Source organism: Sceloporus occidentalis, unplaced genomic scaffold, assembly GCF_023333645.1.
Source record: "Sceloporus occidentalis isolate IW3139 unplaced genomic scaffold, rSceOcc1.0.p SCAF_79, whole genome shotgun sequence".
Taxonomy (NCBI): domain Eukaryota; kingdom Metazoa; phylum Chordata; class Lepidosauria; order Squamata; family Phrynosomatidae; genus Sceloporus; species Sceloporus occidentalis.
The window spans coordinates 2,090,481-2,162,169 of NW_028317059.1; the positions used below are offsets into that span (position 1 = coordinate 2,090,481).

Below are 71,689 nucleotides of genomic sequence, written 5' to 3' on the forward strand. Positions count from 1 at the left end.
TCCGGTGCCGGCACATCTGGCACCGGAAGTTGTATACGCGTATTGCGTAGATGTCCCCCGCCGGCCTCGCAAGACACCCGGGAGTCAGCTCCGGTAAGTCGGGGGGCAGAGGAGGACAGTGGCAGCATATCTCGAGGGGCAGAGGAGGACAGTGGCAGCATATCTCGGGGAGGGAGGAGGACAGTGGCAGCATATCTCGGGGAGGGAGGAGGACAGTGGCAGCATATCTCGGGGGGGGGACAGTGGCAGCATATCTCGGGGGGGGGAGACGGACAGTGGTAGCATATCTCGGGGAGGGAGGACAGTGACAGCATATCTCGGGGGGGGCAGAGTGGCAGCATGTTTTTTTGGTGCTTTTTTAAAGAAAAAAACTTTTTCTTTAAAAAAGCACCAAACTTTTAGGATGCGGCCTATATACGGGGGCGGCCTATATCCGAGCCAATACGGTATATATAATATTATTTAATTGTTTTGTCCTATTTTGGTGTGTTACTTACTTTAAATAAAAGTGTTAGATTTTTTATGGTGTTGGGGGGGTCATATTCGGTTTTGGCCAGGTAAATGCTGCACTTTCGGTTTCAGTCCAGAATTCGTTTCGGTGCATCCCTACTACTAAGCCAGACAATTAAGTGGTAGGCCTAGACCACATCAATGTTTGGCGTAGTATATAGTGATTGGGGTTTTGTTACAAGTTTTGTTACAAGTTTTTATTCCTTTCTTTTTTTGGGATGGGGGGGCGCCAGAGGAGTAGTCCGCACAGGGCGCCAGAACACCTAAGGCCGGCTCTGACTACAGTATACACTTAATATTAACACCGTGTTAATATAATATATTAATATAATATAACACGGCACCTAAAATTCTTTTCATTAAAGGCTGAATACTAAGGCATCCATATAATACTTTTCCCAGTGTATTTAATGACTTATCGCCCATGTGTTATTGTATGCAGTAACTTGGTGTGTAATAACACATATACACAAATGTATATTCTTTGTGGTTACCTCCCTATATGCAGAGATGTGTTATTTTTCAGTGTCATAGTATATTTAATCCTTTGTCCCCTAACTTAGTGAAAAAAAATCTATAGAGAGGTTGCGTTGATGAAGTATGTGCATGTTCAGTGTGTCTACCTTCGCATAACAGCAAAAAAATTTATTTTTCCTAGAAAGACTGGTTACCAAAGCATTTTTGTATTTCTGCACGGTCAGCATGTCATTGAAGGCTTTTCACTTTATTTTTTTGTTTTCCAGTAAGTACATTTTATTCAAAGTTCAAAAATGTTATGCATCATTTTAATAGATTGTATCATTTTTAACAACTTTTTTTTTTTTATTTTAAAATATTGGCGCTTCCTTATACTAGAACAAACTCTGTGATGCTGATTATTCTGCTTCAGTCGATTCCTAGCATGATTTCTCGCTCCTGAGAGGGGTCATTTGTTTGTTTGTTGTTATTTTTTTTATTTGATGTTACTTATTTTGTTTGTTCAAATAATCAAACAACAAAATAATCTACCAGTTGGAGAAAATATTGATGATGTTAATCCTAGCTGAGGGATATTATAATTCCTATTTATTATCTTGAACATTTATTAATTGTATGGAGCTTTATAATTTTATTGTAGAAAGAAAATTTGGAAACAGTGACATATTTATTGGTTAACTGAATTGCAGTAGATTGCATGCTTTCAAGACTACTTGGGTCTCTTGTTTAGGTATATGTCTATATACCCGTCACAGTGGGCTGACCATTCATGAATGGGTCGATTGGGATGGGTCAATTGCTTATTGATTTATTTTTTGTCCTTTTTGTTGATTTGATTTTGTTGATTTTGTGGTAAACAATGGTAAACAACCAACGTTCACAGTCAGAAGTAACATGAATCTCAAGACAAGTCTAACCAGAAGTCATTAAATATATTACAGAGACCTTGACCATTAAAATCTTGAATAGCTCGCTTGACGACGCTTGTCTGGGCTTAACAAAGTGTCTTGCACAGCTCAGTACTGTAATCAACCACCCAGGCCGTCCCCATTGATAGGACAGTTATACATGTTACAGGTAAAGCGTGAAATACTCGTATCATGCTATATTTAACACTGGAAATACATTTCTAATTCATTTATTGGGCAAAACAAACCAGAGCTCTTGTATTTTTTTGTAACAAGCAATATGAAGACACAAAAAAAGAAGCTTGCAGTAGAAAGAGGACGCTCGGGAAATAAATACATGTGTAGAGATTCAATAAAAAGAAATAAATACAAATACAAACTACGATTGTTTAAAATTGTTTTATTATGATTTGTGCAATATCTACGTAGTAATATTTTTTCATGGTAACCGACTATAAATGGAAAGTAAGTTTTGTATATTCACCGCTGTGTAAATAAGGAGCCGAGGAGCTGGTTTATTTGTGGTCTGTAGTTTATAACCAATCTCATATGTGTTGTGTTGTGCTGGCCCCTTCTGTGCAATTTGTACCCCTCCAGCCCTTGTAACAGCGACACTGGAATTGTGTCCATGTCTGACTGAGGTTCCCGTTGGAGTTCGCGTTATCCACAATGAGTCCTTCTTTGAGAGGATTGTTTGTGATGTTGAAGATCTTGGGGTCAAGGTGGAGATGGGCATCAGAGGAAGGATCTTTCCGTACACAGCGTCCATGACCAGCGCACCTGGACTGACTGCACAGGATCGCTGCTCTGGTCACATTCTTTACGTATTTACCTAAGGTCTCATGTACATAGGACTTCACTGCAAGGCAGGACTCCTAGGTAAAGGACAGTGACACAGACACACGGTAATTGTAAATTCCAATAAATACCAGCTTGATAAAGATTAAAGAAATATTCATACAAGATGGAAAAATGATAACTACAATTTCTAGCAAAACCTCTTAGTGAAACTATATTGCAGGTGCACATGGAGTTGCAATATTTCATACAAAATGCCATTTAATGTGTAAATTGAACCAATGCTGCTATACTTGTCTCCAGTGAGCACAGTACACTTGCATTTCATGAAACGGACATAAACAAAATAGTCCAAATTGGTGAAGTGAAATGAAGTGATGCGTGCATATGTAAATAAGATCATGGAGCACCACCAAGCAAGCGTCGCCATGAAGACCAAGGAGCTCAAAAAACAAAATTTGTAGCATTAACTATTAAAAATTAAAATTTCTGTATTAAGTCAAATAAATATTGAACTCTTTAAATTTTCTGCGGTCTGTATCAAAATGGAAATATTGTGTCTATCATCAAGTTTTTATGATTTTTGCTGCCTAACGCTGGTCAGTCTATATTTACAAAATATATACATATATGTAATCTATAGACCTCAATATACAGTTTGTGGCAAAAATCAAAGAACATTATTTTGTATATATATACTTTATGTACATTTTATGAATGCTTCAAATAGAACTTCTTGACATTACAAAAGCCGGCTATTCTAGAAGACATCATTGATCATTGGCCTTGCATGAAGGATTTGAGGTAGGAAATAATATTGTTTAGTTTCCCCAAAATAAAATTTGAATTTAGTTTGTATAACTCAAGAAAGAGCATTCCAACTAAAGACAACTTAAGCAAAAAGACATATAAAATATCTAATCATTGGTGCGACTATTCATGTATACCAAAAATATATGCACTGATTTTTTTTTTTCCATACTTTGGTGCTGCTTGATCATATATTTTACTAGATATTAAGGGCAGCGGTAAACATCTGGGGTATAAACTGTTTTTCTTGAGGGCACCAAGTGACCCTGAGTGAGAGTAGAAAGAATTTTTACCTTGACTGCCTTTTTTACCTTTAGAAAAAGGTTTAGAAAAACATACGATTGCCCTGGACTAAACACAGGTCAGGACAAAGATATTCCAACCAAGATATTCTGACCCTGACTTTTATTTCTGCTCATTGCAAAACTTAAACGTACTGGAATTTGCCTTCGTTGCAAAATTAATTTGCAATTTGCAACAATGCACGGTATGTAATTACAAGCTCAAGGGCTAATCGAGGTATGGCTCAAGGACATAAGTGCAAAATGCCAGCGAAATTCCCTCTAGGGCATGACACTAGTTATCAATCAATTATACCGTATTGGCTCGGATATAGGCCGCACCCGAATATAGGCAGCACCCCAAAAGTTAGGTGCTTTTTTAAAGAAAAAAATTTCTTAGTAAAAAAAAAAACACTTAGTGGAACAGATATGCTGCCACTCTGCCCTCCCCAGATATGCTGCCACTCTGCCCCCCACGAGATATGTTGCCACTCTATCCCCCCCTGAGATATGCACTCTGCCCCCGAGATGTGCCCCCCCCGAAATATGCTGCCACTCTATCCCCCCCTGAGATATGCTGCCACTCTGCCCCCAAGAGGTCCCCCCCCCTAGACTTACCAGCTAGACCCCGAATATAGGGTGCACCCCCACTTTAAAGACTTAAAGTGGGGTAAAAAAGTGCGGCCTATATTCGAGCCAATACGGTATTTAACAGTGCCTTTTACTTAGAAGGTAAATGGGTTTTTTGCTGTTTATTTAGCTTCAAAAAGCCATTACTGAAGTCTTTTGTTTGAAATCAATGCGATGACATACTGAGTTACTCACCTAGTTACCCAAGTCTGTCTTATTCTAGAGAGTCAGTAGAATCAGTGACCTCAATGTAGGACCTTAGTCTTTGTGATTTTAGGATGATGCAAAATATACTACTCTGTGATATACCACAGGATTCATTTCGAAATATTCAGAGTGGAAGATGTGTTTATTTTTGTTTTGAAAGGCACTGGGGCTTTATGGCTGTCTTGCGGATAATTTTGACCGCTACCATGGAATCCCTGATGGGGACAGAAGCCAACCTGACCTTTCCAAACCCTTCCTTGTCCCAGCACTGAATAGAAGGTGAAGCCGGAGACTGACATAGGGAGAAGGCTCCTAAATCTTGTCACAGTAACAACACTTTCCTCCATACTCCAGATGTTCCTCTGCTCTGTCTTTCACCGGCTGCCTCAGAATCTGGCTGTTTTTCTCCTTGTATCGACCCCACTTTTTCTCATGTTTGGAGAAACCTGTGCTGGTTCTTGGGCTTCTTTGTGTCTCCTTTGCCCTCAGACACAGGCTGCTCACCTCCCTCTCATTAGCAGTATCTTTGGTCCTCTCTCCCTCACTCTAATACTATAAATTTTTGGATACACATATACACATTCTTTCTCCCGCTCCTCCTCTTCCCCGGGCACCACAATCCAAAGATGACAGAGGGACCCCGTCAATGTCAAATAAACTGAATTAGCCCTAGCATTTTCCAAACCTGGGGCTAATCGAAGAAAGACAGATATATGTTCTCTGGTCCTCCATGTTTCACAGATGATGTGGTATGCTTTGGATAAGCCATTCTCCATACTTTTTTCTTCCCATCATTCCGGTACAGGTTGTTCTTAGTCTCATCTGTCCAAAGAATGCTGTTCCAGAATTGGGCTTTCTAAGTCTATCTAAGCCTTTCTATTGGCTTATGAATGGTTTGCTCTTGTGAAGTCTTCTTTTTATAGTAGACTCGGATAATGATATGCCTACCTCAGGGAGAGTGTTCTTCACTGGGCTGGACGTTGTGAAGGGGTTTGTCTTTACCAAGGAAAAATGCCAAGACCCTCTGAAAGCGCATGGCCATTGTAGCCTGTGAGTAACTGACTAAGTGAGGCGCTCCATACATATTAACTTAATTTATCAAGAAAAGAATACTATGGGGTAAAAATGTGGTGACTTTTTATGGGAAAGTCTGGTTATTAGTTACCTTGCTCACACTGTAGTCTGTATTTCCCCAGAGGATGATGCCAGCTGCTCCCAGTGCTGCACTCTGTCCTATTGTCTGAATCAAATCCTCCTGCACAGAACATATGAAGCAACAATGGAATTCAGACACACAACAGATATTATGGTTATTCTATGGAAGGTTTGACAAATTGCAGACACAGGTAGACACTGCTCCTAAAATTTGAATGCTGCTGCGGCCCAGGACCTACTTTCTGGGGTGCCTGAATCATTGGGAAAACTTAGGGTTGCTACCCATCCATCATAGGACCTAGGGCTAGGTTCAGGGCCAGACTGACGATGAAGAGGCAGCTCTGACAGTAGATGCTCACTACTTTTTTATGCAGCAGATCGGGTGAGTTTGTGTGAGGCACTGTTGGCCGGTGGCCCACCGGAAATTTGCCCAGTTTGCCAGATGGTCAGTCTAGGCCTGGCTAGGGTCCCGGCATGGTCTGAACGTGGGGTTATGACATAATTTCCCTGCCCTCAGACGTAATCAGCACGTGAGGGAGTCCGCAAGGGACCAGGAGAGCTGGTGACCATTCCTCCCTACAACAACAAAACCAGTGTGAAAGTGTGTGTGTATCTGTGTCTTACTGTATAAACTGTATATCAGTGTGTGTTTAAGTATATTCCTGTGTGTGTTTAGTAGGCATTTATTGTATGTGAGTACTGTACAGCATGTGTATACTGCATATAATTATTTGTAATAAATAAATGTACAAAATAGAGTGTCTTAAAACAGAAACACACATACAACAAGGTTATGCATTAATTGGGTGATGACATTTTTGAGACCAAAGGCTTGCAGGAACCTAGCCCTACGAGCAAAGGTTCAGTGTTTACTAATTCAGTATTCACTTGGACATAACTAGAGTGAATGACGACAATTTGCATATGTATATATATATATACATATATATATATATATATATCAGATAAATGTATTATTTACATAATGTTTGAAAGAACAAATAAATGAATAAACACGTTTAAATGGTGTACAGGGGCTGACGGTTACCTGAGTGAGAAAGTCCATGCTGTATGTATACACAATGCGAGCATAAGGTAACACAGGCAGATCGACTCCAGGTGCCACCTTAGCGACTCTGAAACCTTCTTCCACCCTGTGCTTCACAAAACATCTAACATGCGTTGACTTCTTCAGTTGCTTTTCCAGGTATATGTCAGGATACAGAGCCCTGCTGGCCCTCCACAACCATGTAAGAAGGTCGTTCCTGCGTTTTTCACTTACAGGACACATGCCTGTGTAATTATAACTAGAGTCCTTGTATTCATAGTTGAAGCAGTTGGGAAAACCATAGAAACCCCACAAACCGTTAGGGTTTAATCTTTGGGCAAGCTCCAGGGTGGATTTCATGAACTTCTGGCCGGCATCCTCAAATTCCACCCTGGCTGTTTTTACAGCCTTTCGGAAAGGCAGCTCTGGGTGTTTCTGGTGCACTAGTTCTAGGGAGCGCAGTTTGTATAACATCCTTTGTTTCCAGTTGCGATTCCAGAGAGGTTGCCAGTTTTCCCAATCTACTACTGCTACTCCTTTGAAATTCTTGCGAGATATCGTTGCCTCTAGGTCTTGTCTTGCTTTCATCAGGTGTTCCTCAAGGCTGGCATTCTGGGGTAGCCCTCCATTGACAGGCTTTGTGTCCTGGTCATAATAAGGATAGTGGCCCAGCTGATTGCTATAGAAGATCACCACTTGGTCTCCAAGGAACGAGTGGTTCTGGTTCATCACAATATCAAAAACATCCAAGTCTATTTTTACACCAAACCTTTCCAAGCATGGGCGTGTGGGAGCATTCCAAACTGTGACAAATGGAAGGTCTAACAGAACTGGATCAGAACCAGAAGAAAAAAATAAAGAGAGGAAGGAAGGAAGAATGCACAGGATGGTCTTGAAACCCCTTAAGGTTTGCATTTTAGCTGGATGCAGGCTTGTACCCTTTTATGTACCGCATACCTCCTGAAAAGAAAGATCAATGTTAAAAATGTACTAACTGTATAGGAGCAGTGATTTTACTACTGGGTGCAATGCCTCTTTACCACCTCTGTCCCTATGCCTGGTGGGCAGGGAGACCTATACCCTTTGTTCAATGTTGTCTGTTATGGTGGCAGGGTATGATGCCATAACGTGGCACCTTAAGTCTTCATGCATATGCAGGAAATGGGAGAAGAGTGACTGCGACACAAATATCCTACTCCTGCACTATACCACCATCAGGATCGAACCTGGGATAACCCCCCCACACACACATGTTGGCAGTAAAAATGATGGGGAGGGGGTGAAAGGATGACCAGTAAAGTATTTTAGGCAAGGTGGCAATCTGTCACATGAATTCTACACTCTGCCTCCTCCCTCCTTTCTCTTCCCTAGGATATGTTTTCCCATTCTTCCCACCTCTCTTTTGGGAATCATATCACTCTATTGATCTGAATACTTGAATACTTATGTCATTCATGGGATCACCTCCATTGCACTCAGGCTAAATAGTTAGCCAACAGCTAATTTTTGTTTCCATCAATCCATCAAGCTTTGGTCTTAACAAAAAATATATATTTTTTTTTTAACACAAACCAGTATATTTTATATTAGTATATTTATAGTACCGACCCTTTTACTCTACAATGACATAGTGGGCAACAAAATAGACCATGCGAAGCCAATATGCAGCTATCCAACTGCTGATGGACAACACATCCCATGATCTTTTGCTTAGCAACCCAATCTATGATCCTAGCTGAAAATAATGGGAATTGTAGAACAAGCTACAGTTCCCACATTATTAACTTGTACATATAAAGGATTGCAGAAATACCTTTTTGCAAAATGAAACATATACTACCAAATTGTTAAAAGCTAAATAACAATGCAAACAATGCACGCAGACTTCTTGTGTGATTCTGATGTCGAATATAAGGGTCTCACCTGAATTCCAAGTTCCTTTGGGAATTGTTGAATTCAAAGACTGCTAAATGCTTCCATCATATAACATAAGCGATATGAGCTGGTCTGCTACTAGTCCCGACTCCGAGCCCTGCCAGTCACTTGCAATGACAGCTAATAATATAAGGCTTGTGGAGAAACTCCTTCTTCTCAGGTTACATGACTCCAAGGCACCCTACTTTCTTCTAACTCACTCACTGTAAGCATGCTGCTTACATTTCTCTGTATGCATATTTTTTTCATTAACACTTTGATGAGTTTCAGTCTTTCAATTTCAGATTTAAAGGGAACTTCGCTGAAAGTAGGTCTCTTACAGAAACCTCAGCTTTCCGCAAATACTTTTTCATCCAGGTATTGTATTGTAACTGACCTGTGGATGCAGTCAATTACAGAATATTGGTCGGGGACCGCTGAGCTTGTCGGGGTTTTGCCCTTTGATAACATCAGCTCACGTCTTCTCGTGCATTAAACCAGTGCATTTAAGGGTATTTAAAGCATATAGATAGCAAACTATGCACATGACCCCCATTCGATTATAATCATCTGAGGCAATTCCTCTGCAAAGAATCCCAAAATCTCCCTTTTAAAGAAGACAGAAGGACACCCAATGAACCACCCCAATGCTTCTCCATGATTTATTTTTTCTTCCTGACTTAGCAACACTAGTATGCTCAAGGGTCCAGGAACTGTGAGATAACACTGGCCCGGAGGAATGGTAACCTGCACCACACATTGCTCCATACCCCTGACTGATGCTAGAGGCAACAGAATACATATATAGGCATAAAGGAATATTCTAGATCAAAGCTGTGAAAACAAAGTCAGCCAATCAGTAGCGGTGATAGGTTTCTGGTGGGTGGTAGGGTCTCTGCCACCACATGGATGTCAGGTCGCCATCTTGGTACACCACTGCTCAAAGGGCTCGTTAGAATGGAGATGTCTAATCTCCCAAACCAGTTGATTCACGTTATGGAGGACTGTGCCAAGCCAGCACAGGCTACCCCGAATGCTGCTTCCAGGGCTGGGGCACCCTTAAGAGGCAGAGCGCCAGGATATAATGTCATATCTCGCTACTCAGCAGTAAAGACAGAGTCAATGCCGGGGGAGCTGGTGGTGCTGGCTTAGGGCAGCGAGGAAGATAAATACGTTGCTGCCTATGAAGATACATAGTGTTTTATTAATATATAAAGAGCAAAGTCTAGTGTAAAGGGGTAATAAATGCCCTGTTGACTGCTCCACTTTTGTCAGGTTGCACTTTGATTGTTCTTTATTATAAAAAGTAATAATTTATTTTGTGACAGTAATATATGCCTTTTGTTGCACAGTGTGGAGTGTGACAAAATTACAAAATATATTGTACTCTTTCGGCCAGTGACATATTCTTCCCTATATTAAAACTCAGTGGGCCTGTTGGGTCTTGGTATTCATATAAGATGAGTTTATAAAAAATACTTATTTAAATCCGTAGGGTTCGGAAAAAAACTTTTCATTAATGCTATATAAAATAGTAAATAAAATAATAAATAATAATAATAGTATTGAGGGAAAATTAGTGACCGTGTCATAAGGATGTAAGGATGTTAGAAATGCAATCGCGTAAAATGTCTCCATCAAAAGAATCAAGCAAACTATATATTCTTTAACTTTTTAAAAAAAAAATCCAAAGCATGACATTTTAATCTTCATTAATTTCAAGATCTTTTACTTGTTTTTCTAAATCTTATACTTTATAGTGCAGTACACCATGAATTGTGAATTATCTTCTGTTGCGGGGTGAGCCTTAACACATACCCAGGGGGCTCGTTTAAGAATTTAAATTACGGTAACCAGATGGTTCCTTTATCCTTTAAAATCATTGTGACATTAAAATCAATGGTCCCTGTATGAGGGAGCCATCTGCACGCCATAATCTAAGGTCTCCTCCTGGCCCAGAGCTCTCCCACTTCAGCATTGAACAGTCCAGTATAACATTGCTTAAAAGTTATTTTATTTTATAATAAGCCACCTGTGCTGAAATTGGAATATCCTAAAAGCAATGGTTGTGTGTCAGTTGGTCTTTGAATAGAAAATGTCCATTGACTGTTTGCATATTCTTCTCACCGGTTTCCTTTCTCTGTAATGACTCCCTAGCTGATACTAAATAGACAGCAAGAGAAATGAAAAAGGCATTCAACGGCATTTCCACCACCCCATATGTTGACTATACCATATACCTAACAGGTAGTTGAATATTCTATGCATTGGGGTTTTTAACTCTAAATTATAGCCAACATAATGGCACTCAAGGCTGCTAATAATGGAAAAATATTGCATGGTGTTTTAGGGTCTTCCCTGAAACAAATGTAGGAGGGAATGCGTGTTAATTATATGAAACATGACCACGAGGCAGGTATATTTTCATAAATGTGTCTCTGATGTCCATTATGTCTTCTGGATTCACTTCTCACAATTTTACTAACAAATACACTTCATAGTAATGATGAGTTTGAGGGATTTAATTTTGTTCTTAATGTCTGGCGTTCACAGTGACACCTTGTGGTTGCACTGGTGTATTACAATATAAATAACAGTTGCTTGTTTATAAAAATGTAGACGCCTACATTATGATAAAACATTCCTTTTTTTAAAGTTCCATACTCTGAAGTGCACATCGGAACAAAAAAAAACGGTAACCAGCTAATGGTAGGACCAACTATGAGGGTCCCTGTTTAAAATTGGACACAATTGTCTATTTGTGTACACAAAGGTAAGGAACTGGCGCAGATAACTACGCAGTGGCAGTGAAGGGAGTGTCAAGGAGATAAATGGATAAAGGTTGTGGGTATGTTGCTGCTGCTGTAGCAGAGACAGCTTATGTACTTGGAGAGAGGCACAATGTGAGTATGAACGGTATATTAGGAGAGGTACGTTTTAACGTAGAGCGAGTACAGAGGTCTTGTAAAAACACGACACACTCCTGATTGTTCCAATACTTTATTGCCTGATTCTTGTTTGTCTTGCGTTTGGGCCTCCTTCCACAGTTGGCCAAAATGATTATGGAAGAAGAACCGTCCTCTTGAGTCTGGATGACCAGCTCCAGATTTGGAGGTCACTCATCGGGGGGCTGCAACCCCTTTCACAGCAGTGAGGAGCTGAATCCAATCAGGTTCCCTCAGAAAGATTGATATGACCCAAGGCACGGTGTTTTATGTAAAATGAAGGCACTGACAATGAAATGCAGGTACTAGAATCCCTGAGTGCCTTATTGCATTAAAATATGTTATTACAAACCTGGGAGTAAGTAACATACATTGCACAACCCTACAAAGATTAGGCTCTGCATCAACCCCAAGACCAAAGGATTGTCAGGCCCAGTAGACCTTATACCCATTCTTCTTCTGTTGGCTAGAGGTGCTGGGTCACTAAAACATCCTAGAGGTAGGAACACTCAAAGTGTGTAAACGTCATATAAATAAAGGGCACGTGGCCTGCATTATTGCCGTTTGGGCTGCCACCTACTAGTTCTCAGATTCAATGGCTCTTGCAAGATTGAGGTCACATGACCTTGAGCCCATTGTAGTATATAAATGGTTCAGCCAAAGAAACCATTCTCCTCAGAGCAGCTTCAGGGTCAGGGACGCCAACAATGCGGTCAGCATGTAGCTAGCAGAAGGTCCCGCGGCTCCACTACGTTGTGTGCTTTTTTGTGTTCCACAGCTGACTCCGTACCAGTCTACATAGCACTGACAGCGGAACTGTGAACGCAGAGAGACGATATCCTCCGCAGACAGCTTGCCTTCTGCCCTAAGTGGAGGAGAAGACGAGGCAGATCCCTTAGGGACGCTCACAATTTTAAAGTTAGCTGCGTTGAGGTGCAGAAAAGCATCGGTGGCATTTTCCTGACGCAAGCAACGTCCATTCCCATTGCACAAAGTCTGGCTGCACAACTCTGCCGCAGTGGTCACATTCACAATGTATCGACCCAAGTCCTCCTCCAAGTACCGCTTAATCTTCTGACAGGTTTCCTGGTAAGAGCAGAGAGTGTAATTAGAAAACAGTTCTAACACCTTGCTAAGGGCACAGAATTTCCCTAATGATGCCTTTACATGACCGTTACCCAAAACATACGAGCACAGGGGTCACTGCGCACCACCCAGTGAAAACGAAATGTATTCACTCAACGGAGGGCTGCTTGTAACTGTAGGCAGCAACTTCTATGAAAGTAATGTGTACATTTGGGCAGACTTTTTTTTGTATTTATTCTTTTTTCAACATAAAGTTAGTATATGTCAAGGCCCTCTAAAACGGGACTCGTGTGTACTACAGTAAACCACATTTGACCTCTTCTGCATCCAACCTCTGGTGCACATAAAGCCCAATTTAAAGTAGTGTGATAGACAGGAAGGACTTGAGAAGTACAGAAAAAAAGTTATAACAGGAGGCCCCATGGAGTATTGGAAGATTTAATGACGCATAAAGCAGATAGAACAGGAGAGGCAATACAAAGGGAATATACCGAGAGCTGTTAGTATATACGAGAGGGAGGCGAAAAGGCTCTGTAAGAGTAAGCAGGAGTACTGCAGGGCAAGAGCATGCATGGGAGAGCAAGAGAAATAAAAAAAAAGTGTTATAAGATCAAGGAACACAGGTATGGATACAACATTTTGTATATAAGAGAACAGACTGGGGAGTACAAAACACTGCCCCCCTCTCCATGAAGGTAAGGGTTGATACAAGGAGTATAGACTGTGCTCCTTTACTCACCGGGCTCCTTGTGTACTCTGCGTCCCCCCAAAATATGGCACCTGCTGCTCCCTGTGCGGCACTCTCTCCAATTGTGGAGATCAGATCAGCCTGCATGGAGAGAATACAACGTCATTATTCATTAAAAGTAACAGTTACCACGGTTATTGCATGGTTCTTTATAGATAACACGAAGTATATTTAAATGAACAGTTCTGTAATCTTAAAATGGAGTGGATAGTTCTTTCCAGCTGCAAGACATATAGAAACAAGGGGATATCAACTGATGACTTATTATGAAACATGTGATGGTCGGTCAGCAGAGCAGTCATGAGAACCCATCATCCACATTGGTATTGTATGCAGCTACATAATGCCAGAAAACTCACACGTCTTATATCAAGTCTAAGCATAGAGATTTGGCACTTACCTGAGTGAGAGGATCCATTTTACGTATGTAGGTGGGACGTGTGTACACAAATACAGGCAGCGAATAATCCCTGTGATGTATATACGAAATCCTCATGGCCTCCCGGACACGGGAACGCACAAACTTACGCCCGTTTTCAGACGAGCTCAGAACTTGGTCGAGATAAATGGAAGGATAAAGTGCTGTGCTTTCTTCCCACAACCACGATAACTGGTCATTCCTGGATATTTCTACATCGGGACAGTGACCAGTGTAGCTCTCCTGGTTTTTGCTGTAGTCGTGGTTGTAGCAGTCTGGGAAAAGGTAGAAACCCCAAAGCTGGCGTGGCCGGTAGCTTTTAGCATGACTCAGTGTTTGCATCATAAATTCACGAGCTGCATTTTCAAACTCATACTGTGCCTCTTTGGCCACCTGATCTTGGGGCCATTTTGGGTGCCTTGAGAGCACTAGGTCTCTGGAAGCTTTCCTGTAGATATCCTTATTTTGCCAGTTTCGTATCCAGACAGGACGCCACTCCTCCCAATCAATGACTGCCAGGCCATCCGTGTTAGAATAAGGAATATACTTGTTGATACCTTCTGAAAGCCGGTCCAAATGACTTCGCAGACTTGAGTTCTGAGGAACACCTCCATTAATGGGTACCCCGTGCTCATCATAGTATGGGTACAGACCCAGGCGCTCCTTATAGAAGATGGTAAGGCTCTGATTAACAAAGCCCTCATTGGGTGAAGCATGAATGTCAAAGAGCCTTAAGTCTAAGTGCACATCGAAGCGAGGAGGACAGTCCTGAGTGGGTGCATTCCATGCCACCATGAATGGTCGGCGGGTAAAGATAGGGGGGAAGGTGGGTTTATTTTTCCAGTTTTCATTCCCTTGCACATCTATCAGGGCAGAGATGACAAGGCACAGAATGATGAAAAAGTTGGAAAAGGAAGGCATCCTGAAAGCGGGTACCAAGGATAGACGTCGATCTGCAGGAGACAGAAAGGAGGACATGAGAGACTAAATACCAAAACAATCACATATCTTCTCCATAGCCCATTCTATACAGAATATCAGCAATAAAAACATATCGTAGATGCTACAGAAATAATTTTGTACAATCAATTAATCAAAACAAATGTGCATAACCTATACCAATGTTTTCTATTAAGGTCTTTCTAATTAAATAACTGAAAGATTTGTAGCCGATAATACCTCAAACAACAATATACATATCCTTTAAATGATAAAAAAGCCTTATTGATATGACTTATTGAGCGATATGTAGAAGGGGTGATGGTCTGTTAGGGTTGGTGCTAGGGATTAGAAAATGAGGGTACGTATGTTGCTTCATCAGTTTCGAGACACCAAATAAATTAATTCATGATTATTATTTATAGTTTTATATAGCACCATCAAAAGCTTTATTTTTTGTTAATTGTCTTAGCTTTTCACAAACGTTTATCGTCAGTGGTAAATCCAGAATCTACACAGCAGGTAGCTATTAGTCTGTTAACACCGCGTGGTCCAAATACAACTGACCACTGATGTAGGAATTCTATAGAATAGCATTTATAAACCTGTTCCCCACCAGGTACCTCTGCTACCCGATTTCTTCAACTAAGCAATTCTGATAAGAATATTTTAGATTGTAAGCTCCTTTGAGCAGGACTTCTTAGCTTTTGTTTCTGTAAGTCAAAATTGTTATGTTATGCACTACTTGTTACGTCTCGTTTACTCGCTGTACAGAGCTGCAGACTATGACAGTGCCATATATATATTAAATCAAAAAATACGAATGATTCTTTAGCTAGCCCCAAAGAGGAATCACCCAAATTTGCTAAGTAATGTATGGGACTGAAGTTAGTAATCAATGGTGGCCACAAGAGGTCACCCTCCAATTTCAAATGCTATTACTATTATTAATGGCATGGCTTAACGATTCTGCACTGTTCTTTACTCAGGTTGGATCATGAAAACACAGACCAACAAACAAAGTGATAGAAATGTAAAGGATGGTCCTCCTTTTAACCATGAGTTTACATTTACTATTCATTGTAAGAATGATTTATAAGAGTGGACAGCTTCTGATGGCTCTAAGCATTCAATCTGTAGAGCATTTAAGGTTAAAACAAAAGGTGAGAAGACAGATCGATGACTTGATGGCAGGTCTTGTTGAGGGGCTAGAATGATAATGGATAGCAGACGTGACCCACCTAGATTAGGACCCTCCCTACATTCCAAAGACACGTTCAGTTCTGAGTTTTATTTTCTGCAGTGCACACAACACCCAATTCAAGTAAAGCATGTGTGGCGTAGAAGGCACGACCTTCACCCAACTGGGAAGGAACCCAAGCAAACCAGATCACTCCCAGCTCTTGGGTAGACGTTGATATATTTTATTGGGCCAAGATAGAATAAGCTTTAGAGTCATATAAGCTTTCTAGACCTCAGAAGCCTTTTTTTCCCCCAATGGATTTGCATCTAGTGGACGGTACAATTAAATATATTTACGTCAATACAGACATGTCTAAGAGACAAAAACCTCTGAAGACCGTAATGAAAAAGTGTCATCTTTGACTCCATGTTCTCTTGGACCAACACAGCTATCTACATTTTACCTATTAGCTCACATTCCAAAGGTTACCATAGTAGTGACAATGTACGGGTGTATTTTTGTGCCTTTCACCAGTTTTCTTTATGACTGATGGCAGAGCCAACGTAAAGAAGGTAGCATCTCAAAAAGAGCCTGATGGTTTGACTTTACACCTGTCACCGTCTGGGGTGAGCACTCATCATTATCGTCTTACCTGAATTCAGGGAGTATCCTAAAAAGCAAGGTGTGCGAGACATTTTACTCACTGATGACTAACGCTCCTCGCCTTATTGCAATAACAATCACTTAATAAGCTGCTGTCAGGACAGAAAAATCCAGTTTAAAAACAATACAACAAGAAAATAGGATCGCAACAACATGTAATACATTAACTGTGGATGGGGACGGTAACGAGATTGTGAAGAAATAAAGTATTGGGTAAGGCCACCTGATTGATTTGTCTGTTAAAACATGAAAGACTGGTTCTTGTGACATGCCCAGTTTAATTGAAAGTAGGGTTCTACGGAGGACCCAATATATATATATGGAAATAGTAAGACTTAGTGGAAAGAAAGCCTTGTCTGCAAATTTGCATATGATAGTATCATGATTATCTCTCGTTCTCACCCACCGCCTTATCTCATGTCTCTCTTTGTTTTGCTAATGGTCTCATTGTCCGTCTCCTCCTTTGTTTGCCCCTCAGCAAGATGTTCATTCTTTACAGAAACCCTTTAACCCGCCATCAGTTTCAGCAAAAACCTATCATCAAACTGCCACTTTACACAAAAAAGGGATGTTTGAACAAAGCAGGTGTATAAAGCAATGTCATTCTAATCAAAAAACAATGGCTGATCGTTCTTGGGCTTTGCCTGGGGGAGAACTGGTCTGACAATATCATGCCATGGAGCGTTTTTGAATACTGTGATCATTTGATAGGATTGTCTGGGGAAAAAAAACAATTGTCCCCCAAAAGGGGACATCTTTTATGTCCACAGAAATAGCCGTCTTCATCTCAAAGTACCTCCGCTGGTAAATTTTAGCTAACGTCTGTCCCATTGACAAGGGACAAAGAACCCAACAACAGTCACCAATTCCAAAATTCCCAGTCACGGGGAGATTTTAGTTTGCCCACTCCATACTGTTATAGAACAATGATTCACAGAGCACCCACCTCCCCCACTCTCCTATTTATTAACCTACTTAGTTCTTCCTCCCCAGGGGTTTATTTATTGATGGCTCCCTATTCTTTCTTCTCTCTGGCAGGCGCAATACAGCATCTGTCATTATATCATATTACTATTTTCTTAGGTATTTTCTGTGTAATATCCAAAACTCCATGGAATAGGGAATATCTTTACATTGATATGCAAGGCTGGCTTTATATTGATATGGATATTTTTTCTATTAAGCACTAATAGATATTTCTGATACATTAATGTGACATTAGTGCCACAGTTACATTGTATCTATACTGTTTCTGGGCAGTAATGTCATTGTGGTCTGTCACAATTTAACAAAAGTTGAAAAAAGTAAAAATAATATTCCAAAACCAGTTATTTGGTATACATTGTTCATTCCAGGAGTTAAAATGCAATTAGATTATCTTTTGTGTAAAAAAAGCAGAATTCTGGGGCTTTGATTCTATAACAGAGCAGCACATAACATACTGAAATCATTGAAGACTTAGTCTCAGCACTGCTACGGATCTATACCACATAATGTCCTGTAATATATATCAGTGATGTTAGAATATACACACTTTCCATAATAGTTATCACAACATATTCAATCTCGACCTTCTACTTGTATAGCTCGAGTTTCACACAATACATACGGCTTCCCATACCTGTACAGTTAAAGTACATACCGGCTGCCACCCGTGTACCCCGCGCTCAGTGTCCGGAGGCTCCCCGCTCTGTTCCTTATCTGCGCTCAATCCCTCCGGACTACACTCATTGTCACCGGCCCAGTATGCGCAGGCCTTCCATTCATATAAAAGGGACTCTCCGGCCCAAACCACCCCTTTCGATTAATTCAGGGAGGTACCATATGCCAGACACTGTCACTTCCCGTCCGGTTCAGGCATCCTAGACTCTAGAACCCCCTCACTGTGGTACATTCCACTATTAAAGAGGCGGGGCTGAGAATTAAAGTACTGCTGACTCCGAGGGGGTCTCGGGCTGCTCCTATGGAGTGTCATTACAGGCCCATGTGACCCTGGTAACGAGGCGGCTGTGCATTGGCGCCTGCTCAGCATATGATAGCTTTTCAGAGTACTAAAGTACAGACATATGCTCACTGTATGTGTATCTTCTTTTATGGACGCTCTTTAAATCTGTGCCTATGCACATACAGAGCAGCACATACAGCATACATACACCATACATACGGAGCAGCACATACAGCGTACATACATCGTGTGTACAACATACATACAGCATACATACAGAATCGGACATACAGCAGACATACATACAGAGCAGGACATACAGCATACATACAGAGCAGCACATACAACATACATACAGCATACATACAGAACAGGACATACAGCAGACATACATACAGAGCAGCGCATACAACATACATACAGCGCAGGACATACAGCAGACATACATACAGAGCAGCACATACAGCATACATATGAAGCAGCACATACAACATACATATAGCATACATACAGAGCAGCACATACAGCATACATCAGGAGCAACACATACAACATGCAGACAGAGCAGCACATACAGCATACCGGCTACACGCACAGATTAATGTACACTGAGCTGAAGGGACGCCATACAGATGACAGTTACAGAACAGAAATGTTGAACCTGTGTCGAGGGGCCTCCCTCTGCATCTAAACATGTAATTCCACATGTGTGACAGTAGAACTCAGTGATATGATAACAAGCACCTTCCACGGGCCCGGACCGGCCGCCTGGCACAAATGTCTGATGGGTTGCTTGACGACTGCACCATTCGCCCAGTCTCTGCTGCAGCATGAATATGCCGGTCACATGCTGTGTGAGCACAACAAGAAGTATCATGCAGCCCTGACCTTGTGGCTAGTAATTACACAACGCAGCGGAGGCCATTAGTGCCAGCATCAGAAGACTCCTGTATACCACAAAGACCTTTGGGGGCCCCTGATGTTTGGCCATTTGTCTCACTGTCTGATCAATGGTCCGTTCTCTCTCTCTTACCATTCCATCTCTGCCATTCCCTCACCCGATTACTTTCCTTATTTCTGAGTATCTCTGCCATCCTTATCCTAATCAATACTCCCACCTATACCCGGTATTTCATCTCATACATTCTCCTCCATGCCCTATACTTGCCATTCCTCATGGACTTTCCAACCCTCCTATCAAAATGCAACCTTAATGCTTCTCCATTGGGTAGATGGTGTTTCCTGCCACCTAGGCTACAGGTCATTTAGGCAAGTTTGGCTCGATACTTTCTGCATTGCCACATTACGTTACTGTGCCGTATGGTAAGTGTTGGTATGTGGCTGGAATGCCTACAGGGTGTACAGAGCGTGGCATGAAGCTTGTGTGCCAAATGCTTTTCTCGGCTAGCATTTTTTTCGCTAGGGTTTTTTTCTCTGGACTCTATATGGTGGATCTTGGTATATTATGAGCTGTACAGACTGTATATAAAGCGTGTAACGGTGTGACTGCTCGTGTTTTGGAGCACTGTGTATAAACTGTACACTTTGAGAGTTGTATGCGTGTAGGCCTGGGTGTTCAGGTAGGATAAGGCTTGGTGAGTTTCGCGTAGTGACGGCACCAGCTCTGGATGATGTCCGTGTTGCGGCTTCCATGCATTTGTTTAACCTGCAAGATTTTCTCATTTGTCTCCCAGGCTGTGCCTGAACATGGCCTTGATATGTATGGAATGCACTTGGTGATCGCTGCACTCTGGCACCAGCATTCCAGCTCTGACTGTGCATTCAAGAGACAAGTGTGTCGGTAACCAGAATAGACACAGCGACCCAAACAAAGAAGATACTGTGATCTAAGAAATATCTCAGCGGGGGAAGCAGCCTGTAACTAGTGTAACTGAAGATGTGACAGTGACGTGCGCTTGTCACTATGTGTACGCAATGACGCTTTCTCACGTACCTGTCTGTATTCTCCGTGGGTCCATGTGTCACCTTCTCGATACAGATTCTTCGCTCAGCTACTGTAACAGAAAAATTGGGGTGTCATTAACCATTTGATACCAGCACTATTGGTATTTTGTCTTGTTATCCCCTATCTCTATCATGTCCCCATGAAGTAAGGATAATTTACTAAACAGTGAGCTGCCAGTGACTTATAGGAAGATGAAAAATCTAACTGTGTGTTATGGACAACCATCTCAAGCAAGTCACCTCTTGCAAATTTGGGTTGATTGGCCCTTTGTCATGAATAGATAACTTAATGAGATAAATGTAATTAACTAACAGACTATTCAGTGCTTAGTAAATTGCCCCCTTGAATGTTTTTGTTTTGTTAAGAAGAGATAAGAGGGGGTGCTTTCTGTTCTATTATCTATGAATAATTAACCTGTTGCATGCTCTTCAAGCTCATAAAGAGCTACATTTCCCAACCCCCAAAGATTTAGCAGACAACCAGACAAAGAGCTTTTTCATAGAATATCCACCCCGTTGATTTATCAGAGGGCAGTAAAGTGGAGCAGTTCATACCCTGGGTATATATGAATGGGGTACAAACAAGGAACATCTCTTCTTCCCAACAATTCCTCCATCCCTGCTTTATCGCCCTCACATAAATAGAACCCTGTGTCCATAACTCTTATTCTCATTACTCTGATGCGGATCTTTCTTCTTGTTAGTTGTCCACCTGCTATCTGTAGTTCTGCTCACATACTGCTTTCTCTCCTTGGTCTCTGGTGATCGCACGATCCCACTCCCTGCTCATATCCCTTTACAGATCTCTTTACACCCCCTCTCATTCACGTAACCCTACAGGGACACATCACTGAACTATTCATACATACAAAGTCACAGGCTTTTCACAAAAAGGTGATCTAACTAAACCTAAAGATCATGCTGTGAAAATAAACGGTGACATATTACATGGCAATAATAATAATACCTATTTCATTTTTTTCAGACCCGGAGTAGCCCTCCAGCAGACGTGGTAATGGCTAATATATAATATATGGGGCAAGAGTACCTGGAGTAGTACCACAGCTGCCCCGAGTATGAGATTTGAGTATAACAAAATTAGGAGTACCAGTTTGAAACAGGAAATAGATTCTACAGTCCTGATGGTTCGTATTTGCTTCCAAATTCAGTATTTTCATCATACCCCCTGCAGTTTCTGTTTCACTCGTCTTCCTCGCCTCTCATGTTCCTTCTTTACTCTGACATCCAGTGCTTTTTCGTAATCATACCTCCTGCAGATTCCTGTGTCTGTGTAACCTTTTCTTTCCTTACCTCTCCCCTTCCTTCTTTCCTCTGACTGTCTGACACCTAGAAACTCTTTCCTTCTATAGTTTTCATTGCCGCTGCCTGCCCCCTTCTTACCTGGGTCCTGTACGTGGCTGTCTCCTGCAGTATTGGTCAGACTGCTGTCTTTTGTAGCAGTCTGTCTTGCTGTAGAGGGTCAGGCTCCTCTCTCTCTCTTCCCCTGTCCCCCTTTTCCTTCCTTCCCTCCATCCCCCACCCAAATCTGCAATAGTTTCCTCTGTTCAATAGAATAGGAAGTTTTCCTACCTCTGCCCATTCACTTTAAAAGGGAGGGAGTTTGGGCTATGCCCCCCCCTTAAACATACACGGTTCCAAGCGAGCAGGCGTAGTCAGAAGGGGTTAACTGCGTCTACGGGGTTTTCCTACCGGCTTATTCTCTAAACAGTCAAAAGAGGGTCCTGCAATGGAAACGGAGAGGGGTGCAGGAGATGACGCTGCGCTCGGGGATGTGGGAAGTGGCAGGGGGGGTTGAAGAATCTGCTGACAGGTGAAATTCTCTCATCCAGGCAGTCGAATAACAGTATCAAGAACATTTTGTTTACAAGAACATCTAGTTACACCACTGACACATGCCCCCCACCCCTAGAAACTTTACCACATTCATACCTGTCAGCATATAATGGCCCAAAACATCTGGAAAGCTTCAAGTGTAGGGTGTCGATGATGAGGAACACCTGCTGCAAAGCTTACCTAGGAGAACGAACGAGAAGATAGGTGTCATTTAACCCTTTCACCATTACCTGCTGGTGTCTAACCTGTGTGTGTTTATTACAAAACTCGGTACCTGATGAGGTTTTCTTTAAATGTGAGTTTTTATGAACTGTTTACCGTTTAAGGCTTTTTTTCGGCCTAGTCTTTTCTTGGTTAGCTCATGCCCCCTCACAACTCCAGTCTGCCGCATTCCTTTCACTGTGCGGGTCACAGTTCTATGTGGGCCTAAGTGACACACAATGTCCCCAGGGATGTTTTCGCTGTTCCACTAATCTCTAGTTTTCCCTTATTCTGCAGACTGTAGAACCAAAATACATAAAAAGTATAAAGTTGGCCTAATCGGTTGCCCTAATTTGCCCGTCCCGTATCTGTCATTTTATATCATTTTCAGGTTGACCTTATAACTGATCATATTCCAAGCCCAAGGAGCCCAGCAGAGTCCTGTAGTGACCTAGGGAGTAAGGTTATGACATCATAACAGCCATCATAACAGCCCTAACTACTAACAACTTCTTTTAATTATCAATTATATGCCACAGAATTGTGAGGTACAAAGACTTACTGTATTTTTAGCACAACACATTCGCATTCAGTCACGTTCTCCATTATATCGTTATATTTGACACATAATTGGTTATTTTTTGTAACCTAACCGTACGAGTTGTTACATGTTATAACCTGAAAACAAAACCCAAAACAAATATGTACATTTAACACAGAGGTAAAAAGAAACATCAAAAGAAACATCAGCAAACATACAGTAGTCACACTACCGGTTCAACCACATATAAAGAAAAGGCCAGCTGCGAGGGTAAAAGGGAATTAAATCCAGATAAAATAACCCAAAAGAAAACAATACAGAAAATAATAAAATAATAAAAAATAATAGAAAATAATAAAATATTTGTAAATGTATTTTATTGTATTGGGACACCGGGTGAGCATCACAATATATAAGAACTTTAAGGCATTGGTGACATCCAGCTTCTCCTATGTGGTCCACCATTTATGTTGGTGATCCACCTCATTAACTACAAGACTTATATAACTTATCATTTGAATGTTTTTGAGTAATTTTTTCTCAAATTCTGAATATAATATATTATTTCAAGATGGCATCCAATAAAAAAAGTCTAGTGAATATTTTTCTAATGACTTTTATCATGGTGGCTATTTATAATGATATATATAAGAGGACAAATTATGGACAGAAGGATCAAAGGGCAAAAGTGAATAGTCACTGTTATGCACATAATTTCATTTTCTTCCTAGCCTCAAATGCTAGATTTTCATAACCAGGTCCACTTGTGGAAATGTTCAGTCCCAGTCTTTGGTGCGGCCTGTAGCTGTTCCTGTACCTGTTCCTGTATCACACCTTTCAGCCTACATTACATGTCGTATCAACCTGTGCAGTCATTTTTTTGTCCCACAAGCGCTGATCGTTCCATGCGCAACTGTTGTGTTATATTAAACATTAAATAAACATACCTGGGAACTCTTTATATCAACCATCCCTGAGAGCATTCAATTACCATAGTTGCTTATTCAGGAAACAACCTTATATTCATATAGTCCTTTTAACCTGGGGCGGTTATCGAACCATACATTAGGAAGGTCAGGGATGGTTTTAAAGGGTTGGTTTGCATATTTCAGTAGAAAACCCTCCCCATTCACTAACTCGGCAACCTCCTTCTCGTACGGTCAGCCAGGTCCCTAAAGATTAGGCCTGCAGGGTACATTATTTTGTTAAAATACCATATTAAAGGGAAATGTATTCATGTAATTAAAACTGTAGTCGATCAAAAAATGCTGTCACAACAAGAAGCAAAATATCTTCCATTTACACACAATGAGAATAGGGATTCATTGGACTTTTTTCTTCTTTTGGTGTTTTGTTACTTCCATGAAAACCCCTTTCCCTTCCACGCATCTCAGTTTTCTCTCCCCAGCTACTGTGTAACGCTCCCTGCTATTCCTCCCTTTGCCCCTAAACATACCCCTCCTCACTACTGATCTATGCCTCTTGCTTCACTAAGCCTGGATCCATTCTACCCTTTTTGCCCCCTCCACTCCCTTCCCTGCCAGGCAACTCTCTCTGCATTTTATTTCCACACCAACACTCCCCTCCGTCCACACCGACACCCCCCAGGTCTCCTAGATTTGGCAGAAAGAAAGGAAGGAAGTTTGGGCTGTGGTGGAAGCGATAGGAACAACTTTCAGAGATCACTGAAAATCAGACCAGAAAAGCACGAGCTCCCTCCCTGTCTCGTTTTGTATGCGTTTGATTTTTTTAACCCATTCACTTGAATCCTGAAGCCTTTCCGGGGGAAAATTCTGCCTTTGGGCATTTAGTAGGTGACCCAATGCAGCACACTACAGCCAACCTGCCATGGCTCTGCTCTGATTTTTATACAAGGTCTAGGTGGGTGTACAGATATGTGGTCATCGGGTGCCGGAGAGATCGGGTGGGTATGGAGTGATTTTCATTAGTGGCCCACAGGGCTTTTTCCCGAGGTGCCAGATGGCCAGTCCGTGCCTGATATGGCATCATGTATGCCAGAGGAGGGCTGGTAGCATTATGGCCAGAGGACCAAATCCATCCAAGTGGTCCATAAAGACATGAATGTCAGATGGCATGCCCAATGAGCACTATGCAGTCCTGTTCAAAACACATTTACAGAAGACAAACGTATATAACAAAACTAAGGGAGCAGAGAAAGGATCTAGTCATAATATAAATGCTGCCTTAAATTCCTATTACTCTATAGATATTGAATTGCAAGTACGTAGTGGCTTAAAAAGTTTAAATCAGAGCAGCTCAGGGGGAAAGTTGTCCTGCCTGCCCGCTTACCGGCCCTCTCCTGGGCTGTAATATGTAAGGTTTAATAAAAGCCCTAACTTTGATCTAACTTTTGATCCCAGAATCTATAGAATAATTTGCATGAAATTCCAAAACAACAAAAAAAAATGGCACAAAGCATGATGACATCAGAGTTTTGAAACCAGTGGCCTGAGTGATTAGATCATACAATTCTTAACGTGTTCATTTAAAAGATAAAAGAATCAGGTTTTAGTGTCCAATGTTTGCCATTTGTGGCTTCTGGCGAATTTGACTGGGAAAAAAAAACTGTTACTTGAGTAATGATAGGAATGTGGATATGAAACTTTGTTTTAAAAGAACTGAGCAAGAATTGTTGTTGTAAAACCATTGTTCACGGAGAGAGCTGCTCAGCATAGCTTCTTCTGGATGGATGCCTTGTTTCTACAGCTTCTACCCGCTATTATTCATTGGCCAAGTTAATCACAGATTTTGCCATTTTTGTATTTATCTTTCCCATTATTTCAGGTCTCTCCATTGCTGTATCCAGAAATGCAAACTTTCTAACCAAATAATTCCTCTTTGGGCTGCTCTACCAACCAATGGTCTTGTTTGGTCTATGGATTCTTTAGAGCCCTAAAGAAGTTACATATAGAAAGTGATTCTGGTCCAAAGTTTGAAAAGTAATCTTATCTGTGGTCCAAAATCTACAAATCAGAGCAGCCCAGGGGCAATTACCTCCCTTGTCATCCCTCCCCTGAAAGAGGGGCACTTATAGTTTAGGGGGTGTGGTTAGAGGTGTGGCTAAGGGTGTGGCTTCGGCAGGAGTTTTAAGTGACACTTTGACTTATTGATTTTTATAACTCTATGAATAATGTATTTTATTTACTTAATTTAATTTATTAAACATTAAACACATTTTCTGATGTCTTCTACACATTGTGACTTTTATGATCACAGAACTTCCAAAAATCAGTGACGTATTTTGTATTTTTTACTTGACTTACAGTCAAGACTCAGGAAACAAATATGACCCTCATCCCTTCTCCAACTGCATGCATGAGTTATTTGTATGAACTGACTACCACCGGGGCCAGAATAGGAATGATAAGGCGGCCTTGGGACTTTATGCCCAGTGGCCCCCAATGATGGAGTGTGGCCGACAGCTGACATTAGGTGGCGGTCGTATCTAGTGGCACTTGCCGGTGTGCCAGATGGTCAGTCCCAGCCTGGCTTCCAGGTTTCTTGAAGTTTATATTCCAGATTGGAACACATTTTATGCTGGTTCTACAACAAAATGCTTTATTTTATTTGTGACGGAAAAGAGACAGATATTTTACATTTGTGATCCTGTTATGTGGTCACATTAAATCCTGAACACAAATTCTGATGGATCTCTTAGCGGCTCTCAGACAGTCATGTGATCCTTTCCAAATGGAAGTCAGGATGAGTCCCTGGGTATTAGATGAGTGATTTCTGGATAATGTTTCAGAAAAAGAAAACATTGATGTAATTCCACTTTTAAGACTTTTTGGGGGTTTGCTTTCTGGGGCACGTTTCTGTAATTATGAATATACCTTAAATCCTGAAGTGTATGAGGATAAGGCATATAGGAGTAATTAGAAATGGAAATATTCAAATTCTTGTGGTGATTACATCATGTGAGCATGTGGAAAACAGGTCGGAGGTGGAAGTATTTGGAGAATTGGTCTCTAGTACAGGGAACAAGGAGAATGGTGGTCTGTGTCTGCTTTTCATTACTAATTACCCATTTTTGTGTATCTTCCTTTGATATTAAAGGTGCTGTTCCACTAAGACAAATCAGTAATCGCACTCTATTATCCCAAGCATATAAACTATAGGAGATTTGTCATTGTATTCTTTCCACTGAAGGTCTGGTCACATTAAGATGGCACAGAAGCTTTTCAGAAGACAGCAACCCATCATCCGTGTCACATGACAATTAAGTGTTCCTGGCAAATATTATAAAGGACGCAAAAGTTTTACATGATTAAACAATTACTTCTATGAATGGTTTAGGCATTCAACAGCACTAGTAATGATGTGTTTAATGTTTTATTTAGTTACAGAAAGGTACATTTAGCTGAGTAGGTGGAATGGCACCTTTCAAAGTCCTGCTGCTTTCCGATATGTTTGCTTCCCTGACATTATAAAGGGTGGTAGCAGGAAATCGGGGCAGTTCCCGTGCGGGGAGATCTTGGCTGAACGATAATTTTCATTGTGATGTATAATATGTTTCAGGTAGGGCTGCCAGGGTTTGATTAAAATTTCAGACAACTGCAATAGTTGTCACCAAAGGGTTACAGTTAGAAGAAGCGGTGTAGTTTGAGATTGTAGCTTCTTAACAAACTTCATGAGGCTTCTCAAGAAGTTAAGACCTACAAAGAAATAGGATTGAGTTTGCAAAGCCCCCCCCCCCCTAGGATTCTAACATATATATATATAGCCTGGAATAAACATGTGACATGGGGACATAATAGACACATTTAAATACTTAAAGAGAATCAATACGATTAAGGAAGAGAGAAACACTACCACAACAAGAGGACATAGTCTTATGTTAAATGGGCAAAGGTTTAAAAGTAATATGAGGAAATGGATATACTGAAAGGGTAGTGGATGCATGGAATGGAATTCCAGTAGAGGTGGTGGGGGTTAATACAGTGGGGGGGAGGTAAAACAAGCATGGGATAACCATGGGCTAGATATAGGATAAGGAAAGTATTCAGAGGTTGGGCAGACTGGATGGACCGAATGGTTCTAATCTCCCGTCACTTTTTATGTTTCTATTGCAAATGGGACAGCCCGGTATTTGGACACTCTGCTCACAAAACCCCAAGAATAGCACATAAACTGCTCCTAATAGCCCAACCTTTTTAGTATTTTGTTGCTGAAATTAGCCCTCTGCTCCAACACACAAAATGAAAGAAAATATTTTACTTCCGTCCATCCCTGTCACCTTTATGCTTGTTCACAGTGAATATACAAACTTTTCATGCCTAGCCTGCCGTATGCAGAATCTGGCCCTGTTTATCAGCAGGATCTGTCTGAACACATACATCTGTCACAGCACAAATAGATACCACGTTAATTTAGATTTGGCACTATCTCTGCTGATATAACCTGCAACTTTAAAACAGTGGTTTTTGAGCATAAACTATAAGATTAAAGACACACTCCAGTTCCATGTGTGTCCCAACAACAAATAATACATTTTAAAGCATACCTCCCAACCCTTCAAATGGCCAAATGTCTTATTAGTGGTTGTTTATAAGGTTTTTCTAAGAACAGTAATGTATTTTACTATATTTTATTAGCTAAGCATTTTTTCTCTTGTTTATATATATATTTTGTTGGGGCTTTTACTATGATAAACTTGTGTCCACCAAACATTTTGAATTTCTCGAAAAGAGCAACAGAGGGATTTGGGTTGAAAAGAGGGACTGTCCCTCCTAAAAAGTGACACTTGGGAGGTATGTTAAAGGTATCTGTACGCCAATAACTGGTTAGAACATGTTCCCATTGAAAACCCAAAGGGAGCACTTTCTGCACATGTATATGGGGCCATCCTTGTTAGACCCCAAAAATCTCCTGCATGAGCCAGTGCTGGAGCTGGGGGGGATTAATTGTGCCAGGGGGATTCTAATTTATACATCTATTTATTTGCACTCAGCTCTCATATCATTAATGTGAATATGATGGCTGGGGTGTCCATTTAAAGTCCCCTTTTTTAAATTAGGTCCCCCGGGCTTACGCTTCCAAATGTGTTCTACTGTTTTTATTTTTGGCAAATCACTTTATTGGAGGATAAAGACTACAGACAGAAGCCAACGGTGCACGTAGAGACGGTATTAACGGGGGTGACCCAAATTGCATTTTACACGGATGAACATGAAATGTGTTCATTAAATTAAACGGAGTTGTTTTTTCAAGCCCATAAAGCGTAGACCATTTAACATCAAAGGATACTTTGTGTGATTTACTTTGTATAATTGACCTGCTGCACAGGCATCCTCGGTGAGATCAGCAAGCTATGGAGAACATCGAGAGATCTCAGGATTTATTTGGAAATTCAGATTGATGGGAGACAGATGTCCAGCTGCAACCAATTTAAGGTACCTAAAGCGTTAACTCTGATACGCTTACACGTCGTAAGTATCCATAAAGACCTTGTTAATGGCCTGGTTTTTTTTTTTACTCTGAATACATTTTTTTTTATTATTTTATATACCGGTACTTACAATAACCTATTGTTGTTAATATAATAAAACATAAAACAAAGTGCTTAGGTTACAAAGCAAGATTTCAAACTGGTGAATGTAACAATTTTGTGATCTCTTTCCTTCAAATGTTTTCCAGAAGTAATTATTTATTAAAAAAATACAGCCGCCTTATAAGAATATACAATACGTGTAGACAGGTAGGCACACAATGTGTTTGGCCGAACCGACATCGGTGTATTCTGGCCTATGGCCGCATGTCCAGGAGGTAGCAGATCTTCTGCCGCCACCCGGTGGGGCTATTATATCACCCTCTTGGGCAATCAGACTCCCTGTAGCAGCACTGTACAGCCAGACGGCTAGAAGGGAGATCGCTGATGTCCCCAGCCGGCCCAATAACACTATGGAGGACAGTTGACTTCCAGGCGGCACCGTGCATCATTAAAAGTGATGGAATGGGGAAAGACGAAACATTAATTTTAAGTGCATATGATGGCACTTATGGTTATTCAGCCAAATTAGAAATTCTTCTTCTAACTCCTGATCTGATGGAAAGTAAGAATAAAACTGATCTAGAATATGTCTAAAACATGAGCAAGAATAGAGTGTAATCAAAATATGGGCTTACAAACAACGGTGCAAGAATTCTACATTTCTATACATGTTAAAACTGTATTTTTGTAATTTTTTGTCTATTATTCCAATAATAAATATGAATTCCCCAAAGCTGGCTCATATCCCCAACAATAATGTTTTTCTCCACCGGGATATCCGAGTACCTCCCTAAAAATTTCCATAGACTGAATCATCCTGCTGTGTTTCATTCATGTGAAAAATACCGATACGCACGGTTCCCAAGGTGTATAAACATTGTAGCTTCTGCACTTCTCATGCCTTTTAATCATCACCCTCACGCTTTTTATGATTTATAGGTTTTTGTAATGATCGATACCAAACATAGTCATATACCATACGTGCTTTACATTTATCCTCTCTACACAAAACTATATCAAAGCATTTTTTTGTATAATTAATGGACAAGTCCTATGAAGAGGAAAAGAATTGTTGAGCTTTCAATAAAATCTGTTTTTTTATTGTTACATTTGTTGCTCACCAATGTTCAGGCCAGCAGAGTCTAGATTGTAAGCTCTTTGAGCAGGGCCCTCCTCCCCTTGAGTTTCTGTAAATCAAATTATGTTGCATACTACTTATGTCCTGTCTACCCATTGTACAGCGCTACAGCATATGATAGCGATATGTAACACATTAATAATAATAATAAATTGCCAGATAAATGACCCTATAAGCGACCAGAAAACAAATCAACTACAGACAATTATCTCAACAATCTTGCTTAGACTAACGCTCCTTGATGAACATCTTGAGTATTATTTCAGTTGCCGTCTGTGGCCAGGTTCAATTGTAAATTACGTCTGAAATATTAAAAAGCATATGGACTCCATCTCTCTGAATGATGATCCTCTAAAAGGTAACCCAGGCTTCTTTAGACAATTAAAAAAGGAAAACAACTGTCGGCGGTGTTGCAAACTCCTCAAATTAAATTAGCTCAAGAGACATTTGCCTTTGTATCCTCAACCTTATCTGCCCTGGCGGAATAATGAGTCTTCAAGACGCACTTTTGCTAAATCTATAGGCCACTTGTCACAACAGCTGTGAGTGACACCTGTCCCTATTATTTCTTCAACACCCATACAAAATAAACACCGGCTCATGCTCGGATTTTAGAAGCCTTGATCAATCATAGCTGCCCTCAAAAATAATGCAGTTAAACACATGCGACGGGGGTTACGCTGTATCCTATACCCTAATCTCCCAAGTGTCCTTATTTAAGAGGGACTAAACTTCTTTGGTACCTAAATCTTTTTGTCCCTTTTTCCTCCTTTTTGTCTAGTAGCTCAGAATGTGTCCTTAGTGTTCTACAACCCTATAAGCCTCAAAAAGGGTATATCACCAGAAAAAAAGATTAACAAATGAAAGGGGGTAAATAAAATTATTCTATAAGCAGACCCACACTGGTTTCTAAGACACATCACCTAAATGCCCAATAAAGCATCATCCCCACTTATTCTGCAGGGTTAAAGGTGCTGTCCCACTTAGACAATCATTATCTGTTCTATTTGTGTTAAGCAATTAACCTTAGCAGATCTGTCATCTTTTCGAACAACCTATCAGTATGCACGATTGTGTCACATGACGATTAGGTGCCCATAGTAAAAAAAAATAAGGCAATTTTTACTTTATTAAAGAAGTATGTATGGTTTGGGCATTGTGTAAAAAATGCTACATTTTAATTAATTTAATTTTTAGTTTTTATTGTTTCAACCCTTCTGGGTTTCACTCTGATAAAAACAATGTTATTCATTTGGGACCCTAATTATTTTCTAATATGTTTTAGACCTGGAAAAACCTTGTCACAGACATTCTACTGAAACCTGGGAGATGTATGTTCATAAGCCGATATCCTCGTGGATGTTAAACAGATTTGTTCATTTATTCAGATGTTAACATTATTACCTTCATTCCGTACAACTATGCATAATGTATGATTTTTTTTTTCACAGCACAAAAATATACAAAGTAGGGGAGAGTACAACCTAAAAAAGCATAAAAGGCATACGCATCCAGATTCCTGGGTTGCTGCTAGAATAATAAGGACCGATAAGTACATAAAACAAAGCACAAAGTCAGTGAACCCCTATCTAAGGTATACATTTTGGGGATTCCATCACACTGTATGGCCATATATTGCTTAGCCCGACTCTACACCAAAGTACCCCAAGTTTTGCGGGTCCTATCTAATTTTTATTGGCTATATTATTTACCAAGGAGCTGCACTGCATTTCAACCCAAAAGAGACTCCATGGTAAGCAATATGACCATGAAAATTTAGGCTATAGTGCCATATAGTGTGACGGAATCCAAAATATTATAGACCTGAAAACAATATTTACCTGCTGCTGACCTGTACTTAATACATGATTGCTCATAAGATACAGCTTTAGAAATATAATATCCCCATTATTTATTTATTGTTAATTGCCTCTTTCTTTTTAATGCTATAAGAAGCAATAAGCCTACATCAGCCAGCAATATTCCCAGATCCTCACTCCTTACATGCATTAGAGAAAAGTACCATTTATCTAACTTACATTATTTATTAATACTTTTAGTATTGATTTAGCTGTATGTAGTGGTCTGCTGATGGTACATTATTTTGCCATTAAACCTTCACATTATTCGTTTTTTTCCCCATTTACGATTGTTGTCGATCATGCAGTTGCTCAGTAACCCGGAGCATTGATATCCAGAGGGAGTTAGAAACACTATGGGTTACTGACGCCAGCATTCCTTTAAAATATTCTGGAGGACACAGATTACTTGCTTGGTTGACAATTTAATCACAAAATTATTTTTAAAAAAACAGGACCTTCTTCACTTTCAACTGTCATCAAAGCTGCCAGGAAAGGAAAGGAAAGCCTACTTCTAAACCAGTAAAAACATCATACACAATTCTAGCACTAACAGCGTCTATCTGATCCCATCTAAGTTATTTAGGTTTAGATTTTACAGCTATAGCATCCACCAAAGGTATAGCCGGGGCAATTCATGCACATTTTCTGACATGCCCCATGATCCATCAGTGAAGATCTGCAGTGGGTAGCTTTAGCCGACTCCTCATCAGCTTCTAGGACTAGTTATCATTAAGTTATTTTGTAAATGTATTCCCATGACTGAGGACAAGGCAGCAACTCAAACATATAATGCAGCAGCAAGACAGCAGCCACCTTATAAGTCACACCAGAAGAATAACACAGACTTGACTTGTGTTGCGAAGATCATGAAGTCCATCTGTCAAGCTTGTTGACCAACTTGGCCAACTGCCAAATCAGCACACTATGTACAGTCTGGATCTGTTTTTTGCACTCTTTTTTTGTTTATACATCTCTTAAATTGCTTTGGCCCATGGATGGTGGTTGAAGGGTATTTTTGTAAACTGGACTGGGGCCAGCAATGGCACAAATCTCGCTATTCTCAGACCCTTTTTTAGTTGTTGAGCATGTGTAGATTTTGGATTCACCCTGAAAACTCTTGGAGCTTGGTCCTCAAAGATTATGTTTTGGTGGGCTGTGCCTTTTGGCTGCTACTCCTTCCTCAATACTTCAGAGGGCCGAGGAGATCCTAGAAGATCCGCTTAGGCTTTGGTCTGGGAGGGAAGGAAGTGGCCGCATATCCCCTTTTGTGACTTTACCACATTTGGAGCACCAACATTGTTTTTTCTTCATAATAACTGGGAAGCGCAAGACCCTTGAAAAAAGAAAAAATTGCCAAATAAGCATTTTTCTGAATAGATGCCAGCGTGATCGTAGATGATCGTGCTTCATGCTTTCTGAAGTCAGACTAATGTATTACCGTAATGTACTATCAAACTGCAGATAATTGGATGAAGGGAGGTTTCTGGTCACTAAAGTTACACAAGGAATAATCATCTCATTGTATTCTGACACCTAAGTCAATATCAAGGATACCATAATTCACAGAACAATGGAGAATAAGGAACATTCCCAAACAGGGACATTTTAGACTGTACAATACAGCAGAAAAAAATCTATATAATCTCTGATCACAAAAAACACATTAATACAGCAAGTTACTCACTTGCCTGTATTTAGTTCTTGCACACAGCCAGTTGCATCTTGGCTTTCCAATATATATAGTGGAAATCTCGTCATTGTTGGGAACGTAGATATAGCATTCATTCAGTTTCAGGTGGTTAAAGGCCACTAATGAAGATTGCAAAGAAACATAAACAATGCATAACTAAGGTTATTATTTACATGTCCCAGCAAGTGGCATTCCATAATATTGCACAGCAGGCATGCTTTGATCGTACCGAGAACGTACGGTTATAATGTTGGTAGGACTGTAGGGACATGTCCACTGGATCCATCTTTTCATAGCAATATAGCAAACACTTGACAGTGTTGGGCTAGCACCTTCTTCTCAAAAATCAAATAAATTGTCACGGCCGCTGCTGTGTGCTACTGTCAGGACTCGGGTGATCAGGTCAGGTAGGAGCCCATGCGCAGGGGATACTTGGGGTTCAGTATGTAACCCACGGTGCATGATTATGCAAACAAAGACACCACAAACAGAAATCCAGGTAATGCAGTGTATTTCATGTATATAACAGGACCAGCAAATAAGGGTAATATAGTCTAAGCAAGTAACCGGACGTATGGCAAAATAAAATACAGGTAATAAGTCTTTTGGCAGGGAGCCCGCTTGGAAGGGCGCGACAGACAGAGAGCCCGCTTGGAAGGGCACGACAGACAGAGAGCCCGCTTGGAAGGGCACGAAAGGCACACAGCCCGCTTGGAAGGGTACGAAAGGCACACAGCCCGCTTGGAAGGGTACGAAAGGCACACAGCCCGCTTGGAAGGGTACGAAAGGCACACAGCCCGCTTGGAAGGGTACGAAAGGCACACAGCCCGCTTGGAAGGGTACGAAAGGCACACAGCCCGCTTGGAAGGGTACAAAAGGCACACAGCCCGTTTGGAAGGGTACAAAGCAGGGAGTCCACTTGGAAGGACACAAAGCAGGGAGTCCACTTGGAAGGACACAAAGCAGGGAGTCCACTTGGAAGGACACAAAGCAGGGAACCAGGAACAGTACAGGTGCAGAGCCACAGCAGGAAGGTCCATAGACTTCAATACAAAGGCCCTGACTGAAGGGCAGGGCAGGTTCATAAAGGCAGGGTAATGCAGGTAACAAGGCCCAGCTGGATGTAGACTAGGGCTCAACCCAGGTAACAAGGCACACCTGAGTTCTGAGTGCTCCAGAGGGCGGAGGGTGGCCACTAGTGTTCGCAGACGTAAACGCCACAGGTATAAAAAAGCCATGGTTCAGGTAGCGAAATATTGGTTCCTGACAGCTACCTTCAGAGATCTGGCAGCGCACTCGCAGCTTAATTCCAAATCAGGCTTTGACCGGGATTAACCCTCCATATTCCCCCAAGCACTAGCCGAGACTTAGTGTAGGGGTAAAACAGAACTCTGTTTATTGAGGACAGCACAGATATTTATACAACAAACATGATAGAATTAGGGGTATAATCTCATCAACTACCAGACAGCCCGGCGCCTCGATACAGTTCTATGGCCAGCAATGCCCACCTGACAAAGAGCCACTATTTTGGGGTGATCACTAGGAAGCTGCGTCAATCTGTGAGTACCAATGGAGAGCTCAGGGCCCGAAGATGTTATGATCCAAGAAGTGATGTGATGCGATGTCAGGACCCTTAGCAACAGCATCGGAAACTTCCCCGGGAATAGTCCGAGCTGCAGCTGGGTAAACCCCGGTCCTAAGGATTGGTAATAAAACCAGGGTTCCGAAACAAACTCCCTCCCCCCTGTGGGTTCTCATCCTTAGAGGGTTACCATGACAGCCGCCCATCATATTAAATTAGGACTTATTTTACACCTGAGACTAAGCAACTTGACCATAATCCATCTTCCGTACTGTAGAAGGGGTCAATAATTTGGCCGTGACATAAAGATATTGCTTAGTATCTTCAGGTATCATTAAATATTGCGCTCTTATCCAGATATAAAGATTGCAATGTGTGGATGAATTCAAATGATACACATGTGAGATTATAAATGTATCCTCTTAGACGTTGACAGCCGATGAGATGGAACATGGTAATGCGCAGAGATTCCATGTGACAGAAGTGACTTGTCATCGTGTGGAAAAAATGAAAGTGTTCCGCCATACCCTCACCTCCCATCAGGATATCCTCTTGGGTCAACGGCATCGTCACACACTGTCTCAGGACGCACGTTCCTTCTGGGATGCAGGAGAGGAAAAGGATGTGAAGAGGATTCTGGGAGGATGCCAAGAGATAGACCTGAGATAACCTTCCTGTGTTATTTCATGTTGTCCATAACTGGTCCATCAATCTTAGGTGCATGACTGCCTGGGAAACTAAAACCCTCCAACAAAATGATGGTCAACACAAATGCAAGGTGCTCGTGTATATTCCCACAACCCCTTCAGGTATATAGTTCCTATATATTATACAGTTCCTTTCCCTTATGGCAGATCTATCACTGTTTCCAGAAATATAAACCACTGGGCAACATAACCAAAGTGGACGCCTCTCCATGGACAACAGCAAGAATTATAGTACTGGTTCAGGGAGAACTAAGCAGCTGTGGCACTTTAAGGCCAGTGGCTGCCAAACAATGTATGTCACGTTTACTGGAAACATTTACATTTACACGTTGGCAGCGTGTGGCCGCACGTATCCAGCAGGCGGCCATGCGCTGCAGGAATTAATCTGCTACGAGCAGTACGTATGTACCCCTATCGGCCAGCGGCCCATCTGGCATTTGTCTTGGTGTGTCAGAAGGAAAATCGAGGCCTGCAATGATTGTTTTGGCTGTATAGCAAAGTAGGCGTAAGGATGTAAGTGTGGGGACAAATGTTATACTCTTAATGCCCAGTGGAATACTAATATGATTCTCAATGTATGTATCTTCATAAATATGCCCCCCATATTTGTCCCATCAGGACCGGACTGGCCATCTGGCACACTGGGCAAATGTCAAGCACTTGCCGTATCTGCGCCTTCAACCGCATGCAGCTAGTGGCTGGACATACATGAGCATAAAAATCCAGGGTGTCATACCCAGCCTCCGGCCGCACTTTCGCCATCAGGCCGTCGCTGGCCTCATGGACCCTGAATATATGCTCCAAATCAATCAGTGCTGACAAAGCGTTTCCCCTTGGATGTGAGCCGACTCACTCTGTACTGCTTGCAGCCCCCTCATTCACTTACTTAAAGACAGGGCCGGACTGGCCCACCGGGATACCGGGAAATTTCCCGGTGGGCCGGAAGGTCCGTGGGCTGGGCGGCCGGCAGACTTACCATGAAGACAGCCGCTGAGCGGCTGCAAATGGCAATGAACGCCTCCCTCGGTGCCAGGGGCGGGCTGGGCAGGGGGGCAATTGCCCCCCAGGCTTCCCGAAATCTAACCAAAGCGGCCGCTGGGTGCAGATGCGGCCGGCCGGCATCAGCACCCAGCAGCCGTGTGCGATGGCCGTCTAGTGATGGGAGCAGTGTGAGGGGTGAAAGCTCCGCCCCCTCGCACTGACCTTTCACCCCTCACGCTGCTCCCATCACTATGCGGCCATCAGATTGCTGGGAATGTAATCTGAACGGCCGGTGCGTGCTGATGCCGCCGGCCGGCTCTGCTTTAATACTTTTTTTTTTACTTTATATGGCAAGCCGATCCAGCTTACCATATAAATAAAAAAAAAAGTGTTAAAGTAGCTCCGGCCGGCAGCATCAGCACGCACCGGCCGTTTAGATTACATTCCCAGCAGTCTGATGGCCGCATAGTGATGGGAGCAGCGTGAGGTGGAAGCTCCGCCCCCTCGCACTCAGACTGCTGCAGCACCGGATGTCAGGTCAGTGACATCCTGTCAGCATAGAGGAGAACAGTGTGCAGCTACCAGGAAGTCAAGAGAAGTAGAAGGTGAGTAAAATAATGTATTTTTTGTACTGTATAATGTTTTTTGTGTGTGTATGTAAGTGTGTCCCCCTATATGCCACTCTGCCTCCAGAAATGCCTTATACCCCCCTATATGCCACTCTGTCCCATGATATGCCTTTTAACCCCCTATATGCCAGAGTTGCATATAGGGGTATAAGGCATTTCTGGATGCAGAGTGACATATAGGGGGTCAAAAGGCATATCTGGAGGCAGAGTGGGATAAAGGGGGTTAAAAGGTATATCATGGGGCAGAGGAGCATATAGGAGGGTATAAAGCATATCGGGGAGGCAGAGTGGCATATAGGGGGCATAAGGCTTTTCTGGAGGCAGAGTGCCCCATGATATGCCTTTTAACCCCCTTCATGCCACTCTGCCTCCAGAAAGGCCTTACACCCCCTATATGCCACTCTGTCCCATGATATGCCTTTTAACCCCCTATATGGCAGAGTGGCATATAGGGGGTTAGAAGGCATATCATGGGACAGAGTGGCATATATTATTTTTTATTTAATATGGCAAGCTGGATCGGCTTGCCATATAAAGTAAACAAAAATGTCCCATGATATGCCTTTTAACCTCCTATATGGCAGAGTGGCATATAGGGGGTTAGAAGGCATATCATGGGACAGAGTGGCATATAGGAGGGTTAAGGCATATCAGGGAGGCAGAGTGGCATATAGGGGGGTATAAGGCTTTTCTGGAGGCAGAGTGCCCCATGATATGCCTTTTAACCCCCTTTATGCCACTCTGCCTCCAGAAATGCCTTATACCCCCCTATATGCCACTCTGTCCCATGATATGCCTTTTAACCCCCTATATGCCAGAGTGGCATATAGGGGTATAAGGCATTTTTGGATGCAGAGTGACATATAGGGGGTCAACGGCATATCTGGAGGCAGAGTGGCATAAAGGGAGTTAAAAGGGATGTCATGGGGCAGAGGGGCATATAGGAGGGTATAAAGCATATTGGGGAGGCAGAGTGGCATATAGGGGGCATAAGGCTTTTCTGTAGGCAGAGTGCCCCATGATATGCCTTTTAACCCCCTTTATGCCACTCTGCCTCCAGAAATGCCTTATACCCCCCTATATGCCACTCTGTCCCATGATATGCCTTTTAACCCCCTATATGGCAGAGTGGCATATAGGGGGTTAGAAGGCATATCATGGGACAGAGTGGCATATAGGGGTATAAGGCATTTCTGGATGCAGAGTGAGGGTATAAAGAGAGGGTATAAAGCATATCAGGGAGGCAGAGTGGCATATAGTGGGGCATAAGGCTTTTCTGGAGGCAGAGTGCCCCATGATATGCCTTTTAACCCCCTATATGGCAGAGTGGCATATAGGGGGTTAGAAGGCATATCATGGGACAGAGTGGCATATAGGGGGTATAAGGCATTTCTGGAGGCAGAGTGGCATATAGGGGGTTCGAAGGCATATCAGGGGGGCAGAGTGGCAAGCCTGGGGGCAGAGGTGCATAACTCGGGGGTAGGTTGTCAAATGAAAGGAAATAAAAACCAAATATGTCTCAATCATAGCTTTTATTAAATATGGAAAAAAATAGTCTACATGAATTAATAAAGAAATAAAAGTTTCTTACCAGAATATCGTGAAGAATAATGTGGTCAGTGTTTTGTTCCACTAAATAAAATGAAACTCTTTCATCTAACAATGTTCGCAGTAGTAAATGTTTTGATCCTATTATGTGTAATGTATTTAATTTATTAGGGCCTTTTAACACTTTTGCTTTCTGGCATTTTAATACAAATAATGAGATAAAAAGAATTGCACATAGTGTGACGCGGGTATGTATAAGGGGTGCGTGTGGGTATAAGAGCTTCACCGTGAGATAAACTATATGGGGCTGGTCTCCAAATTTTTCCAGGGCTGCTTTTCAGTCCCAGTCCGGCCCTGCTTAAAGATATGGACCAGGATATATTTTAGCAGAGACAAGCCAGCTCTGGCTCCTCACAGGGTGAAGGGTTGTAGTTAAGGGACACCGCTGTGTTTCCTTACAATCAAACTAGAAATTACAACCATATAACTTATGCGCCAAAGAACAATCAGAGAACAAGAAGAAAAAACAGCAGCTTGTATTGCATATACTTATAATATGGTTTTCTTATAGACAGTATATATGTTACTTATCACCTGTGAAGACAAAGTAAATAGTATTCAGCGTTGTAAACAATAAAATGTAGGATTTGGGAAAAGTGACGCGTCCGGTTTAAGCTGCTAACTTGGCAGCATCACCCCTGCTTAGACATGAGGGACCGCAAGAGAAAGAACGGCAAACTTTGGTCTAGATCAGTTACACAGGGGGTTGTAAAATGTGTTTTAAAACATAAGTAAATGCAAGACAAATGGCTTTCTACATTTGATGCATTAAAGAGAATGAGTAAGGGGCCTAAGATGAAAAAGGAAGCTATGTTTTTTTAGTGCAGTACATGTATTTATCATTCTGATTTATGAAACATGACAGATAATAGGAAGCAATATGAACAGCAAGGAAACAGGTTTTACAGAAAGTTAACTGCAAGAACAATTGGTCATGATCTCAGAACCAGACGCACATACTGATATCGTCACAATAAAGGGATGATTCCTTGTTACATGTTTCATCAGATACTGGTGAATTAAATATTATGAAAAAAACATTATTAAGGGGAAAGGCCATTTTATACTTACAATGGAAGCTGCTGTGGGTGATTTTCCCTAAACACCACACTGAGCTGATACTTTATGGCAATTGCTAATGAAGTCCTTTCCTCCATAGACTCTCATTAGTCAGCATGTCCAGCTGGGTGATCACAACTAGGCCTTCTATTACTTACCACAGCAGTATGATAAGGAGTGTTTGGTAGATCGGGCTAAGATAACTAGCCCAGATGGCTAGAACACATGCAAATGGCAAATAAGCAAATGGCAAAAAGGAAAACACAATATTTGTGAAAATGTGTTTTTAATCTGACATTAATCAGGAAAAATGATGGCTCTTCCCTTTTAACCTGAAGGCAAAGACTCCTGTTTCCCTATTCAGACAGGAAATGGGCAGGTTAGCTGGGTCTTTAACATTTACTTTTGGAGTTCTCTATCATGGGTCATCCGCCCTCGTGTGGTCAGATGGGGAAATTACAATGAAATCAAAGCTCATTTCTGTTCCCCATAATATCTACAGTCAATTTCCCTGAACTGTTAAACCTGACTGTGTAATCTTTCTCAACATATATAAAATATACTGCTATTTATTTGTGCAAAATATGTTAGCAACTTAATATTCATATAACTTAACAGTTGTAATGAATGTTAACGTATGCAACCACTGAATAAACCATTGACTAGGAATTAGGGGTATCTGAAAGAACATTTAAGGTTAACGTGTGTAGTATAATACACATATTATACACATATAATATGCACAGCAAACACTATGTGGACAAAAGTATGGGGACACCTGCCCATTACACCACCAGGGACTTCTGACATTGCATTTTAAATACATAGATATTAATGTGGAGTTGGTCCCCCTTTTGCAGCTATAACAGCTTCCACTCTTCTAGGAAGGCTTTCCACAAGAGTTTCGGGTGTTCCCGTAGGAATGCTTCCTCATTTATCCAGTAGAGCATTTGTGAGGTCCAGCAGGCTTGGCTCGCAGTCTCCGTGCCAGTTCATCCCAAAATTGGGGCGCAATCATGCTGAAATAGAAATGGTCCTTCTCCAAACTGTTCCCACAAAGTGGCATTATCCAAAATGTATGGTATGCTGAAGGGGTGTAAGTCACTGATGGTGTAATGGTCAGGCGTCCCATTACTTTTGTCCATTAAGCATGTGTTAATATTGATTTTGATATAAATAAATCTTAGCAGATCTGGAATTTTTTCTTTCCTCAAAGTTTTAATCACATAAACACTGTTTTTTTCAGTTTCTATGTCAGTGTTTGCTTTTTAATTGATGAAAAAACTATTTCTTGTAAGGGTTCGCGGCATTGAACAGCCCTAGCCATAACATTGCTCCATTTAGTATAAAAGTCCTACATTTCTGATGGCTATATTTCACCGCGTAGCGTCTCAGGCAAAGAGCCAGAGACTTTCCTGCCAAGCTACTGCCGGTCCATCATCTGTAAGACAAGTAAGCAGTGTCTGAGAGATGTGTTCCCTTGGCTCTTGCAGTCTTTCCACTGACATTTCCAGCTCTCTGCATCACCACACAGATCGCCAACAACGCACACTATAGATAGTCAGCATTCATCCCACCGCAGCACCCTCCTCATCTCCAGCAGTTATCATTTACCTGCCAGCAGTATATCAAACACTACAAATGCAAATATCACATTTGGTGAAAGACACCGGCCAAAGTTACTTTTGTCACTCAAACACCCGAGATATGAGAACCTGATTTGCATGGAGGATTAGGACCATTCCACCCTTCAGAAAAGCATTAAAAGTAAAGACAGCTGGGAGGAGAGACCCTGGTTTGTCAGGCACGGGCTTTTATTTTAGTTTTAATCATTCACCCTACTAAGGTGGAACTGGCCTGGAGACCAGTCAGTAAGTGCTTTCCAGTGACCTTTAATGGGAAATTATTGTTTGGCATGCAAGGTGAATTAATGTAGTCTTTAGTTTCATGCATTTACTGGAGGTTACCATTGGGGCTCAAACCCCCACTGTGGCAACCACTTTATGGCACGTCCTAATATTGGAATAAATCTACCTAATGGAAGGATATCTAACATTGTCACTCTTTTTGTAAAATATGGACAAACTGGTCCCAGTACGCTACTAACCAAGAGGCCAACTAAACCACACTCTGGAGTGTGAAGATATATGGAAGCTGTCCCAAAGCTGTTACATTATGAACAGATTATGGAAAATTTAGGGTTGGGTGCTACCTTTTGTAAAAGTTAGCCATATATTATGTGATAATGTTGACAGCTGCATATTTCAGATCCAGCTCTCTTATTCTGCTCCCATCCAACTCGCTACTCTAGTAGTAAATAGAATCGTTGCAGAAAATAGAACGCTTCAGTCGCCCGGAGACTCTCTAATCAAGGACAGTCTACTGGAGAAAGGACTTTGTATTGTCCTGAACAATCAGCTTGGTGTGTTTTTGCAGCAGGGAATTTGTTCCAACATCACCTGCCTCTAGGACAGAGATTTTAATTGGAACCACTCAAAATAAATTTTTTTTACTGCAATACTACCTTCTGTTATAATATACTCAATGTTCAATGTATAATATTCAATGCTCAAAAAAATGGGAATTTTTTACTCACCGTAAATTCCTTTTTCCTTAATACAGTGGCAGTACGACTGGGTAGTGTTCTCTCCTGTGGACAAGATGCTTAAAAGACTAGAAAGGGTTAAGTCACAGAGAACTCCTCCTACTTACCCATAAAACCTAGCTTCCCCTGAACAGCCCCATTAAGTAACAAGAACACAAAACTGCTTGCAAAAATAATTAGGAATAAAGGGAGGGAAATCCGTACTGCCACTGTATTAAGGAAAAAGGAATTTACAGTGAGTAAAAAATTCCCATTTTTCCTGTCATACAGTGGCAGTACGACTGGGATGTAACAAGATCCCGTAAAAAAAAGGGGAAGGCAATAAATTCCTTAGGAAACAACAGCTTGGAGCACCTTACGCCCAAAATCCGCTGCTGAGGATGAGAAGACGTCTAGCCGGTAGCGACGAACGAATGAATTGAAAGACGACCACGTAGCTGCTCTGCAAATATCCTCTGGTGAAGCGGAAGCCTTCTCAGCCCAGAAAGCAGACACGGCCCTGGTTGAGTGGGCCGTGATCGGAGATAACAAAAGGTAGGTCAGAGACATGATAGCCCATGTGAATAGTTTCCGATATCCATCTTGACAAGGTAGCCTTAGTGGCAGCCTTACCCGCCGAACGACCATACCAAGAAACTAAAAGCTGGTCTGTGGAACAGATGGAGGAAGTCCTAGCAATATATAACTCCAGTGCTCTCTTAACATCCAACATATGCCACTTTCCTTCCTCTACAGATGAAGCTGACGGAAAAAATAATGGAAGCACCAAGGGCTGATTAATAGGGGACTTTGACAAAACCTTCGGAAGAAAGGAGGGCTGTAGGTGGAGAACAACTTTATCCTGATGGAAGATGGAAAACTTGTTCGAGGATGAAAGGGCTTGGATTTTACCTACACGTTTGGCGGACGTAATCACCACTAAGAACACAGTCTTTAAAGAGAGGACTTTCAACGACACTTGTTCCATAGGTTCAAACGGAGCAGACCAAAGGGCGTTAAGAACTAAGGTAAGATCCCAGGACGGGAAGTGAGTCCTTCTCGGAGGACGTTGAATTGTAATGGCCTTAAAAAACCGTCTAACCAGTACATGAGAAGCCAGGTCTTCAAGAAAAAATGACTTAGATCCGATATCTGACCATTTAGAGTCAAGACACTAAGGCCCGTAGAAAAACCATCTTTTAAAAACATCAAAATGGAGCTGATGGAAGGAGGAAAAACCGAAACATCCCTAGCAGGAACTTCTTCCAAACCCGAAACAAAATTTTTGAAGTAGAGCCCCTGACAGATCGTAACAGCAAGTCAGAAAGATCCTCCGTAACACCCTGATCACGAAGATTCATCTTTGCAGTAGCCAGGCCGTCAACTTGAACATCTGGAGATGATCTGGAGGAAGATTGCAGCCGTCCAACAATTGATCCGAGGGAGGTAGTTCCCAATACATTAGACTCAGTTGACTTAGGTGGGAGAACCAACTGCGGTTCTGCCAGTAAGGGATAACGGCTAATACCCGAGCCCTGTCCGAACGAATCTTCTGGAGGACGCGGGGAATTAATGCGACAGGCGGAAACACGTATCCCAGATGGAAGTTCCACTTGATGGACAGACCGTCCAGGAAGTCGGGCGAATCCTGCCTGTTGATTGAGGCAAAAATCAGTACCTTCCTGTCTCGCCTGGAGGCCATCAAATCTATATCCGGAAGGCCAAATCTTGAAACCAGGGAGGTGAAGGTTCTTTCGGTCAAGGACCACTCTGCTTGAGACCATCTTAGCCTGCTTAGATCGTCTGCAATGAAATCGTCGCAGCCTCTTATGTGGGTGCCGATAAGTCTTCCAGATGAAGCTGGGCCCAACTCATTATAGTCGAACAAAGAACTTGCAGGCTCCTTACTCGTGTACCCCCACATATGTTTCCATATGCGTCTGTTGTAGCGTTGTCTGACTGAATCTTCACGGAACGACCTTCCAATCGGGGCCTGAAGGCTACTTGTGCTTGAAGAACCGCTTTTCGTTCCCGGTAGTTGGACGAACGAAGCGAATCTTCCGGAGACCAGATTCCTTGCCTGAAGTGATAACTTAAATGGGTGCCCCAACCGATACCGGAAGCATCCGTGGTAAGAGTTATCCAATTGCGAGGACGAAAAGAAAGGCCTTCTGAAAGATGAGAAGAGGTCCTCCACCAGGAAAGTTGGGATAAGACCTGACTCGAGATCCCGGTCTAGGTCGTCCTCTCGCCTGGACCAACCCTGAAGAATATCCCACTGAAGGGGACGTAGTTGAGATCTTGCCCACCTGACTGCTGGGATGGAGGCTATCAGTAGACCTAAGACGCTCATGGCCTTCCTGATAGAGCAAGTCGGATGTAATTGAAGCAATCTGACCTCTCATGATTTTCCTGATCTTTTCGGAAGGAAGAAATATATGTTGGGAAATCGAATCCACCTCTAGGCCTAGGAATTGGATCCTGGTGGAAGGTCTGAGGTTGGATTTGCTGTGGTTGATAATCCAGCCGTGCACTTCCAGCAATCGCATTGTGGTGACTAGATCCGCCCGGAGCTCCCTTGAAGATTCGGCCTTGATGAGCCAGGTAAGGAACGATGGAAATCCCTTTTTCTCTTAGAGAAGCCGTCAAGGGACACAAAATCTTTGTGAAGATCATTGGGGCCGACGACAGACCGAAGGGAAGGGCCTTGAACTGGAAATTAATTTTTCCTTTTATACGGATTGCAAACCTGAGAAACTTTCTGGAAATCTCCGCAATTGGGTAGTGAAGGTAAGCGTCCTTCAGGTCCAAAGTAGCCATGACGTCTCCCTTCTGAAGAAGGTAGGTGACTGAAGAAGTTTTCTCCATACGAAAGTGGCGATACTGGATGCAGCTGTTGATTCTTTTTAGATCCAAAACGAAAGGATCCGTCCGGCTTTGGGACTAGAAACAGTCTGGAATAGACTCCTTGGAAGCGTTGAGAAATCTGAACTCTCTCTATAACCCCTTTGGATAGGAGAGATAGGCTCGCCGAATGTAGAGCTAAATTTTTCACCGAGGAAGGATATGAAGAGATAAGGAACTGACTTCTGGGAAGGGAGAAGAAACCGATCCTGTAACCCTCTGAAACGATTTTCCGAATCCAACCGTTGTGTATAGTCTGTTCCCAAATATGCTTGAATTGCTGCAGACTTCCTCCCACTTTGTCAGAACTTTCTTTTCTCCTGTTTTTTGGGACGGTCCTGGAACTTTCTCTCTCCGTAGAAATTCCGAAAATTCTGTGATTTGGAAGACGTCTGGAGAGGCCTGGTTGTCTTGTACGGATATCTCTTATTCCATCTAGGACGTCTATCCTGAGGAAGAGCCCTCTTGGTCTCCGACTGCTCCGAACAATTTACTCCCCTCAAAAGGTAAGTCATATAGTGATGCTTTGGAGGCTGAATCCGCCGTCCAGGATCTCAACCATAAGGCTCTACGAGCCACAGACGGTAACCCCATATTCTTAGCGCATATCTTCACCAACTCTTGAGAGGAATCTGTAAGAACAACTGTTGGAAAATCACAAATTTTTTAGTAGTCTGGAGATTTCGGAATCTTGATCATCCGGCAGTCTTCCAGGGCCTGTATCCAACAACTCTGTGCTCTAGACACTGCTGGACTGGCCACTGCCGCTCAGCAGCAAGAAGTCTCGACTCTTCTATCCATTGAGTCCTTCAGACCCAAGACACCTCCAATGGGAATGGTCATCTTTTTCGACAGCTGGGCTATGTGGACGTCCACCTTGGGGGTTCATCCCAATGCTCTTCACTTTGAAGCCGGAATAGATGCTTAAAATGCCTGGAGAGAAAAAAAAACCCTCTTCCCTGGGTATTTCCATTCTCTTTCCATTAGCTGTCTTAACTTGGGAAGTAAAGAAAAACCCTTGATTTTATCCAGCTCTTTGTCTGATAACATGCGAGTCACCTCCTTAGTGAATCTGCAAAGCTCCTGGGGAGGAAAAACCGCTTCATCCTGAGAACTGAACGAGGTAGAGGAGTACGAAGATTGCAAAATTTCTCCTGATGAGAGATCTGATCTGGAGGAAGACCGGGATCTCCTGCGTTTACGGGCAGATTTACCCGGAACCCTCGACTGAGCTTGAGCCGCAGAGACCTGGATGCTAGGTTTTCCTGAAACCATCCCAGGAAGGATTGCAAGTCCTTTTGTTTGTCTTTAGTGAGTTGCTCTGCCGAGCAGGCATTACACATCTTTTTTCTGCATCCATCTGGCAGAGGAGTAGCACACTCAGAGCAAGCCACATGCTTTGATTTAAAAGTGGACTTCTAGGAATGGCAGCAGATTTCTTGTCTTTATATCCAGGTGAAACCGGACTAGACATCTGGTTAAAGACAAAATACAAGCGTAAATAAAAAATATATACATTTTTTTTTTATATATATATCTTCTGGAGGAAGAGAATATTGAAGGAAAAGATACAATAATCTTACCTCCAAATCCTCAGAACCGTGTGGGGGGGCTGGTGACACGGTATCCTGTGCTGAAAAATGCCCATGCAGACAGACAAGAACGAAAAACAACCTTTATAGGTTTGAATTTGGCGCCCTCCAGAAGATCCGGTTCGCGCATGCTCAGTAGCGCGATCGGATCTTCGGTGGAACGCAACGCCACCCGGGCGTGTGTTCCACCTACTGCGCATGCTCCTCTGCCAGCCGCGAAGAAAAGAAACTCCAACACAACCCTCCGTAACGTCCATCGCTACGGAGGGGACCTCGCTCTGCTCACCACCCGGGGAGCAATCGGAGGCTGCAAACCCCCAGGCAACAAGCCTGTGTGCCTCACCAGACTTCTGATCTTCGGGGAAAATTCCCCGGCACAGCATCAAGTCCGTCCCTGTACGGGACAAGAAGAAAACTGGGGCTGTTCAGGGGAAGCTAGGTTTTATGGGTAAGTAGGAGGAGTTCTCTGTGACTTAACCCTTTCTAGTCTTTTAAGCATCTTGTCCACAGGAGAGAACACTACCCAGTCGTACTGCCACTGTATGACAGGAAAATAACATTGTTATATATAGTTATAAAATAAAGCACGCCACTCTAGATTGTAAGCTCCTTTGAGCAGGGCCCTCCTCACCTGTAAGTCATAGTGTTATGTTACATACTACTTGTTATGTCCTGTCTACCCATTGTACAGCACTACAGAATTTGATGGTGCTATATAAAACAATAAATAATAATACATATGCCTAGCAGATGTTTATAAAAACAAAAATGAACAAATTATACAGCATTTTTAAAACTATGTTGCTCGACAATCCAAAGCTTTTGTAACCCTGTTCCCCCGTGATAATGGGGTGAAGTTTATCTTTAACTGTAAATTACAGATAACACAACCTTTCAGTCAGTGCACACAACCAACAGTTACAAATATGAGTTTTATTGAAGCTCATTCTCTCCGTGCTCTTCTCTCATCCCTGCCCTACCCTTCTCAGAAGCAACAGGGTTAGAGTACTAATCAGTTTGACAGAGCAGGGAAGCAGCCCCGTCGCATCGACCACACAGGGCGCGTTTCACAGCTCGTGTATATAAGAGCACACAACTAAAACATACATGTAATAAATAAACATAGATGGATAAAAGCTCTGGCACAGGGCAATATTACACATAACATATTGGAGATCTCGGTGCATTGCCCTCGCCCCACATACAACAGTGATTCCCCACGTACTGCCAGAAACACTTTCCATCACATACATTTACATTGGTGAATATCCCTTTATAGTGCAGAGTACGCTGTCTACTTAATAATCTTACTACCATTCACATTTCACCACCGTGTTGGAAAGCGTGATAAGGTCCGGGATCCGAACAATATCTTTATTTGGGATGCTGGCACGGGTACCATACGATGCTAACTAAAATAATATTTATGAATTAGGTCATAAAGGTATTTATCCAGTGCTCCAGGTACACACTCTTCATGATGGGGACACAGGCTCTGGAGGGCACTGTTCCGGTAGGAGTGGCGAGTACTTATTCATGGAAAATGACATTGCTTAATCAGGTGGAGAAGAATGTATGCTAAAGTGATACTGCTCTAGCAAACCTTTCATTAAATCGCCTCATACTAGTTCTAATAATTTATTGAGCAGCTGCACATAACTGCGCCCAGGTAGCGATCCCGCGAGGAGGAGGAAAGAGCCATGACAGCAGCAAAGGCCAGTATATTCTTCTGGCCCCACATCCTTTTCTAGCAACGTCTCTATATAGACACTGCTTAAGTCTTAAGGGAACTGTCCTTGTGTCCCCCACATCACTCTCCTCCGGCTCCATGTGTCAGGAGCACAGTGGGGGTCACAGAGAATCATACAAGAGGGCACGGTGTGGCAGGCAGGGATTTATAGCCAGTGTCAGACTTCACACAGAACGACAGGGAAGTCCACATGGATGCACGGATGGTCTAATTTAACTGTGCCCTGTAGAGAAGAAAGTTGAAGAAAGTTAGACGGAAGGCCTGCAACAGATTAACAGATTTACAAGTGAGTGGTACTCGCTCCTTTGCATTGCTGCATATTTATGCCACTGGGGTTTATTCACCCAATATTAGATAAAAGATAGACTGCAAATGTTACTCCTGGATAATTGCTATTACGTTCTGATGGTGCAGTCATGACGTCAACTGGGGCAAGACAAGCCAGCAAGCCCCACACGTTGTTCTCGGGTCATTTGTGACTTTCTAGATGAGAACATTTGTGAGAATGTTGGGCAGGGGCTTACTCAAATTAGACTGAATCATTTACAGGGGTCTGTGAATTTACCCAATAACCCACTTTCTTAGGTTGCGTTTACAAGAGGGAAATGACTTTTTCTCACATGAAGATTACATGTTTCATTACCTATGGTGTCAAACATATGGGAAAAAAAAAAAGCGCATCAAATTCTGGTGCAACCCACAAAATAAGCTTACCAAAATCAATGTGAAAAATATGCAACAATTCAATTCAGATAATCAGATGGGGGAAAATATTTTGACAATTGTATTTTCTGTTTGTGTTAAGAAAAGACAGCCGTCTGTTTCATTAAACTGCTTGAATTTATGTTTGTAGAATTTGTAAAGTCCATGTGGCTGCAAGGCTTTCGTACATGAATTCCAACTGTATAGTCTGTGCCTTGTTCGTTTTACACGTGGGACTTGTTAAACACCCTCTCACATGCCCTGAACAGCCCCAGGTAACGTCAGTGAGTGTCCAATGGCTCCCAGATGGAAAGAGAAAAACAATACATGGGAGGAAAGTCGGCATTTTGGGTGTTCCTGCCGACTGCAGACACAATTAACCAACGCCAACACGAATAACATCGCAAAGTTATAATGAGGTATAATGCTAAAATAATAATGATGTTTTGCAGAGCTATGCTGTCGAGTCCATATTATTTTCTTATTTCCAGCCCCGCAGCATTTTGGGGGCAAGCCTGTTGCCTTAATGACTCTGAGTTTGCATTGATTACTGCCGTGACACCAAAACTTGTTACCTGGGGTCTTAAATTCTTCTGAATACGTTTCAGCTTCGCGCGTTTACGTCCATTCTTTGTTACAATCGTCTCCTCGTAGAATTCATGTGCCAAGTCTCCGTCCTCATCAAAATACATCGAGCTGCAGAAAAGGAAAAAACATAAGTCTATATAATTGCAAGTAACACAATTATCAAATATGAAAACAAAAGGGTTAAGAAGTATATCTTTACTGTCCTGTGTCAAATGTACAAGTTGAAACATCTATGACATGTCAGTCATCCTTATTCTTGAACCAGGACCCTTCAGCCTGCAATCTCATTTTTAAAAGGCAGTTACATAAACAGCTATACAGAACATGACCCTTTAATATCCCGGCATGTATTTGTTCCTCTTTGAGAGATTTTATCTAATCTAAACCTTAGGTGACAGGACCAACATTTGCACTAACCACAGCTTCCTGACAAAGCCTGCTCTATATGGGCTCATATACAGACCCTGCTAGTGGAAATACAGTCCACGAGGAAGATTCTCCATTGTGACCGTATACCGTCACAAACCTATTACCAGGAAAGTAATGGATCAGATCACCTGTGTACCTCCTGCCAGAATACCTTGGCGTTCTACTACACTATTGTGTGTGTTCTGATGTCTCAATATTTTATAAAGGAAATAGACTTTGATCACATTTGTTTAACTGTTTTGAATAATTTGCTTTCGCATGATAAACGCCATAAGTTAATCATAAACCGGGAACCTACTGTCATCAAGGGGAAGAGGCTACCTGTACGCTAGGTTTGCATCCATGCTGGGTTACCGGATACCACCACATAAGGGTGAGATGGCAGCATTAGCCAAGAAATAGCCCACATTATATAGGCTTTTGTTATTTAATGACGTAACCGTAGACACTTTTTGTTAAACTGTTGCAAAAAGAGTCCAATCATTGGGCACTGAATGCGTTACGCTATTGCTTTGAAAAATGTTACTGTTAATAACTTTATAGGATCATATATTTCTGTGCCCATTACCCTAGCCCCCCACTGCTCTACCATAGCCTGAAAGCTGTAATACTGCAACTCCCATGATTCCCAGTCAGCTATGGTAGGAAATCAAGGCCTACATGTATACCCACAATAACGATTTAAACCTTTATTGATACCCCGGATTTCATATGATCTTTTGGAAAGTTGTACACAGTACAGAGTATCCCCATACCAAGGGTACACCCTCCCCCACTTGTTGCCCCACCAATCCTCACCCTCTGCGGGTAAAAATGAAAGGAGTTGCCTTGTGGATCCGTGCTAAGCTCTGTTCGGTGTTTCCAGGAGTCTCCGGTCCAGGAGAGGAGAAAGGCCACAAACCTCGGGCCCTTGAGCTGCTGCCGCCCATGTCGAGCCCCCCTCCCCGGGGATTTTTTGGTATAAAACGCTACTCCCAGGACTTCCAGCACCGAGCTCGCTTACTTAATGTCTCCTATATACAGAGTGTTCCGCATAAGATCCCCGCTCCCCCAATTATTACGGCACCTAACCGGGCACCCTGACGTCTCCTTGAAGGAAGCTGCAGCTCCCCGGTATCTCCTGTCAAACACGCTCCGTTTTCACCCTGCGTCACTTCCGCAGCTCAGATTCAGTCACGTGATCAGGTCGGCTTTCCCTCCCATGGCGACAGTCGCCTCTCAAAGGCGGGGCTATGAAGCCACATTTGTCACGTAGCTGTTCTGCACGCCTCCTCTTGACATTATAGCCAATCAGCGCGCTCCAGTTATGTGCTAGTGCGAAACCTCATTGATACTTCCGGCGCCGGATGGGCATTGATAGCGGTGCTATCTGTGCGATAAAGGCTGTAACGCGTATTGATGTATTTAGGGCTACTGAGTCTTCAACACGCACAAAAAAAACCCCTCAGCCGACACTGCGAGGAGAATGACGGGATTTACAGTACAGCCGATGTTTCTCACCAACTTAAGTAAATGCATATTCTGGGGTATATTCAGTGGTGTCTCCAGCTTTCAAATTTATGGGGGGCCAATTATAAACCGGTACATATGCACCGTATATATATATATATATATATATATATATATATATATATACACGTTAGACTTGCATTTTTAAGTACATAAATATTAATATTAACCCATGCTGCGGACATAATTGATATTAGCCCCTGCTGCAGATATATACTTATAGTATACCCTGCTGCCGATATATATATTAATATTTGACTCTGCAGCCAATATATATATATAAATATTAGACCCAATATATTTTATAGTGAAAATATTGGACCCTACCCAAGCATTTCCTTGGGCCCCGCTCAACGCTCCCTTGCATGGAATCACTCCCTCCGCTACCACACCAAAAAATATATATTTGCCACACTGACTGCAGATCAGGGGAAGACAGTGAGAGTCAGTGCAGTGTTCCTTCCTTCTGACTGCACCGTGACATTGAGAGGTCCTCTCCCCTGCAATCATCCCCAGAGTCCCTTTGTTCCCTCATTCACTAAACCATACCGCTCTTTTACTTACACCCTGTAGTTCAGGTATAGATCAAATAAACAACACATGGAAACAGCACATGCAACTGAATAAGACAAAAAAACCTTGTATTTGCAGGTGTACATAAATAATGTATGGAAACATAACATTGCAGGCAGGGCCGGCCCAAGACATTGTGCTGCCTGGGGCGAAGTGTGAAATGCTGCCCCCCCCCCCCCCGCTTCGGGGAAAAAAATTCTGCAAAAACTGTCCTACATCCATTATGTCATATCATGATAGTTAAAACTAAAATTAGGAAGTGATAATTTACATGCAACTGCAAACTCCATATTTTTACATAGCTTTATTTATATAAATAGTTTAAATAGATTTATTAAAAAATACCCCTCGTCTTATAATCTATGTTGCCTCAAATGAGGTCTGACTATTAGACTAAGATCCAGATCCCCGCAGAGCATTTCTGAAGGCAGAGTGGCATATAGGGGGTTAAAAGGCATACTCCTCCACATGGGGCGCAAATACATAATGAGAAAAACAAAGATATAGTAAGTATAGTAAGGAGCAATATGTGGTGTATAGTCCCCTCTATAATGAAATCAGCAATTGTGTTTCACAAACTCCAAAGAACCAATTTAAGTTTCTTTTTTCATAAAATATTCAGATTGAAATAGAGTAAATAACACAATACCTTCACTTTCCCTCACACTGATGTCTGGAGTTTTGTCCTTTGACGTGACTAGAAATTCAGGAAGGCGTTTTGTCTCTGGATAAATAAAAATTACAAAGTTCTATTTATCCCTACAGTAAGTAAAGTGCCAGGAAACAGATAAACAAATACACACCAGGACAGGCTTTGACACCTGTCAAGAGCATAAAAAATGCTTTCCACATTGCTGCTTATTGTGTGTATCTGACTGTGCCCCCTGCCAGGCCCCTTTGTGCCCCTCCTTTTGTACTGGTTAATTATAATGCCCCCTATACCCATGTGTATCACCCCCCCCTTTGTGTATAGATCGTCCTAACCACCCTGTTGTGTCCTCACTCCCCAGCCACCCTCTAGGGGCATGAATATTTCCTTTAAAATTATGTCCTTCCCACCCTTTAAAATTAGGCCTTTCTTTAGATAACCAGATAGGACAGATAACCACAAGCGCTATTAGCTGTAGTTACCTCAAAAACAGAAGGCACAGCCAGTGTATGTTAACATTAAACCTGCTCCAAGGCCAAGAAGGTTTATTACAAAAAATCCTATACATATTTGGAGGAAAAAACAGTGATTTCAGAGGTTCATGATAACCTCCATAAACAGCCATTTTAACAGGCTTAACACTTGAGCTGACAGCTCACCTCTCATGTGCTGAGGTATTGAGGTCATACATTTGTGCTGTTTTGAGCAGTTGCTGTTTGCTTTGTACCACCAATTTTGGTTCCCATTTCATATTAAATAGAATATCGCCAATATGGAAGAAGGGGAGTGAACACCACCTGCACACATTTCAGACATGGTGGCACCATGTCTGAAATGTGTGCAGGTGGTGTTCACTCCCCTTCTTCCATATTGGCGATATTCTATTTAATATGAAATGGGAACCAAAATTGGTGGTACAAAGCAAACAGCAACTGCTCCAAAGAACCAATTTCAGTTTCCTTTTTCATAAAATATTCAGATTGAAATAGAGTAGGCCCGCAAATACGTTTCAATGATATTCAATTGTTAATGTCGCCTGACTCCCCTCTCCACAGCAACCCTCTAGGGGCATGAATGTCTGTCCGCGACTCCATCGGTCCGCTTATCACCTCAATTTTTTATTTTTTTTTAAATACTTACTTTTTCTTCTTCCACCAACGTGCTCTTCAGCCTCTTCTCGCTCGAGATCTTCTCCTTGTCACGCGGTGACGGGAACCTGCTCTGCGTGAGCCCGCCCCTTTGAGCGTCAATGCGCATCAAGGGGGTGGAACGAAGAGCCGAACCGATCGGCACGCTGCACGCAGGCAAGTAATTAAACGGCGGCGGTTTTACATTTATGTTAAAACCGGCGCCGGTAGCCGCATCAGCTGACAAAACAGCGGCACTTGGGACGGCAAAGTGCCGCCCCTTGAGAAGTGCCGCCTGGGGCAATTGCCCCAGTCTGCCCCATTATAGGGCCGGCCCTGATTGCAGGTATAAACCAACAGAAGACACAAACCCAGCATTGCAGGTATAGATCAACTGGAAATCACATGTACACTCAACACTGAAGGTATAGATCAAATAAACAACACATGGAAACAGCACTCCAGGTATTGATCAACTGAATAAGACATACAAATCCTATATTTGCAGGTAAACATAAATAATGTATGGAAACATACCAGATACAGATTAACAGAATAACAATTAGAAATTACATATGCCCCCCCCCAAATTACAGGCATAGATCACAGGTCGCACACCCCAAAACCAACCCTGGCGTCCACATTGCACACATAGAACCTGACCAGCACCATACATAGGACGTGCCATCTTTGTCGGCAAACAGCTCAGCATGAGTCATCATTGTCCCCAAACAGCTGAGCGTATGCGATCTTTGTTCCATAAACACGCTACCTGTGCCATCTTTGTCCCCACTGCTTTAACACCCCACTTATACCATCTTTGCTTTTTTGACAAAAATACACCTATGATTCACATACACTTTTACAGTCACTCACTAATTCACTTTCATTCACACAATCATTTATTCTTTCACACAAATTATTTACACATATTCATTAATGCCTCCACACATTAATCCATTCATTCTCTGTTATTCTGACTCTTTAGTTCAATATTCTTGCCACCCTCCTTTCTCCCTATCTACCCCCCTCTCTATCCCTTCTGCCCTATCTAGCCCCTCTCACTCCCTATCTACCCCCTCTCCCTCCCTATGCACCCCCTCCTCACTTTCTACCCTCTCCCCCCTTTGAAGTTCACTTACCTTGTATAAGTCCAGCGGTAGCATCGCAAGGCCTCTGTCTCCCTGTTCTGCCGCGGTGCGCGCGGCTTCACCGTTCAGCGCCTCTCTCTTGTTCGCGAGGCCTCTGCCTTGGTCGCGGTGCCAGCATTTCAAGCTGAGCGCTTGAATATGACGTCATATTCTGGCGCTCAGCTTGAAATGCCGGCACCGCGACAAAGGCAGAAGCCCCACGAAGAAGAGTGAGAGCCGCTGAACAGTTTCTGAAAACTTCCTCAGCGACCGCTCGGCGTCTCTCTCTCTCCTCCGTGTCTATTACAAAAAAAAATGTCGGCGTTTCAATTGGGGGGGGCACAGCATGATGTAGGAGGGACATGGCCCCCTCTGCCCCCCCCCCTGCCGACGCCACTGCCAGGAAACCCCTCTCCTTAGCCAACAAAGGGAGAGCGGAAAGGTGGGGAGGACATTTTGCACCCCCTCCTGGCATCTTGCCCTCCCAAACACTTACACACACTCATGTTATCACACACTTACACATATACACACACATACACATATAGACACACACATGCACACTGATGTTATCACACACATATCCATGCTCCCTGGACAACCAGCAAACCAACCCGACCAGGAAATGTTCTCTGAAGTTGAGGTTTCTACTCCATGTTTTTTTTTAATTTTCCCTTCTCTGGATCTTTTTGATCCCATTTCCTTTTTATTTATTTTTTTTTACAAAAATCACACCGACCACGCAAAATGCGAACGGAAAGATGTTTAATTCCATTTGATTGAACAGGAGCCGCAATGATTTACCGAGATGGAATACGGTTTTGGTAGATGCGTCACGCTGGTAACTTATCTAACTACTATCTTATAACTAACAACTATCTTCTAACTTATTGGCTGTCGAACAATCAGTTCAACAGGTGCTTCCATCTTAAGAAAGGCGTTTGCTGCCAAATATCTTCCGGAGAGCTTTTGTGGGCTGCCGTTGGGTGGAGGTCTTCTTGGCAAAGATCGCCTTAAGCTCAAAGATGAGATTTTTAAGCTTACGCCCCTTCTTTGGCGGCTGCCCCTTGGATGTCGGCTTCTCCGGCTGTGGTGTTTGGCGGAACAGTAGAGGCAATAAAGAGGCAGCGGTGGCTGGCGGTGGTGTAGGTGCAGAAACACGGACAAAGCTTGGGGTGACGACTGCTTTGGTCTGCTTGGGAGTCGAGGTTGCAATGTGACTCAGGATCCACTCCAGGTAGTGCTGTGTGTTTGAATAGATCCCTGGCCTTTTTGACTTGGCGCAGCCCTGGCCCCAGCTTGTCACTCCGATTACATGGTACTTGGAGCTCTCGGGGTTCATGCACATCAGTGGCCCTCCGCTGTCACCCTACAGGGGTAAAGAATAGAAGAAGGTTAATGGTGTCTTTACTTGGCTTATAAGGAACTGTGACATCCGCTGTATACATCGTAACCCATCTTCCTTCAAAGACACATGGCTTTCATGGCCTTCATGGCACAGGTTCTCCTTCGGCCCCGGTGACGCCTATTCCCGAGAAGAAGACGTCGGCTCAAAATCAACCTTAACGCGCGGTTAATACAGTTTCGGACATTTCGATTTGTTTCCTTACCTGGCAGCTATCAATTCCGCCTTCTTCGTAACCGGCACACAGGTTATAATCGTGGACATTGCCGTTATACCACATGGAGCCGTTACACTTCTGCAGGTCTATCTGGTTCACCCGGGCCTCTTGCAGGATGTCTGCCGTTTTGATGGCTGTCGAGACATCAAAGATTCAACAAATGAATATCGCTGGCTGGGAGACGCGCGGGCGCCAGCTACGGGTAGAAGGTTTGCTCAAATAAACTGATCATGGAGTCCGTTAATGAGTGTGGAGTGTCTGCGGCTGAGTGTGGAATGTCTGCGGCTGAGTGAGGTGTGTAGGTTTTAGTGTAGTTTGTTCCCAGAAAGCCGGTTACTCACATTTGTCCTGAGTGACCCCCCAGCCGCTGATGTAACACGGATCCAAGGCGCTGATCTCCATGCCGGCGCTCGGCAGGCAGGCCGGCTGCACGAAGTCGCTGAATATGACCGACTCGTTGAACTGGATCAGCGCCAGGTCGTTCCTTTCAGTACGCGGGTTGTAATGCTCATGTTGAAGGTAAGACCCGATGGATCTGATTTGGATGTCGCTTGCCGAGGGATCCGAGAGTTGGTGTCCACCAAGGACAATTTGCCATTTTGGTACAAGCCTGAGTTATTATAAAGAGACAGACATTAGCGAACATGCAGCTCGTATATTGGGCCCTATTCACAAACAGTAATTCTGGGGCAAAAATCTCAATGAACAGAAATACATTTTAGGATGTCAGCAATTTGTCCCAAAATTGCTATTTCCTAAACATAATTTTACACATAATAATAGATACATAAACAGTAACCTCGCAATAGTACCCAGGCAAACATTTACAACGTATGATAAACCGTAACTTTTCTGCCCCCCACAATCAGATAACGTAGACCCCCAGCCCTCATTCTTACCCCATCGCCACCCATCCTTACCTTTTCATGGTTTTAAAGCAATGGGCCGCTGTCAGGACCCATTGCTTATCGAGTAATGTGCCTCCACAAGAGTGGCGATGACCTTTGCCAGAAGGCACTTGAACGCTCACCAGCCATGGCCAGGCGCCGGGCTGGGCATCGACACCTCCGACAATCCTCGAGCTGCCAAATTCCGCGACGAGCGGACGTTGACCGCAGGCTGAAAGAGAAGGGACACAACGTTACAGAAAGCGACAAAGTCAGATGTTGTGACCGCGTCAGATAGACGGGATACTGCTGTCTGAGAGCCTGATACTCATAGTTACACCGTCCCTGCCACTCATCACTCATACTCGTGCCTGTGGCCCCCAATCAATGGTATATTGGACATAATACCCCGCCGTCATAAACAGGACTCAGAGCTTCAATGGAGACAACAAGAAAAGGATGATTTGGCAGTAACCATGCTGCGGGGCTGTCCCCTCTTTGGAAGCGATGGATGTACTTACTGTTTGAGTCGGCAGCAGGCAGCGGGATGAGGAGAAAAATTATAGCAAGTCGCATAGGATGCATCGCTGAAGCTATCTCTGTGCTATCAAACAACGCACAAGCTCACACTAGACCGTCACGGTCTTTTACAGCCTATGTGACATCATTGTTCCAATGGCTGTATGACATCACAACGGCAACAACTACATGTGTGCATTGAGGTGTATACTGCTGGAATATGCATAAAACTCAAATTTATATTTATTAAATATGGTGGGAACCGCTAAACCACCTAAAATTTATACTATTATTGTCACGTCTCCACATTTACTTAAATCCATGATAATCGCTATCATAATAAACACACATTTATTATAATTATTTATTGTAAATAATTTGTTGTCATTTATTTATTGTATATATGATATACTCCTATATGATATATATATATATATATCTATGAGCAGCCATGCTATTCACATTGCGCTATGTGGACTAACCCTTTTTGATGGTTTCCGGACCGGCCCTGGAGGAAATTGCTTGACTAGCCACCCCTCTCCCCCCGACCAGGCTGCCCCTGAATTAGAGCACTGCCAGGAACCCAAAAATGTTATTTATTATTTTAATTTTATTTTTTATTTGCCCTAATGAACATTTCTATATATCCTGACGGAGACCGCAGACATCAGGCACCATTTATATTCTTTACATAGTATGAGAGACGCTGATTGTTACTGTTTTTTGCAGATTATTATAAAATATTACCGGGAAGGCGAGTAATTTATGAAATAATCTCTGCAATTAGAGCAAAACGTTCAACATACACTAGATCCTTATATAAAATAATATAATAATAATTATAATATATAAATATACATTTTAATATAATATATATAATATAATTACTGTATGCATTCATGGGAATGGCTCTGGATATATTTATAGGTAAAATAATAAATTATATATTATTTTTAAAATGTGTCAGTTTGCTTAACAGTTCATTAACGCTTTTAATTGTATTTTTTGTCCACTAGGGGGCAGCAATGTCCGAGCCTGCATCTGCCGCTGGGTCCAAAAAACGGCTGGGAAAATAAGGTAATAATCGGGCAATTTAACCTTAAAAAATCAATTCGTATCAGGCCTCTTTCTATGATAAGGACATCCATTTACCCCAGCTATAATTTGTTATGTGTTGTGGTTTCAGTTTTATTTTACTGACAATGTGGATGATACGTGGAAGCGTTCTCCAGCAGAAGTGGTAGACAAGGCTAGGGTTTGAAGATTGAGGATCCTGTCCCCTTTAAATTATCATTGTCTCTGCCTTGCAATGTATGCAGAGATCCAGCAGACTCCCCTCTATGAATCTGCCCTGTTTCACTGCACCCCCCCTACACACACACACACACTAGTTCCTTGGCTAGCGAGCCAAACTCTAACGCTCATGCGCATAGCGGGGACTCTCAAGGTTTGCCCCGGAGTCTAAGGGCTTTTGCCCCAATCCCAGGTGAGGGGGCAGATTCTCGGGGTCACACAGTCTTCCAGGTAGAGGAAAGAGAGCGCACCTGCCCACCCTACCCATATCTTCCGTGGTATATTCCGGGGCATATCCCGGGGCATATTCTGGGGCATGCTGCTTTTGGATGGAATGAAAGCAGGCTGATAAAGGAGGTAATCTGTGCTTTGCAGGGGATTCTGATCCAGACCCTCATTCATACAGATGTTTAATATAGTGAAAGACTGTATTGCCTCTTAAAGCCCAACGGTTGGGCAATACTTCAAACTATAGCCCCCCAGAGGCGTCCCCTCAGCTGGTGCAGATGGTGACTCTTGGAGCTTATACCATCTTTGCTTTTTTGACAAAAATACACCTATGATTCACAAACACTTTTACAGTCACTCACTAATTCACTTTCATTCACACAATCATTTATTCTTTCACACAAATTATTTACACATATTCATTAATGCATCCACACATTAATCCATTCATTCTCTCTCTCATTCTGACTCTTTAGTTCAATATTCTTGCCACGCTGCTTTCTCCCTATCTACCCCCTCTCCCTCCCTATCTACCCTTTCTATCCCCTCTCCCTCCCTATATACCCTATCTATTCCCTCTCCCTCCCTATCTACCCCCTCTCCCTCCCTATCTACCCCCTCTCCCTGCTTATCTACACTATCTACCCCCTCTCCCTATCTATCCTATCTAGCCCCTCTCCCTCCCTATCTACCCTTTCTATCCCCTCTCCCTCCCTATATACCCTATATATTCCCTCTCCCTCCCTATCTACCCCCTCTCCCTCCCTATCTACCCCCTCTCCCTGCTTATCTACACTATCTACCCCCTCTCCCTATGTATCCTATCTAGCCCCTCTACCTCCCTATCTACCCCCTCTCCCTGCTTATCTACACTATCTACCCCCTCTCCCTATCTATCCTATCTAGCCCCTCTCCCTCCCTATCTACCCCCTCTCCCTCCCTATCTACCCTATCTATCCCCTCTCCCTCCCTATCTACCCTATCTAGCCCCCCCTCTCCCTCCCTATGCACCCCCTCCTCACTTTCTACACTCTCCCCCCTTTGAAGTTCACTTACCTTGTAGAAGGTCAGTGGTGGAATCGCGAGGCCTCTGTCTCCCTGTTCTGCCGTGGTGCGCGCGGCTTCACTGCTGATGCTGTTCTGGCGCTCAGCTTGAAACGTCGGCACCGCGACCAAGGCAGAGGCCTCACAAAGAAGAGTGAGAGGCGCTGAACGGTTTCTGAAAACTTATTCCTCAGCGACCGCTCGGCGCCTCTTTCCTCCGCGTCTATTACATTAAAAAAAAAGACGGCGTTTCAATTGGGGGGGCACAGCATGATGTAGGGGGGCCATGGCCCCCTCTGCCCCCCCTGTCGACGCCACTGCCAGGAAACCCCATTCCTGAGCCAACAAAGGGAGAGCGGAAAGGTGGGGAGGACATTTTGCATCACCCCTGGTATCTTGCCCTCCCAAACACTTACACATACATAGGGCTGCAACTAACGATTATTTTAATAATAGATTAGTTGGCCGATTATTTTTTCGATTAATCGATTAATCGGATAAAAAAAAACAATATGCAAATTTTTAGTTTATTTAAAATAATTTAATGAACTGGATGTTAAAAAACAACTTAAAATTTACATTAACATTCCTATTTTGTTATGATGTAATAAAAAAACAATATTTTAAAAGTACAAAAACCCAAACACAATATTTATGAAACAAAATAACCCCAAACATTCTGAAAAGAGGTGGACTATTACTGTTCAAGAAACTTTGCCCCAGCCCTGGTACTTTGCACCCAGCACTTTGCACCCAGCACTTTGCACCCAGCCCTGGCACTTTGCACCCAGCACTTTGCCCCACCCCTGGCACTTTGCACCCAGGACTTTGCACCCGGCACTTTGCACCCAGCACTCAGCACTTTGCACCCAGGCCTGGCACTTTGCACCCAGAACTTTGCACCCAGCCCTGGCACTTTGCACCCAGCCCTGGCACTTTGCACCCAGCACTTTGCACTGTGCCCCTGCACCCAGTCTCCAACTCTGCCCTGCACCCAGCCCTGCCCCCACATTCTGCCCTGCCCCCACACTCACACCCTGCACCCACACCCCCACTCTGCCCTGCACCCAGTCTCCCACTCTGCCCTGCACCCCCACCCCCACTCTGCCCTGCACCCAGTCTCCTGCCCTGCCCCCACACTCACACCCTGCCCTGCATCCCCACCCCCACTCTGCCCTGCACTCAGTCTCCTACCCTGGCCTGCCCCCCCACCCCCACTCTGCCCTGCATCCCCTGAAACCCCACCCCCGCGAATCGCTCTGTGCGAATGGAGCCACTCGCACAGAGCGAACCGCTCTGTGCGAACGGAGCCACTCGCACAGAGCGATTCGCACAGACATGAAGAATACTTACCTCCGGAACGCGTCACATCCGTCACGCAGTGCAGAGCGTGTAGCGGAAGCAGGGAACGCTCGCGGAGGTAAGTAAAAGGAGCCAACAACGAATCGATCACTCGATTAATCGATAACGGAAATCGTCAACAACGATTTCCGTTATCGATTATTATCGATTTTATCGATTCGTTGTTTCAGCCCTACACATACACACTCATGTTATCACAGACTTACACACACACTGTTACGTTTGCAAAGGTGTGGAAACCAGGATGCAGGAAACAAATGGACCAGTCTCTTATTGGTCAGATAGTCCAGGTCAGGAGCAGAGAAGTTAACGAGGTCAGGAATCAAGCCCAGGTCGGTACCAGGTATCAGGCAGAGAATGGTCAAAACAAGCCGGGTCAGGAGCCGAGAGGTTAACGTGGTCAGAAATCAAGCCAAGGTCGGTTACAGGCAGCAGGCAGAGAATAGTCAAACAATCCGGGTCAGGAGCTGAGAGGTTAACGTGGTCAGAAATCAAGCCAAGGTCAGTAACAGGCAGCAGGCAGAGAATAGTCAAACAATCCGGGTCAGGAGCTGAGAGGTTAACGTGGTCAGGAATCAAGCCAAGGTCGGTAACAGGCAGCAGGCAGAGAATGGTCAAACAATCCGGGTCAGGAGCTGAGAGGTTAACGTGGTCAGGAATCAAGCCAAGGTCGGTAACAGGAATCAACATAAACAGGTAAGCACCAGGTAAGGACGGCAGCTAGTTGTAAAAACAACTGAGCACTGAACTGGCATCAGTGCTCTGCTTTTAAACCTGCCGCCCTTCCAGATCCCGCCCCCAACTATGATGACGTCCAATGGACGTGTTTCTCCTCCATAGGGGTAAGAGATCGGCAGGGGGGCGTGTCCTGTGACACCGTGGGTGTCCATCACTGTGCGGCGGTTCATTCTTGTGAACCGCCGCGGAAGATGACCCTGTGTGGCTGGATTGTCCCGGGAGGGGTAAGTACCGAGTACCCGCCACTCGGGGGTACTCGGGAGATGCACTCCGCACCGGAGCACGACGCCACGAGCACCCGGGCGACGCCTCCCGGACGGGGCTGTGACGCCGCGGGTACTCGGGCGACGCACTCCGCACGGGAGCGCGACGCGGTGAGTCCCCCCGGACCGTACTCCGGCCGGGATCGTGACACACACACATACACATATAGACACACACATACACACTGATGTTATCACACACACACATACACATTCACTCTCCCACTAACACTCACACTCACACACCTATCCATGCTCCCTGGATAACCAGCAAACCAACCCGACCAGGAAATGTTCTCTGAAGTTGAAGTTTCTACTCCATGGTTTTTTGTTTTTTTTCCCTTCTCTGGATCTTTTTGATTCCATTTGCTTTTTTTTTTTTTAACAAAAATCACACTGACCACGCAAAATGTGAACGGAAAGATGTTTAATTCCATTTAATTGGACAGGAGCCGCAATGATTTACCGAGATGGAATACGGTTTTGGTAGATGCGTCACGCTGGTAACTTATCTAACTACTATCTTATAACTAACAACTATCTTCTAACTTATTGGCTGTCGAACAATCAGTTCAACAGGTGCTTCCATCTTAAGAAAGGCGTTTGCTGCCAAATATCTTCCGGAGAGCTTTTGTGGGCTGCCGTTGGGTGGAGGTCTTCTTGGCAAAGAGCGCCTTAAGCTCAAAGATGAGATTTTTAAGCTTACTCCCCTTCTTTGGCGGCTGCCCCTTGGATGTCGGCTTCTCCGGCTGTGGTGTTTGGCGGGGCAGTGGAGGCAATAAAGAGGCAGCGGTGGCTGGCGGTGGTGTAGGTGCAGAAACACGGACAAAGCTTGGGGTGACGACTGCTTTGGTCTGCTTGGGAGTCGAGGTTCCAATGTGACTCAGGATCCACTCCAGGTAGTGCTGTGTGTTTGAATAGATCCCTGGCCTTTTTGACTTGGCGCAGCCCTGGCCCCAGCTTGTCACTCCGATTACATGGTACTTGGAGCTCTCGGGGTTCATGCACATCAGTGGCCCTCCGCTGTCACCCTACAGGGGTAAAGAATAGAAGAAGGTTAATGGTGTCTTTACTTGGCTTATAAGGAACTGTGACATCCGCTGTATACATCGTAACCCATCTTCCTTCAAAGACACATGGCTTTCATGGCCTTCATGGCACAGGTTCTCCTTCGGCCCCGGCGACGCCTATTCCCTAGAAGACGTCGGCTCAAAATCAACCTTAACGCGCGGATACAGTTTCGGACATTTCGATTTGTTTCCTTACCTGGCAGCTATCAATTCCGCCTTCTTCGTAACCGGCACACAGGTTATAATCGTGGACATTGCCGTTATACCACATGGAGCCGTTACACTTCTGCAGGTCTATCTGGTTCACCCGGGCCTCTTGCAGGATGTCTGCCGTTTTGATGGCTGTCGAGACATCAAAGATTCAACAAATGAATATCGCTGGCTGCGAGACGCGCGGGCGCCAGCTATGGGTAGAAGGTTTGCTCAAATAAACTGATCATGGAGTCCGTTAATGAGTGTGGAGTGTCTGCGGCTGAGTGCGGAGTGTCTGCGGCTGAGTGTGGAGTGTCTGCGGCTGAGTGCGGAGTGTCTGCGGCTGAGTGTGGAATGTCTGCGGCTGAGTGAGGTGTGTAGGTTTTAGTGTAGTTTGTTCCCAGAAAGCCGGTTACTCACATTTGTCCTGAGTGACCCCCCAGCCGCTGATGTAACACGGATCCAAGGCGCTGATCTCCATGCCGGCGCTCGGCAGGCAGGCCGGCTGCACGAAGTCGCTGAATATGACCGACTCGTTGAGCTGGATCAGCGCCAGGTCGTTCCTTTCAGTACGCGGGTTGTAATGCTCATGTTGAAGGTAAGACCCGATGGATCTGATTTGGATGTCGCTTGCCGAGGGATCCGAGAGTTGGTGTCCACCAAGGACAATTTGCCATTTTGGTACAAGCCTGAGTTATTATAAAGAGACAGACATTAGCGAACATGCAGCTCGTATATTGGGCCCTATTCACAAACAGTAATTCTGGGGCAAAAATCTCAATGAACAGAAATACATTTTAGGATGTCAGCAATTTGTCCCAAAATTGCTATTTCCTAAACATAATTTTACACATAATAATAGATACATAAACAGTAACCTCGCAATAGTACCCAGGCAAACATTTACAACGTATGATAAACCGTAACTTTTCTGCCCCCCACAATCAGATAACGTAGACCCCCAGCCCTCATTCTTACCCCATCGCCACCCATCCTTACCTTTTCATGGTTTTAAAGCAATGGGCCGCTGTCAGGACCCATTGCTTATCGAGTAATGTGCCTCCACAAGAGTGGCGATGACCTTTGCCAGAAGGCACTTGAACGCTCACCAGCCATGGCCAGGCGCCGGGCTGGGCATCGACACCTCCGACAATCCTCGAGCTGCCAAATTCCGCGACGAGCGGACGCTGACCGCAGGCTGAAAGAGAAGGGACACAACGTTACAGAAAGCGACAAAGTCAGATGTTGTGACCGCGTCAGATAGACGGGATACTGCTGTCTGAGAGCCAGATACTCATAGTTACACCGTCCCTGCCACTCATCACTCATACTCGTGCCTGTGGCCCCCAATCAATGGTATATTGGACATAATACCCCGCCGTCATAAACAGGACTCAGAGCTTCAATGGAGACAACAAGAAAAGGATGATTTGGCAGTAACCATGCTGCGGGGCTGTCCCCTCTTTGGAAGCGATGGATGTACTTACTGTTTGAGTCGGCCACAGGCAGCGGGATGAGGAGAAAAATTATAGCAAGTCGCATAGGATGCATCGCTGAAGCTATCTCTGTGCTATCAAACAACGCACAAGCTCACACTAGACCGTCACGGTCTTTTACAGCCTATGTGACATCATTGTTCCAATGGCTGTATGACATCACAACGGCAACAACTACATGTGTGCATTGAGGTGTATACTGCTGGAATATGCATAAAACTCAAATTTATATTTATTAAATATGGTGGGAACCGCTAAACCACCTAAAATTTATACTATTATTGTCACGTCTCCACATTTACTTAAATCCATGATAATCGCTATCATAATAAACACACATTTATTATAATTATTTATTGTAAATAATTTGTTGTCATTTATTTATTGTATATATGATATACTCCTATATGATATATATATATATCTATGAGCAGCCATGCTATTCACATTGCGCTATGTGGACTAACCCTTTTTGATGGTTTCCGGACCGGCCCTGGAGGAAATTGCTTGACTAGCCACCCCTCTCCCCCCGACCAGCCTGCCCCTGAATTAGGGCACTGCCAGGAACCCAAAAATGTTATTTATTATTTTAATTTTATTTTTTATTTGCCCTAATGAACATTTCTATATATCCTGACGGAGACCGCAGACATCAGGCACCATTTATATTCTTTACATAGTATGAGAGACGCTGATTGTTACTGTTTTTTGCAGATTATTATAAAATATTACCGGGAAGGCGAGTAATTTATGAAATAATCTCTGCAATTAGAGCAAAACGTTCAACATACACTAGATCCTTATATAAAATAATATAATAATAATTATAATATATAAATATACATTTTAATATAATATATATAATATAATTACTGTATGCATTCATGGGAATGGCTCTGGATATATTTATAGGTAAAATAATAAATTATATATTATTTTTAAAATGTGTCAGTTTGCTTAACAGTTCATTAACGCTTTTAATTGTATTTTTTGTCCACTAGGGGGCAGCAATGTCCGAGCCTGCATCTGCCGCTGGGTCCAAAAAACGGCTGGGAAAATAAGGTAATAATCGGACAATTTAACCGTAAAAAATCAATTCGTATCAGGCCTCTTTCTATGATAAGGACATCCATTTACCCCAGCTATAATTTGTTATATGTTGTGGTTTCAGTTTTATTTTACTGACAATGTGGATGATACGTGGAAGCGTTCTCCAGCAGAAGTGGTAGACAAGGCTAGGGTTTGAAGATTGAGGATCCTGTCCCCTTTAAATTATCATTGTCTCTGCCTTGCAATGTATGCAGAGATCCAGCAGACTCCCCTCTATGAATCTGCCCTGTTTCACTGCACCCCCCCTACACACACACACACACACTAGTTCCTTGGCTAGCGAGCCAAACTCTAACGCTCATGCGCATAGCGGGGACTCTCAAGGTTTGCCCCGGAGTCTAAGGGCTTTTGCCCCAATCCCAGGTGAGGGGGCAGATTCTCGGGGTCACACAGTCTTCCAGGTAGAGGAAAGAGAGCGCACCTGCCCACACTACCCATATCTTCCGGGGTATATTCCGGGGCATATCCCGGGGCATATTCTGGGGCATGCTGCTTTTGGATGGAATGAAAGCAGGCTGATAAAGGAGGTAATCTGTGCTTTGCAGGGGATTCTGATCCAGACCCTCATTCATACAGATGTTTAATATAGTGAAAGACTGTATTGCCTCTTAAAGCCCAACGGTTGGGCAATACTTCAAACTATAGCCCCCCAGAGGCGTCCCCTCAGCTGGTGCAGATGGTGACTCTTGGAGCTTATACCATCTTTGCTTTTTTGACAAAAATACACCTATGATTCACAAACACTTTTACAGTCACTCACTAATTCACTTTCATTCACACAATCATTTATTCTTTCACACAAATTATTTACACATATTCATTAATGCATCCACACATTAATCCATTCATTCTCTCTCTCATTCTGACTCTTTAGTTCAATATTCTTGCCACGCTGCTTTCTCCCTATCTACCCCCTCTCCCTCCCTATCTACCCCCTCTCCCTCCCTATCTACCCTTTCTATCCCCTCTCCCTCCCTATATACCCTATCTATTCCCTCTCCCTCCCTATCTACCCCCTCTTCCTCCTTATCTACACTATCTACCCCCTCTCCCTATCTATCCTATCTAGCCCCTCTCCCTCCCTATCTACCCCCTCTCCCTCCCTATATACCCTATCTACCCCTCTCGCTCCCTATCTACCCCCTCTCCCTCCCTATGTACCCCATGTACCCCCTCTCCCTCCCTATCTATCCTATCTAGCCCCTCTCCCTCCCTATCTACCATATCTACCCCCTCTCTCTCCCTATCTATCCTATCTAGCCCCTCTCCCTCCCTATCTACCCCCTCTCCCTCCCTATCTACCCTATCTATCCCCTCTCCCTCCCTATCTACCCTATCTAGCCCCCCCTCTCCCTCCCTATGCACCCCCTCCTCACTTTCTACACTCTCCCCCCTTTGAAGTTCACTTACCTTGTAGAAGGTCAGTGGTGGAATCGCGAGGCCTCTGTCTCCCTGTTCTGCCGTGGTGCGCGCGGCTTCACTGCTGATGCTGTTCTGGCGCTCAGCTTGAAACGTCGGCACCGCGACCAAGGCAGAGGCCTCACAATGAAGAGTGAGAGGCGCTGTTACCTCCTCCGTGGTCCCGCGGGTAGGGGAGCTGAGACGCAGCCCGCGCGTCCAGCCCCCTGCTCGTTCCGTTGGCGGGAGCCGCCGCCAGGTCCGTCCGGCGGATAGACGCGCGTCCCCGCAGAGATCACTGGATCCTGACGGGGCGCGCGCCTCGACGTCAGGAGTGCCGTTCGCGCATGCGCGAACGGCTAACTCATAAATATTCATGTCGCTTCTTAAAGCGACATTTATCTTTTTTCCTCCTCCCCCTAATTAGGTGGGTAGGAGGATCCTGTGAGTAGAGGGATATTTAAACCCTCAGTAGGCACTTCACCTTTGCCTGTGATAGTGCCTAATAGCCTTCACTAGCGTTCCATATTCCTTTGTTATTTATTGGTTCTGACTCCGGCTAGTTTTTGACCTTGCTGTTTGCTGCCTGCCCTGACCTCAGCTCGTGACCCCGACTACTCTTTTGCCTGACCCCTGAATTTATTATTTTTTATTTATTATTTTCGTTCCTGGATTTTGTACTGCGCTACGCTCCTGTGTCCGTGATTCACTTTGGTGTTTCGTTGCTGGGCCCTTCATCTCCGCCAGGAGGCGCCTTCCCAATTTCTGCAGCGAGGATCCTCTGCTGTATTGCAGACGTGACAGTTATCACAGGCCATACATGGATCCCGCAGACTTGGCAAGGATGTCCAATCGTCAAGACAGACAGGATCAAGTCCTGGCGGCTCATGCATCGCAACTACAGTCTTTGGAACGGAAACTGGATGATGTCGCTGACCTCCTCAGATCCATGGCCACCAATCTGTCTCCTCCCGTCGGCCAAGGTACAGCATCTGATTCATCTTCACCGGCACCTGGATTCGGCACGCCGGTCAAAGCACCCAAGATGCCTTTGCCAGATAAATTTTCCGGAGACCCCCAAGAATGCAGGGGTTTTTTGAATCAGTGCACTCTACACTTCCGAGCTCATCCTCACACCTTTGCCTCTCATAATAACAGAGTGACTTTTATTATCAACCTTTTAAAAGGAGAAGCATTAGCATGGGCATCACCTCTGTTGGAACAGAATTCACCCATTCTGGAAGATGCTGACGCTTTTATTGCTTCGTTCAGGGCAGTGTTTGATGCTCCCGGGAGACGAGAGGCGGCTGAATCCAATTTGATGGAGATTCAACAGGGAGGTAGAACGGTGGCCCAGTATGCCGTAGAATTTCGCACGTTAGCATATGAGACCGACTGGAATATCAGCGCTCTGAAATCCGCCTTTCGTAGGGGTCTTAATGGGTCCTTAAAAGATGCTCTTACCTATCGTGACATACCTCATGATTTGGAAAATCTGATTGCATTATGTCTGCGTCTAGAAGCCAGAGGTCAAGAAAGAAGTTTCGAGCGAGACAGAGAACGCGACAGAAGGCCACGTCAGTTTAGACCTCCTGTTCGTCCAATTTTTCAGACCCCTACAAAACCTGCTGCTGCTGCTGATGCTACTGTTACTGCTGATGAACCTATGGAAATAGGCCCTGTACTTCATCTAACAGCTGAGGAGAAACAGCGCCGCAGAACTTTGGGGTTGTGTTTGTATTGTGGAAAAAAAGGACATTTGATTTATACATGCCCCAGGAAGTCGGGAAACGCCAGAACTTAGTGAAGTTAGGAGGTGCTTCACTAAGTGCTACTGTTGCTACACCTCCTCAGACTCAGAGACTTTTTGTTCCCATCATGCTACAGTGGCCAGGCCACCAAGTGGCCACTCAAGCTTTCATTGATTCAGGGGC

General features: G+C 43.4%; 5 protein-coding genes across 5 annotated transcripts; all 5 read right to left on the reverse strand.

The window, feature by feature from the left end:
- Positions 1 to 2,440: 2,440 nt before the first annotated feature.
- LOC149285390 (hyaluronidase-1-like) lies at positions 2,441 to 7,739 on the reverse strand. The gene is made up of 3 exons (XM_089495341.1): positions 6,825 to 7,739; positions 5,787 to 5,876; positions 2,441 to 2,770 (listed from the first exon to the last, which is right to left on the reverse strand). The coding sequence occupies exons 1-3, from the start codon at positions 7,737 to 7,739 to the stop codon at positions 2,441 to 2,443; spliced, it is 1,335 nt and encodes a 444-aa protein (XP_089351467.1).
- Positions 7,740 to 12,358: 4,619 nt separating this feature from the next.
- Positions 12,359 to 36,579, reverse strand: LOC149285391 (hyaluronidase-2-like). The gene is made up of 6 exons (XM_089495342.1): positions 36,546 to 36,579; positions 20,620 to 20,680; positions 16,605 to 16,636; positions 13,918 to 14,798; positions 13,509 to 13,598; positions 12,359 to 12,769 (listed from the first exon to the last, which is right to left on the reverse strand). The coding sequence occupies exons 1-6, from the start codon at positions 36,577 to 36,579 to the stop codon at positions 12,359 to 12,361; spliced, it is 1,509 nt and encodes a 502-aa protein (XP_089351468.1).
- Positions 36,580 to 49,983: 13,404 nt separating this feature from the next.
- Positions 49,984 to 52,474, reverse strand: LOC149285392 (tumor suppressor candidate 2-like). The gene is made up of 3 exons (XM_089495451.1): positions 52,344 to 52,474; positions 51,104 to 51,224; positions 49,984 to 50,049 (listed from the first exon to the last, which is right to left on the reverse strand). The coding sequence occupies exons 1-3, from the start codon at positions 52,472 to 52,474 to the stop codon at positions 49,984 to 49,986; spliced, it is 318 nt and encodes a 105-aa protein (XP_089351577.1).
- Positions 52,475 to 57,461: 4,987 nt separating this feature from the next.
- On the reverse strand, positions 57,462 to 61,172 carry LOC149285393 (acrosin-like). Its single transcript, XM_089495343.1, has 5 exons — positions 61,119 to 61,172; positions 59,186 to 59,274; positions 58,497 to 58,765; positions 58,144 to 58,289; positions 57,462 to 57,902 (listed from the first exon to the last, which is right to left on the reverse strand). Exons 1-5 carry the CDS (start codon positions 61,170 to 61,172, stop codon positions 57,462 to 57,464), a joined length of 999 nt encoding a protein of 332 aa, XP_089351469.1.
- A 3,907-nt stretch (positions 61,173 to 65,079) lies between these two features.
- On the reverse strand, positions 65,080 to 70,493 carry LOC149285394 (acrosin-like). The gene is made up of 6 exons (XM_089495344.1): positions 70,437 to 70,493; positions 69,768 to 69,896; positions 66,861 to 66,949; positions 66,172 to 66,440; positions 65,756 to 65,901; positions 65,080 to 65,520 (listed from the first exon to the last, which is right to left on the reverse strand). The coding sequence occupies exons 1-6, from the start codon at positions 70,491 to 70,493 to the stop codon at positions 65,080 to 65,082; spliced, it is 1,131 nt and encodes a 376-aa protein (XP_089351470.1).
- Positions 70,494 to 71,689: the final 1,196 nt, after the last annotated feature.

Excerpts from the sequence above, each read along its gene's own strand:
- LOC149285390 (XM_089495341.1), bottom strand. The coding sequence starts at position 7,739 with ATGCAAACCTTAAGGGGTTTCAAGACCATCCTGTGCATTCTTCCTTCC. Across the intron at positions 5,877-6,824 it reads GCATGGACTTTCTCACTCAG|GAGGATTTGATTCAGACAAT; the intron begins GTAACCGTCAGC and ends TGTTCTGTGCAG. Across the intron at positions 2,771-5,786 it reads CAGACTACAGTGTGAGCAAG|GAGTCCTGCCTTGCAGTGAA; the intron begins GTAACTAATAAC and ends TCCTTTACCTAG.
- LOC149285394 (XM_089495344.1), bottom strand. The coding sequence starts at position 70,493 with ATGAAGGGCCCAGCAACGAAACACCAAAGTGAATCACGGACACAGGAG. Across the intron at positions 66,950-69,767 it reads CACCACTGACCTTCTACAAG|CCTGCGGTCAGCGTCCGCTC; the intron begins GTAAGTGAACTT and ends CTTCTCTTTCAG. Across the intron at positions 65,902-66,171 it reads GGGGGTCACTCAGGACAAAT|CCATCAAAACGGCAGACATC; the intron begins GTGAGTAACCGG and ends ATGTCTCGACAG.
- LOC149285392 (XM_089495451.1), bottom strand. The coding sequence starts at position 52,474 with ATGGGCGGCAGCAGCTCAAGGGCCCGAGGTTTGTGGCCTTTCTCCTCT. Across the intron at positions 51,225-52,343 it reads TTCATTTTTACCCGCAGAGG|CTCGATGTATTTTGATGAGG; the intron begins GTGAGGATTGGT and ends CCTTTTCTGCAG. Across the intron at positions 50,050-51,103 it reads AGAAGAATTTAAGACCCCAG|GGCACAGTTAAATTAGACCA; the intron begins GTAACAAGTTTT and ends TCTTCTCTACAG.
- LOC149285391 (XM_089495342.1), bottom strand. The coding sequence starts at position 36,579 with ATGCCGTTGACCCAAGAGGATATCCTGATGGGAG. Across the intron at positions 16,637-20,619 it reads CCCACGGAGAATACAGACAG|ATGCTACCTTCTTTACGTTG; the intron begins GTACGTGAGAAA and ends GCTCTTTTTGAG. Across the intron at positions 12,770-13,508 it reads CAGAGTACACAAGGAGCCCG|GAAACCTGTCAGAAGATTAA; the intron begins GTGAGTAAAGGA and ends TGCTCTTACCAG.
- LOC149285393 (XM_089495343.1), bottom strand. The coding sequence starts at position 61,172 with ATGCCCCAGAATATGCCCCGGGATATGCCCCGGAATATACCACGGAAG. Across the intron at positions 59,275-61,118 it reads ATATACCACGGAAGATATGG|CCTGCGGTCAACGTCCGCTC; the intron begins GTAGGGTGGGCA and ends CTTCTCTTTCAG. Across the intron at positions 58,766-59,185 it reads CCGGCGCCTGGCCATGGCTG|GCTTGTACCAAAATGGCAAA; the intron begins GTGAGCGTTCAA and ends ATAATAACTCAG.